A 70294-nucleotide genomic window follows, 5' to 3' on the forward strand; every position below is an offset into this window, starting at 1 on the left:
CACTTGCTAAAAATTTAAAGCCAAGTGGCAAGTGGCATTCTAGCCGAGCGCCAGGCACTTAAGCAAGATAAGTGGCAGCTGGCACTATAAGCCGAACGCCAGACACTTGCTAAAAATTTAAAGCCAAGTGGCAAGTGGCATTCTAGCCGAGCGCCAGGCACTTAAGCAAGATAAGTGGCAACTGGCACTATAAGCCGAACGCCAGACACTTGCTAAAAATTTAAAGCCAAGTGGCAAGTGGCATTCCAGCGGAGCGCCAGGCACTTAAGCAAGATAAGTGGCAGCTGGCACTATAAGCCGAACGCCAGACACTTGCTAAAAATTTAAAGCCAAGTGGCAAGTGGCATTCTAGCCGAGCGCCAGGCACTTGCCGTACAAACACACAGCGAAGCTAATATAAAAAGAAAAAGAGAGAAAAGATATGTATGTACTGAAGATAAGTTGAACAGAGCACAACACATAGAGAAAAAGAGTTCGGCCATTTCATTAATATTGAACATTTAGTTTACAAAAGAGAGATGTCCATCATTACAAGAAGATATGAACTGGAAGAATTCGAAGGAGCCCTAGCTAGACGCCTCAGTACCAACAGCATCCTGGTCTTGCCGACTCGCCTCCTCGGCCCCATCAGCCGCCTCACCTTCATGAGGTGGGGAATCCAGGTGAATAACTGAGTCGTTCGGCTGGGGTTCAGCGTCAGCAGTGGCTACAGAGGGAGCCACGGTTGACGATTGGGGAGCGGTCAGTGGCAGAGCGGTAGGAGGAGCTGTGATGATCCTTGAGGATGCGATGTCCTGGCACTCATCAAATATACGTTCCGCTTCGGTGGGTTCTGGGTCGACATAGACCCCCAGAGGTTCGATCCCCAGATCCTTGTCTACCTCATCCGGAGTGGAGCTGGTCTGTCCCTCATCCGGAACCCGGTCAGCGAAACCTTCCCGGAATCCTTGAGCATACCGAAGAGCACCGACCCTGGAGAACCGAGCGTGAAGGGCCAGCATCCCACCACCCACTCTGCTGATAGCGTCGATCAGAGCGGTACGCTCGTCCAGAGCTCTTTTTTCAAAAGCCATCCGAGCAGACTGTTCATCAGCTAGAAGGCGTTGGAGTTCTGCCTTCTCTTCTCTGAGTGATTCCTGCTCAGTCTGCCAGACGCTCTTCTCAAGCTGGAGGGCGTCCTTCTCATCCTGAAGGGAATCATTCTCCTTTTTCAGGACATCTCTCTCTTGCTCGGCTTTGTCAAGCCGAACCAGCACCTCGGTATTCTTCATGGCAAGGAGGTCGTTTTCTTTATTAGCCACCTCCAGGCTGTCAGAATACTTTCGGGCCCTGGCGTTCCCCATCTCCACCTGCTTCTGCATGGCCATCATCCCGAACAATGTCTGCATAGGTGCACAATAAGAACGGTTAAACCAATAGTCAGAACGGGCGAAGGCAAGACCAAGTAATATAAGAGAATTCATGAGTTAGAAAATAAAAGTCACCTCCATAGCAGATTGGGGAAAGCGACTGAACACGTCCTTCTGGGAAAGGCCCTTTGCCGCCTCAATGTCCTTCGGAGTCCACATGCTCCTGTAGTAGGCCATAGCGGTCTGGCCATCCTTCAGCATGGTCTCGTTCGGTTTCACGAACGTCCCATCCGTTCGGGTGTACCGAGGGGCCCATGGCGGTAAGCTGGGGATAGAAGGGGGGCCTGAAGCAGAAGCAGAGCCACCAGCTGCAGGAGGCCCAGAGGGAGAAGGAGCTCTGATCGCTCGGTGCAAGAGAGTACCCGGCCCAGAGACTCGGGTCCTTCTAATGAGAGGCTCCTCCTCAGGATCGATTTCACTGTCAGGATGAGGCCTTTTGCCTCGCTCTTTGTCCCGACCGCCCCCCGCAGCAGCAGGAGCTATGGTAGCTGGGGAGGGCGCGTTCTGGTTGGCAGCAGGGGCGCTGGCAACAGGGTTAGTAGCCACTGCGCTCGGGACAGTGTCAGATATGGTGGCTGAAGAAGAAGCCGACGCTGGAGAGGAGGTCGCCCCAGCAGCAGGAGTGGCTGGGGGAGTATTTTTCCTCCTGCCAAAAGAGGGAATCTGCAGTCTGCTCATATTGTAGCCGAATGATGAGAGCGCAAAGAGGTTGTCTGAAGTGAGGAGATCTGAGCAGGAAGGAATATCGTTCAGAACGTATCTCTTCAAGTAGTTACTCCTATCCCTGCAAACACTATAGCTCAAGTCATCACAAGGTATTCCCAAGGAGCGGCATAAGTAAGTGCAAAAACGAGGAACGCATGTTTCACAGGGGCAGTCATGTTTATGGGATTTGAATTTTTTATAGGAGGAGACAGAGCAGACACCAAAGGCGCTCGGGATTGGGTAATCCTCTGCAGCCGGCGAAGACCAAGCCCCACTAATGCCCACTATGCTATCCCTCCAACCCTTTTCAGATTTTATTGTGTCAGTGCATATGGACATCTTCTCGAACGGGTAGAGGTGGTAGAAGGGCTCGTTAGTACGGATCTTACTGACCTTATAGCACAGAAGGAGGTCTATGAGGTCAAGGTCCAGATTTCTGTCACGCATCAATAAGAGCATAACAGATATGATCCTAAAGAAGTTGGGGTTGACCTGCAGAGGGGATATCCCCAATCTATTGAAGACATAACTAAAGAAAGGGTGCAGAGGGAACCTAACAACATTCAGTTGAAGGTTCGTGAATAAGACTTCGCCGGGCAGGAGGCCGGCGCCGGTCGTAATATTAACGTCTTGGGGGCAAACCCTAACTTCGATGTTGTCAGGAAGTCTAAGTCTCATACGAAGAACACCCAGATCTACAACCATGGTGGAAGTGCTAGAAGAATCTAAAAGAGGGAAAATGGAAGCCTGCCGAAAGTAAAAAGAACGAAACTAACCTCGGAGGACTGCAAGATCGCTGGGAGAATGACTCTCGAAGGATTTCACCGGAAAAGGCTTAGCACAGTTCTAGAAAGAGGGAGATTTGGCTGATGATGGAGACGGTAAAGGGAAGTGAAGTGGAATTCTAGAGCATTATAAAGGCAAGGGGGCCCGAGGGCCGAAGCGTCGGGAAGGCAAGAAATCCCTCGAGCCCCGGAACATTGATTCTGGATCTGACCGTTCGCTCCCCCACGTGGTTATCTCGAGCCGTCAGCGTCATGATGAGACGCCATCAATAATTACCCCTTATTAAATAAGGGGCAATTATGGGGGCAGTTGAGGAGGCCCCGGATGACATGGGCCAGGTCCGACTCGCAAAACACAACCTTCAGTCCGAACAGCTGGGTCAGCCCATAGAAAGACACTGCCATATGGGCCGAGCGGGAGTAAGCCCATCAAGGGTGACCAGGGCTTACAGAGGAATAGGCCCAGGTCCAGCAATTAGTAAATATCTTGTAAATATCTTGTAAGTATCTATAAATAGGAGTTGGAATGAAGAGGAGAGGGATCTTTTTTGGGTTGAGGTGTAAGAATTCTAGAGAGAGAAAGAATAGAAGGAGTTTCTTGCATCTTCACCTAGAGAGAGAAAGAATAGAAGGAGTTTCTTGCATCTTCACCATGGCAGCAAAAGTATGCCCTGCATTGAAAAAACAGAATCTGAATTCTCATTATGAATAAATTCATTGCATTGTTTTTATCTGGAAATTTGAGCAGTTCCTTCCATCCCCCACAAAGGAAAGGTGAGGTGGGGGTAAAAACCAAATAATTTGGCCCTTGTGAGATCTATCCAAGGATATAGTACACAGACCTGATTCCTTTCACGTGCACGACAAAGTCCTCTTCCCTGTAACAAAATTTGAGCTGAGCTTCTTCTCATTCTGTATGAAGTCTGTAGATGGACAACAATGCTCGCAGCAAAACCCTACGTCATCTCCTGTTATAATCATATTTTGAACGAAACCCAAGAGTGGGTTAAATGTGCATCCACCCTGATTGCTACCTGAGAGGGCAACTCCATCACAGCAGTGAAATATGATACATTTATCCAATTCCGGAAATGTGAAACATTTGAAACTCAGAAAATAAAAAAATAAAAATCCTTGAGAGAAAACAAGGAAACTGTTACTCACTGTCAAGTAAATTACAAAACCAACTTTAATAACAAAAACTTCAATCCAACAAATTGCCCATATTTTTGACAAAAGAAACATATACACTCTTTGACATTCAAAACAGAAAATCTTTATCTCATTCAATTACAATATGGCGCACAAACAATGATGTGGTTACACCTTAATTTTGTCTAGTTCTTGCTAGCTACAGAGCTGTTCTGGAGTATACATGCCTCCACCATCTCTCAATGAATACTTCCACAAACACACGTTTGAAACAGAGAAACGCCACAATCTTACACCAAGTGCACAAAAACCATCGAGTTATCTCTCTTGTTCATGGTAAGCCATTGTGTCTCTCTTCCGCATCAAGTACGAGATTTTCCATAGAGGTGGGCATACACAATCCTAGTCCGATACACAAGAATCATGCTTAAACCAACTGCAACAATGCAGAACCCTGACATTATCATGGACGTCAGAGAGAAGCAGATGACACCCTCACATTTTGGTGGTTCATCCAGATTAAGAAAGCCTTGGAAGATTGATCCCAATTTCAGTTGATGTTGATGATGATGGTGCCGATGAGCTTGCTTCTCTGCTTCACTATCATAAATACTGCTAGCAATGAGACCAGAGAAGACTAGCGAACCTGCAGGGTTTGCCAGAGTGATGAAATTGTATATAGCGCCAAACTTTTTTAACCCAAACAACTCAGAGGCAGCAGCCGGCACAATTGCCCAGTGGGCTCCATATCCAAGCCCGATCAAAAGAGTACCAATGTACATTGCCCCAGGCCATCCCATAGCAAAGAAGATGTGGCCAATTGACATTATGAATTGCGCAACAGCCATGGCCACTGGCCTTGGATAAGCATAGTCCCTATTCAACAATATCACAAAGGCTGGATGAGAAAAATCCAAAACCAAAATAAAGTTCACATCCATGATGAAATGAAAGCAATTTGTACCTGACAATAATCTCAGAAAAGTAACCACCACCAACGCGCCCAAGAAAGTTCCAAATGCTGATCATGGAAACAAATATATGTGCATTATCATACCCTAAAGACTGGCTCATCTGACCCAAGTTATCAATTACTGTCAAACCAGATCCAGAACCTAATAGAAGTGAGAAAAAGATGAGCCAAAAATCTGCTTTGATCAAAGCCTGCATCAAGGTGAAGTCCTCCCCCCTGCGCGGACCTCTCCTCCTCTTGATCCTAACTGCTCCTTCTGCAGCTGCTTGGGCTAATTTTGCTTGCAGCTGGGCAATTCTTTTTTGCCTCTCTGATGCTGGAAGCAAGTCTACTTCCTTAGGCTTCTCATCTTCTACCTCACTAAATATAACCTCATTTACATCATGCCCAGATTTGCTAGGATCTTGTTTATTTGGCTGGGGTAGAAGAGCCTCTTCTGCCGCATCTCTTGGCTCTGATGAAAAACTTAATGAGACCGGAATCACAATGGGTATTATTATGAGAATAAGTAAAATTACTGTGAAAATTGTGACCACAGTGTGGCTCAAATCAACTAAATCTTCGAGAAGCATGACCCCCATCAAATAAGCAGCCAAAAGGAGGCACACACTATATATAAATGTGAAACTTAAGCTGTCAGATTGCCGAACTTGTCTGTGACCTCCAACAGGCTTGACAATGAACATAAGAGCAATTACCACCATTGCCGGACCAACTGCAACCATGAATATGAGTGATGCGTGGTCAGGGGAATGGATCATTGCATATATCTGGGTCAAAATAGCACCACCTAACCCAGCGAATCCCTTCAGTATTCCCACCACAGGACCCCGGCTTTTGGGGAAGTTTTGCACGCATGAGACCAGAGCTACCGTATTAAAGTAGGTCTCACCATTATTTCCCACAAATATAAGAATGCACATCTGCATAATGACATTGGTCATCGAGATGGAATGAAAAATCAAATTCTGCTTCCAATTTAAAAGAAAAAATAAAAAATCAACTTTGAGTGGAAGGACTAAAAGAAGTGTTCCAATATTACAAAATTAAATAATTATCTCAACTAGCACAAATGTTCATCATCCAAGTGAGCTACAAAAGCAATCTGGGATAAATACACATGTTGCTCCGCTGAAAGAAGGTTTGGTAATAAGCTTAAAACATGAATGATACTTATGCTACAGAAGATGAAAAACTCTCTTCGAAAAGCTATGAAGTTAACACAACATTTCATTTTCAAAAAGTATTTTTTTGTGATGACAGGATAAATTTATTACAACTCAACCAACCAATAGGCCCAAAGTTCTGTAAATTGAAATGGTATCATAATCGCACTGAAATCAGGTCAAACTCAAAACATCAATATTCACACATTGTTCCTCACTTCCTCCATAACATATTGGCAAAAACTTGAAAAAGTAATCATCATATATTTATACAAATATTTAAATGATCCCCTTGTCTCTCTCTCCAAAGTTAACGTATCAATAATTGACAAGACAAAGTGAGAGAGGTAAATAAATTAATACTACGTAGATGATTATCAAAAGCAAATTTTTACAACTACTTTTCAGCATAGACAAAAATATCACAATGACCAAATTACCAGCCCTCCCTAGACATTATAAAACTATCGTATCCTTGATTATCAATTCAACATTAAAATTCCTACAACTAACAATTAACATTGAAGAATGTATGACAATCTTTATGCTCTGTTTGGTATAAAAAACCGTAAATCAGGGGTAAAAGGAATGGTAGGAGGTGCTAAAGAAGTATCCTTTGGGAAACGAAGAATGAAGGGTCTTTCACTCATGATTTGACCATTATAACCTTCCATAACTTTTACTCATTTTTTTTTTAATTATCAAAAGGACTTTTTGGAAGGGTAAAGAAAAAGAAAGAAGTGTTTCCCTCTATCTTTCCTCCCACTTTTGATATGTGCCTCTAATAGAAGTATCCATGTTTCATAGCTGCCAGTATAATGTTATTCCCTGGAACAATTAAAGGTAACATAGAGAAGTTAGTTCATAAATCAAAAGAATTAAATTATACCTTAATTACATTTAGGACTATAGTGTAACCAACAATCCTCAATTAGGTTTAATTCCTTTGCATAAATGTAATCAAGCTCTATAAGCTATTAGTGCTTGCCTTGTGTTCAGCCTGGCAATTAACCTTTCAAACTTAAGTTTTTTTCATCAACTTAATTTGTTGGGCTAGTTCATCAACTTAATATGTTGGAGCCCAGCAAGCTGCACAAGGCACGTTGTACCAAACCTGGTGACACCATCATACAGAATACTTTGAAAATGGAAGTATTGAATCAAGAGAGAACAAAAAATCACTTGCTGAGTTCAAGATAAATAGCAAAAAAGATTAAAATCTTCATGTCTATAATCATCAGATGTAACACAAATTCCCTACGCAAATAGATAATAACCAAAATCCATCTGTCTATGTCATTCATCACATATCAAACAATATTATGAACGCCCATTATAATGAAATTCTTTAGCAAAGCATCTTGGTTGTGTAAATTTAATAAGTACATACCAATAATACTACAGCCTGCTGCCACTAAAGAAGGAAAGAAAATATCAAGTTGGAGAAGAAATTGCAATGGGAAAAATAAGTTTCCAATTCCCCAGAAATTCTGAAGTTTTGAGGAATTTAGGTTGCGAATATACATTTGAGAGGTAAAAAGTAATATTCAAATGATCAAACGGAAAATTAAATTTGCTTATTCACAGAATCAACAGAGTCAAAGATCCATTAAAATAGTGATTATTAATAATAATAAAGGCAAAGCAATTCATCATCCGAAGTCCATCCAAATCATCTTAGAACCCTTGATACATATATTCCAAAGAAAAAATCCAAACCTTCTTCACTAAAATTTTAACTAAATTAGAAGCACAAGAATCCAAACCTTCTTCACTAAAATTTTAACTAAATTCGAAGCACAAGTCATCAACAAATCTCTAACAAAATTCATCTATATACACACACACACACACACACCACTTTAATGGTTTTTTGCCAATGAAGAGAAAAAATAAAAGAAAGATCAAAATTAGAATGTGGCACATCAGAATAATTTGAATAAATGAGTCTCTGGCACTTTTCAAATCAGAACCATTTTCTAGAAAGTACAAGGGAATAACAAACAGTGAAGCAATAGATTCTATATTTAACACAAATAGCTTATTACACAGAAATAAAAGACAAAGTACTCTACCAATTGGATTAAGCATGAAATTTTCAACAAAAACCAAATCACAAGTTTACTAACATTATTTCCCAGAAGAAAGAAAAAAAAAACAGAAAAAGGCAAAGTAAGCTAAAGGCCCATGTCAAGAATAGTAATGGATAGAAGAAAGAGACTTGATTGAAAAGTCCTCAAACAAAGCAATTGAACACAAAAAGATGATGAGAGAGAGTATTTTGATTAGTACTCACAGCCCATAACGGCAAAATTGGAGCTCGACCGGTGACAACCAACCAGACCCAACCATACCCAACTAAATTCTGCATAGCACCAACAAAAAGAGCAGCCCATAGAGGCAACACTTCGCACAAACTACCAGCCAAGAACCCAACACTGTCACCAAGGTCCTTAGCCACACCCAACCTCGCAATCTGCCTCTGATTGTAGTTGAGAGAGCTCTTTATCGCCGGCGATATACTCCCGAAGAGATACCCAATCCCCGCACACGATTGTATCCACATTGCGGCCACAAAAACCAGCCATCTGTTGTTAACGAAGGCTTCAATCTTCTCTCGGAGCCGAAACATCGTGAGTCAAACAGAGTCTTTATCTATGTGTTTTTTTTTTTGGTATGCTTGGTTTGTTCAGATGGGTTTTGAAGATCTGAGAACAAAAACGAATACTGGGGTAGTTTGTCTATGATATTGGTTTGGCTTTGCTGTAATGATGTTTCTTGGCTTTTTTAAATTGAAGAACAGAGCATATATGTTAAGTCCATTGTTGATAGATGAGAGTCAGCATCGTTTATGCACAAAAACTATGTACTCGGTACATATAAAATGCCCTGATTATTGAAATAATTATAGAAGTGCCATTTATGCTGAGCGAGCCATATAGTATTTGTTGTCGCACAAGACAAGAAGCGACACGATAGTAGTGACGGCATAGTTTATTTCGGCTATAGGGTATAGAAATGATTGAAGCTTATGCCACGATAATATTTATCTCAATTAACAAATACCAATATTCAAATTTAATATCGGTAATAAATGTTGGTTTTTTTTTTTTTCTAATTAAAAATAATAATTCATTGTCTAGAAACTCAAGCTTTCGGCATAGTTTATTTCGGCTATAGGGTATAGAAATGATTGAAGCTTATGCCACGATAATATTTATCTCAATTAACAAATACCAATATTCAAATTTAATATCGGTAATAAATGTTGGTTTTTTTTTTTTTCTAATTAAAAATAATAATTCATTGTCTAGAAACTCAAGCTTCAATTTGTGTCCATCACTTCTTACTTATTGAAAGAGACATTTATATAATATATTAGTTAATAGGTAAATTATACTAAACTGCCTCTTTTGATACTCAAAATCGTTTTTCGATCCCTCTACCAAACGAGTTTAAGGAAAGTCAATAAATATTAAATAATTTGTCGTATAATTTATCCTTTAATTAATACTATCCCTTGAATTATTGTAGTGTATACATATATGGGTAAAAGGTATCATAATTAATAATATCTTAGATAATTTTTATTTTTATTTTTTTTTAAGATGCAAATTCTAATATGCAAAATTAATGTATACAACAAGAGCTATTAAAGTGGAAGGAAAATATAAATGATGTTTTAGAAGAGGTCACACGTCCTCGTTTGAGAAATTTAGTCTAAACAACTTGGTTGTCACTGGTATAAGTAATTAAGTACGGGACAAAACTGCCATTTGTCCGATTCTACAATAAATAGCTAGCCGACAGATTGAGTAGTGATCAAGTTATTTGTCAATAGATCTGCCCTTATGACCGCCCAAACCATGTCTAATTCCTTTTTCAGAAAAATAAAAAATTAGTGTCCCTGAGTCCCTCCAATAAATATATGGACCACGTTGAGAATCGAAGTGGACTAATTGGATTTATAATCATTGGACGGCTAGAAAGGCCAGTAAATTTTAATTGCAGCAAGATAGGCAATAAACGCTTTAAACTTAAACGGCAATTCCTATGTAAAATAGTTTTCTTCTAAAATATTTTTATGTAAAATATTCTCTTTATTTTTTTTATTTCCTGATGTTTAGTAATGATCCATAAAATATTTTTTAAATCAATTTTTCTGCATAATTAATTCTCTTTATTCAATCTTTCTTATCAACAAAAAATGGTACCCACCATTAACTCTCTCTTTTTTTTCATTGTTCTTCACCAACAAAAAATAAATAAATAGTACTCCCTAAACCATCTCCTCTCATTTTTACTCTCTCCCCAAGCTAAACTATCCCTCCATCTCCAGGGACGGAGCCAATGAAGGCCCAGGGGGACACGTGCCCCCCGAGTTGGTCAGCAACCTATAATATATGTCGTAATTTTTTAAAAAATTTCCATATATATATAAAAAATTATATAGTACCGCCCCTCAAATTTCTAATTCCTAAAATTATATTTTTATTTTTTCTTTATTTTCTCTTTTATTCTTCACATTTCTTAAATTTCTTTAGTATAAAAAGTCAAATTTTTCTTTCTCAATTGAAACTTTTCAGCTATTTCCTTTTAAAGTTATCTCATTTTTCTTTTCTTTTATATTTTAATAATTTTTTTTTTCCTTTGTCTTTTGAATTTTATAGTTGTTATATATATATATATATATACACACTCCGCATTGTTTTTTTTTTTTTTTTGTTAGCGTGCCCCCTTTCACTTGAAATCCTGGCTCCGTCACTGTCCATCTCTACCCTCTCTCTACTAGAACATGAGACCAACTCAAGTTTATGCCCTTTTCTTTCTCCTTTCACTTTATGTATACACATAGAGATGAGATAAAAAATCAAAAAATATTTTACGATGAGTCTAAGTGTAAATCTTTTTCGTTTGATATTGATTTTGAACTAGTTATACCATTTCATTTAGAGCAAAACTTAGATTCTCTGAGGTTCTACACTATCCTCACTAGTGATGTGGGTCAATAATAAATTGATATGCCATCTTTAATTACTAAATTTAATATGGTGGGTAAATATACACTTACTAAATCACAGAGATAATGATTTATTATTGGTGCACATCACGTGTAGATCATCACTAGTTTCATTTATTACTCGGGCAACTTGAAGATATAGAAGTAGGTATTTAGTGAAAATATATATATATATATGGAAATAGGTGATTAATAATCCAAGCCATTGTCAATAAGGTCTTACATTAAAAAGAAGAGTCAAGTGCAAAAAACACCTTAAAGTATGTTTACAGTGCATATCACACTTATTTGGTGCAAAAACTACCACTAAAGTTTCAATTTTTGAGCAAATATGTCTCTCTGACTAATTTAAACCATAAATTGATTAAATTATCCTTACTAGACCATTTTATAAAATATATAAAAAATAATAATTTTGTAAAATGACCGAAAATAACACTATTGAAAAATGCCCCTCTCATGCATAAAAACACCCTAAAGTTTAAATCTGGTACAAATCAGTCCTTCTGACAAATTTAAATCATAAATTGACTGAATAACCCTTATTGAACCATTTTATAAAATATACCGAAAATAATACTATTGGAGGACGGGGCAATGGACAAGTAAAGATAAAAATATAAAATAAAAATATAAAAGAAAAGTAAAGCTAAAGATATAAAATAAAAAATAAAAATAAAGTGCAAATTAAATAAAACAAAATTTTTCCAAACTCCGAAAATCAGTGCAAACTGATATTGGGATTTTTTTATTATTTTAATTTTAATTTTTTGTTTAACCGTGTTGGTGCCAAAAAAATTAAAAAGTAGTAAAAAAGAGTAACTGGAATCTCAAAAAATTTAAATCATTGTTTTTCAAATTCTCAAAGTTTTTTTAAAAAAAATGTTTAGAGATATATATAGAGAAAAAAGTTTCAAAATATATATATATATATATATATAGATAAGTTAATGTGTACATAACACCCCTATACTATGAGATTAATAGCATATATATCCCATTGGACATTTTCGGAATAGTAAAAGAGCAACACAGGTATTACAATATTAATTTATGCCAAATGGGATATTTTTGCACAATATAAAAAGATTAGTGATATTTTTTGCACACTTTTTCAATGGATCCGTTTGGTTAGCGTCAAGTAGCCAGAAAAGAAAAGGAAAATATTTAATTTTTTTTGGAAGTTTGGTTGGAGGGAAAGTGAAAGTTTTGGGGAAAGTAGGATTCCCCTATCTCAAAATTTTCCTCAAAATTTTTCGTGCAAAAAACATAAGGAAATTTACTTTCTTGCAAAAGTTGTGCACTTTGTATATTACTTTCCTATTATACTCATATTAGTTATCTCTTTTCTTCTTTACTTAATTACATAGACTTCTTTGGAGAGTTTATTTCTTCTGTAAATTACTTTTTTATAAAATCATGTATTACTAATTAAATTGTTTGTATTTTTTTTTATATATGCATCAAAAATTAATTAATTTTTTCCTTTTATTACTGAATTATTTTTTTTCATTTTTTTTAAATATCTTAAATAAGTAAAATATTTTTTTCTATAATTGATAATGATTAAGAGTTATTATATATATACATAACTATTTATTGATAACAAGAGTGTTAGGTGAAAACTAGTCTATATTATCTTAACACAATTTGTTTCATACCTAACATCAAACATTATCTTGAAATAAATAATTGATGATTCGTAAATAGTTTACATAATCGATTGATAATGCAAGTTTATACAGGAACAAGTGAATATATATAGATAGAGGAGAATAAAAAAAAAAAATTATATTATGATATCACATACTATTCTATTCCAAATTTCGCTATTTTCTTACTAAATTAAATAATTAAGTATAAATAATATATATCAAACATAAATTTATTTATTTATTTTTACTATTTAAAATTATAAGGGTATTTTGGGTAAGTAGAATCATTTTATTTTTCCTTTTCATGCTATCCAAACCAATAAAATAATATTTTCTTACAACTTTCTTCAAAATATTTCCTGTTAACTAAATGCATGATAGAAACTTGATTTTTCTTTCTTTTACTTCACTTTCTTTCACTTTCACTTTCTATAAAATTTTCTGTCTAACCAAACAGACCCATAAGGAATAAAAATATTACGCAAAGTATACTTTAGGGGTAATTTCTACCTTAGCCTTTTTTAAAAAAAAAAAATCGATCTCAAAAAAGTACACAATTGTCCAATTACAGAACTCAAAGTTTTGAAGTTCCTATAATTCTTTTTTTTTTAATCTTTTTTTTTTTTTTTTTCATAGTATTTCTGGGGAAAATTTACTTAAAATTGGCTTGTGACCCTCATTGTGTCAGGTGGATCCCATACCACGTGTGCTTATCCTGCCCAACCCTCAACTAGCATCTCTCTTTTCTTTTTTCATACTTCCTCTTATTTTCATTTTCATTATATATATATTTTTAATTGATTGGTCATTGATCTATATAATACTATTAAAAGTTCTAAAAGAATTTAACTGATTGGTCATTGATCTATACTATTATAATAATATTAAAAGATCTCAAAAATTTTAATTTCAAACTTTTCTGGTTTGAAATCTCCCCTAAAATATAAGAATACTACTAATTTCTGAATTTGAATTAAGTATTCGTTCCAATTTAATGTAATTCAGACGTTTAACAACCAATAATAATAATAAAAATAATAAGCAGCGACTCACAACTACAAATTAACATATGATCACTCATTTAGTTAGATGTAGATGTATATTTAATCAGATTGTCTACATGTTTAAATTTGAATTATTTTTTAGTTAGATAAACGAGAGGACTAGAAAAAGAGCACATCAAACGGTGACATAAATATTTAATATTCATAGTATATATATATATATATATATATATATATATATATATATTGTGTGAACATGTGTGGGGTGTTTGTTTGTGTCCAGACCAGATTCCTCTTCCTACCCACGATAACTGTACTGATCTTGACGATAATCATATATGTCCTACAATTTCACTCTTAAATGCCCCCATAATGCCTTTTTAATAGTTAGCATAATTTTGGCTTAGAATCAGATTTTGTCTTCAAAAAGCCTATTTATCCTTGCAAATCCGATTAAAATTGTGGAAATATTAATTGGAAGATATTTAAAAGTGGAGTAACAGCAATCAATTATCTTTTTGATAGGATAAATGTGGTAATTCAGAAGGGTTGATTAATAATATTCTCTTTTTGCAATTCAAAAAAAAGTTTCAAATTATGAATAAGAAATCATTACTTAGTGTAGTGGGGAATATAGAGGCATATTCTAAATCTCGAGTGTCGCAAACTTTCCATTGATATATTGCTAATTTTTCTAATAATATACACCTATTATTTATATGGATGAACTCTGGTCGCATACATGCCAGAGCGGTGGTAGTTGGTGTACAGAAGAGAGCTTGTTTGGAGAATATGAGGCTAATAAAGTAATCTTAACTCTTCCATTAAGCCATCCCTAATCAACTCTGATGAGAAATCAAGTGCAATTGAGTTAATTAAGTACCTCTCCTAATTACAAATAAGTAAAATTGATCAATAGTATAAAAAAGAGAGGAATCCAGCACACAAGTGGGGATAAGATGTTTGGCTTTCACCAGCATATATATTTCTGAAGACAACCTACGGTGCACGTTCTATGATTATGTTCAAAGGGTTTCCCATATTAATCTGACATGACTATAAAATTATATTTGGTCTTCTATTATTGGCTTAACATGTTTAAGAATATGATAATCAGCGATTATCACTATTTGGATTTGGATCTGGATCTGGATCTGGATCACCAAATGTGGACGGTGGGCCAACCAATAGGGTGTGACCAATATATATGAGTTAAATAAGGGCTATAAAATTTATAAAAATAAATAAAAATTATGATTTTGACCTCTAACTTGTTGGATAGCAGCATACTCAAAAGTGTCCCTACCATGCTCCTACTTTATTCAGCTTTTGGATCACAGAGCATAACACTAAAAACACATGCCCAATGAATTCAAAGAAAAAATCAAATATAATAATATTATGCAGGTGGAACCGTAGGACGTCTAATCAGAATTTCATACACACTGATCAGATTTATTTGACTCCCTTTTATTCATGAAATCGGATAGGTGCAAGTTTTAAAATGTGATTAGTTTTTCTCTCTCTCAAGATTCTTGTTTGCTTACCTTTCAAAAAAAAAAAAAATAATAATAATAATAAATTATTATTTGCTATTTATCATAAACTTTGTCATTGAAGATTGACTAAGGAGTCTATTTTAAAATGTGATAGTTTCTCTCATTCTCAGGATCCTTGTTTGCTTAATGTGGAGGGAAAAATTCTCCTCAAATAAGAATCGTCCGCGTCATTTAAAAGAAAAGACACAATCTTATAACCCATTCGAGCCCAGTTATGACCTAGTCCAAATAAGATCACAATCGGCCCAAGATGGATGATACCAATCTCTTATTCCGGGTGGAGATCATCCAACCCACCTTCATCTTAATCCAAATCCAGTCCAAGTTAATCAAAATCCTTTTATTTAATGATTCTTCATAAAGTTCTGCGCAAGGAAAAGCCTTACATGGAAGGAATTACAGAAGGAAAGTCCTTGTTAGTAAAGAATTGTATATGGAATAAATTGTAGGATAAGCAAAGCAAGTCGTACTATAATTCGACCATCTTTTTGTATATAAATAGAGGCTTAGACCTCTAATAGAGGGATCAAGCATTACAAGCTTTTATCTAAATTATTCTTGTTAATTGTTCAGTTATTTTGAGTGAGTTGTATTAAATTCTATTCGCTTTTTGGTTAAGCGGATTTTTGCGCCTGCACTTTTGCGCCATCTGTGGGAAACGTATAGAAATATACCCCCACGAGTGGTTTGAAACCTTTTATGCTACTACGATCCGAAATGTCAATCGGAGGAGTTGCAACCGCAACCGATCAACAGATGGAGCTTGTGCAAAAGATGCGAGAAGAGTTCTTACAGCAGTTCGAGGCCATTCGTTAAGCAAACGAGGCCAGCACGGCTCAGATTACGTTGCTTCAACAGAGTAACGATGCTCTTTAAGTAGCTATGACACAGATAGCACCGCAGCCACCACCTGGTGATGCAGCGGGACCTCATCCCAACCACAAAATTCCTCCTGTTAATGAACCTCAAGCCAATGAGGTTTGGCTTAATGAAGTTCGGCCCCACGAGGTTCTACAAGAGTAGAGGACAAGAGCCGAGGTGGTCGCTTCGGGCAATTATCCTCATCACGCGCAAGACGAACAGGCCGAATCTAGTCGTAAGCTCACAGTGTGGACTAATGACGTTCTGGATGGCATTGGTGTCCAGGAGGCCTTTAATGAGAAGAGGCTCATGAGGATTCAGATGCCCGCTGAGATGGCCAAAGAGCATAAGGCCTCTCTGGTAAAGACTCCATTCACTGATCATATATACAATGTTGACAGACCAAAGAAATTCACCATGCCTTCTTTTACTCAGTTTGATGGCATATGAGATCTTTCTCGTCACCTCGATCACTATTCGCAGAAGATGGCTCTAAACAATCACAACGATGCATTCGTGTGTAAAGTCTTCCCAATTAGTCTAATGGGTGTTGCATTGGAATGGTTCAAGAACAGGCCACACAAGTCTATTCCGAACTACAAAACTTTGTATACCATGTTCCTAGCACAATACTGTAGAAACAAGAAATAGAAGAAAACTATCGTTAGTCTCTTCACAATTAGACAGAAGAGAGGTGAAACGTTACAAGATTTCCTTTCCAGATTCAACATGGAAGCCTCAGAGATAGCAGATTGTCATCCTGAGATTGCTATAGAAACATTCAAGATCTATATGATCCAAGGGACTAAGTTCCATACCTCATTAGTCAAATATTCCCCTCCGGACATGCAAACTCTCAATGCCAGGGCACAGATTTACATTCGACTTGAGGAGAATGTAGCCCAACGAGCTTAACATGCCACCCTCGTCACAGTGGAAAATAAACCTCGGGAAAAAGCTCCAAGTGCAAAGAGTCAGAGAAGCTAGTATGCCTCAGCCCCAATCGCCCAAGTACCTGAGAAAAGACAGAAAACAGAAGAGAAGTTAACACCCCTTCATACCACATTGGCTCGATTATTTCAGGAGAACAAGGTGAGATTCACCGCTACTCAACCAATGCGACAACCCTTAAAACAGAGGGACAAAAGCAAGCAATGCACTTATCACAGGGATTATGGGTATACAACCAATGATTGCAAATCCCTTAGGCGACAGGTGGAAAACATGATCGTCAAAGGAGACTTAGTAGATTATCTCGTATTGAACGAGTATGAAAGGCCGAGGGAAGTAATTCTTCAAAAAGTAGAAGGAAATCAAGTAAAGGTTATTCATGCAATACATGAAAAGTTAGAGGAAGATCAGGAGTCAGAAGAGGTTTACCGCTCTAGATTGAGGGTTGTCCACAAGCTAAGAAAACTATCCTCAGTGAACACCATCACGTCAGGCAGCATCAGCATCGGATTTGGGGATGCAGATTTATCCAGAGTTCAGCTTCCCCATGAAGATCCACTTGTCATCAGTCTTCTGGTAGCAAATTGCATGATCAAAAGAGTCTTGGTAGACCTGGTAACAACGCCAATTTTATAACAAAGGCAGTTTTTGAGCAGTTGGAGATCCCATCATCATCAATTTGGCCCACCTCTAGTTCTTTGATAGGGTTCGATGGGACAGAGGTGGACCCCATTGGGGTAATCAATTTATCAGTCACTGCAGCGAAAAGGACATTGAAAGAAAACTTTGTTCTGACAAAAATCCATCCTTCCTACAACCTCATTATGGGAAGAGGTGGGATCCACCGAATGAATGGAGTCCCGTTTATCCTCCATCAGGTGATGCGATGCTTGTCTCTAGATGGAAAAGAAGTCATTAATCTTTGGGGAGATCAAGTTGCTGCAAAAGAATGTTACATGCTGATATTGAATGAAGCAAAGAAGGGGATTAAGCTGTCCAAACCAGATGTGGTCCTCGAAGATACTTCTAAATAGCAATTATAAAATCCTTTGCACAAGTATTTGGAAGCAGAGGAGGAAACTGAAGCTACAAAACCCACCGAGGAATCTCTCGAAGCTGTCGAAGTTTTCCTCGTTAATCCCCAAAAAATCACTTATATAGGCTCTTCCCCCACAGCCGAAGAGAATGAAGTATTAATTGATGTCATCCGAAGGAATACAGATGTGTTTGCCTGGGATCATTCGGACATGCTGGAAACATCCCTTCGATCTCATGCCATAACTTGAAAGTGGATCTTTCATTCAAGCCGATTAAGCAAAGACACAGAAGATTCGCTCCTGAGCATAATCGAATCATTGTTGAAGAAGTAGGCAAGTTGCTTCAAGCAGGTTTTATCCGAGAAGTGCATTATCCACAATGGCTCTCGAACGTAGTGGTGGTTCAAAAGAAGAATGAAAAATTGAGGGTTTGTATAGATTTTACCAATCTCAACAAATCTTGCCCCAAGGATAGTTTTCCATTACCCAAGATAGATCAGATGGTTGATGCTACCACTGGTTATGAGAGACTCACATTCCTTGATGCGTAATCTGGATATAACCAAATCCCTATGAATCCAGAAGATAAAGAAAAAACATCCTTTATTATAGAGAAGGAAACTTACTGTTATAAAGTCATGCCCTTCGAACTTAGGAACACTGGGGCGACTTACCGACGCCTCTTCAACAAGATCTTCAGCGAGATGTTGGGCATAACTGTAACACCCCCACATTTTCCACGCATAAGTTGATCAGGCTTATACACGAAAAACGAGGGATATCAAAAACAATTGGCAATATACAAGCATGGAATACAAAATGATGATAATAAAAGAATTTAGACAGGAAAGAAACATTAAATAATACAACATCCATCCATCCTTTATTTAATGTAGTACTTCATTACAACTTGGAAATCCTACGTCAGGGATCCCTAAATATAACCCTGATAGTTCAACGTCAAAAGTAAATAAAAACTGAAACTGAAGTATTACATAAAACTTCTACCCTGCACTGGATCGTAAGAGTAGATGAGTTCGGATGATGGTCCCACACTGCTAACCTCAGCCTTGAAACGGATACTGACCGTATCCTGAAATAACAACAATGGTGGGTCAACCCCACGAGCAAGTCCTCTCTACTATGACCCAAATCAGAGAATCAAATAAATTAATCATTATGAATCGGATGAGTACTATATCTGTATACATCCTACGGGAACTATCCGATGTATAACATGACCTCAACCAGAATAGACGGTGATCACTTAGACTCACACTAGGTGGTCAAGTGTCGCCTTTCCCTACCCGGGAAATCAGCTATTATACATGGTGTACGGTACTGACAACACAGACTATAACGAACTACACAGTGATAACACCTCGCAAAGTACTGATGAATATACTGAGCATATAAATTAGGCAACACATGCCAACAATATTAATAAATGTACCGAGAATGTCAATTTAGGCAACACATGCCAATAATATTAATAAATATACCGAGTATGTCAATTAGGCAACACATGCCAATAATATTAAACCACATACCCCGACAGCCACACATCTGTCTATCGCAACGAATGCATAAGGTATAAATGAGTCTAAACTTATTAGTCAGCTCACATGGTTCTATATGGCAACACATCCATATAATATAAATGCGACATAATAAACAGTCCATTTATTCCCTGAAATGCACACAGCATAATAATCATGGTTTATATACGATTAACAGTATAAATATTCCATAATATATAATGGGTTATTTATATGAAGAAAACCAAGCACTAATTAATTTAACATTAATGGTTATTACAGTTTAATAAAATAATACCATTAATAGTCGTTAAATCAATTACATATGTTTACTAGCGATTCGCACTTTAACTGGTACAATTAATATTTAGAAATATTAATCGGACAATTATAATAATTAACGAGAAATAAAATAATAATATAATGTCCCGTTAATTCCAAAAATGCCCACCCGAGGCCCCAAAATGTATAGTGAAGGTCCTGGTAATGACAAAACAGTCCCTAGGGGTATTCTGGACTTTTCCAGCAGCCGCAGAGGCCCTTCACGCGCCCCCACGCGCCTCCCAGAGCTCCCCACACGCGCCGCCAAGCTTTCCCACTCTCCCACGCGCGTCTGGCGTCAGCCACGCGCGCACACGCGCTCCCACGCGCGTTTGGAGAGTCCCACGCGCGCGCACGCGCTGCCACGCGCGCGTTGATGGCTTCCTGCTGACGTGGCGTTCTCCGGTTGGTTGGCTGCATCATCCTTCCTACATGCGCGCCACACCGGATCATCTCACCCTATCTTCCCTCCATCCAACGCCCACAGATCCGGGTGTACCGCGGTATCATGGACCGCGATGCACCGGATCAATCAGACTCCACTAATGGCCAGGATGCGCGCGTACACCCTCCTATGGTGCGCCGCGTCGCACCGGATCACTCCGGTCGTCTCCCCCACTGCCGGCGACCGGAAAACTCGCCGGAAGGTCGCCGGAAATTGCAGAAAATGCCCGGAAAAATCTAGAAAATTCTAGAAAAATCCCTAAAGTCTTATTTAATTATTTTTAGCCATTATTAAATTCATAGGACATTAAATAAATATATACCATCCTATATAATTAAAATTCCATTAATTTAATAAAATAAAATTAATAATTTATCAACCTCCTAACCTTGGCTCTATGCATAAAACTAAACTAAACAATTAATTTATTAATTCAAAGGGGAAAAGTAGATAATAACTTGCCTTTTTGGATTTAAAATAAATCCGCCGGTCTGCGCGTAGTCGGGTAAAATTGCCTACACCGGTCCAAGCTTCTTTCTCTTTCTCTTTTCCTTTCACTCTTATAAAATAGCTCTCTAGAATTTATACTTTGCTTCTAACTCCCTTTATTTTTTTTTCTAAGGCAAGCTAGTTAATTTATATACAAAATATATAATATAAATATTACAAATATCTTATTTTTTTCATCAACTAACCATCCTCCCAACCATATGGCTTCAATTCCAACCATAACCATTGATGCAATCCTATCCTAATCTCTAATTTCATCATGACAATGGTTTAATACTATTATTATTATTTATAACTATTATTATTATTTATTACTAATATTATTATTAATAAACTTTTATAATTATTATTATTATATTATTATTATTATTATTATTATTAAACTAATATAATTGTTATTATTGTTTTTACAAAATAATATATTATATTATCATAATACTTTATAACACAAATATAATATTCTAATTAACTAATATTGCTTCATTAAACATAATTAACAAATAAACAATTAAATGAATAAATTTACTATTTCAACATACACATTTAATTTACATGCACCATTAAATGAACTTAATATAACAATGAAGCATGCACAATAATAGGTACAGGAATCCACACATAATTGAATTTAAATACACTGAACTATTTAATTAATTACGGGGTATTACATTCTCCCCCCCTAATAAAGGAATTTCGTCCCCGAAATTCACTACATACCTGTCTTAAAAAAGTTCTGGATACTTGGCACGGATAATATCTTCCCGTTCCCAAGTAGACTCTGTAGCACTATGATGACTCCACTGTACACGTACTAATGGAATAGTCTTCGTGCGCAGTATCTGATTCCTACGATCGAGAATACAGTAAGGTTGTTCCAAATAGGTTGCATCGGGTTGCAACTCAATCTCACCCACATCAATGTGTTGGTATCGATCTTCATCCCGTAGAAATTTTCGCAGCATAGATACATGAAAAACATTATGTACCCTATGAAGATTATCGGGTAGAGCCAGACGATAAGCTACTGCCCCAATCCGATCTGTAATCATAAAAGGACCCACAAAACGAGGCGATAACTTACCCTTTGACCCAAACCGCATTACTCCCTTCATAGGAGAAACCTTAAGCAAAACCTGATCACCAACCTTAAACTCCAAAACACGAGTTCGACGGTCAGCATAACTTTTTTGTCTGCTTTGAGCTGTACGCATCCGATCCCTAATGATAGCGATCTTTTCTGACGTGTCCTTAATAAATTCAGGACCCAAAAAGCTGTTCTCACCAACTCCAAGCCAACAGACAGGAGACCTACACGGTCTACCGTACAAAGCCTCAAATGGTGCCATACCAATAGTTTTCTGATAACTATTGTTATAAGCAAACTCTGAAAGCGGCAAATATTCCTCCCAATTGCCCTTAAAATCAAGAACACATGCCCGCAACATGTCTTCTAAAATCTGATTAACTCGCTCAGTCTGTCCATCTGTTTGAGGATGATAAGCAGTGCTAAGATATAGTTCTGTACCCAAAGCCTGCTGAAAGCTCCTCCAAAATCCTGATACAAACTTCGGATCTCTATCTGATACGATGGACAATGGTACACCATGAAGTTTCACCATTTCTGCAATATACAGCTTAGCATACTGTTCTGACGTAAAGTTTGACCGAACAGGCAGAAAGTGAGCGGACTTGGTCAATCTATCAACAATGACCCAAATAGAGTTGTGATTATGCTGTGAAGTAGGTAATCCCTCTATAAAGTCCATGGAAATACTTTCCCATTTCCACTCTGGTATGGGAAGTGGCTGTAACGATCCTGGCGGTCTCTGATGATCAATCTTAATCATCTGACAGGTGCTACATTTAGAGACAAAGATAGCTATATCTCTTTTCATGCCGGCCCACCAAAACTGGCGTTTCATGTCCTGATACATCTTGTCTCCCCCTGGATGTACAGAGAACTGAGAAGTGTGTGTCTCTCTCATCACAACATTTCTCAAATTATCAGCTGAAGGCACAATTAAACGTCCCTTGTACCTCAATCCTCCATCAGTCCCTATAGAATAAAAAGGAACATCTCCGGAGGCTAACTCCGAAACCCGATCAATACACTGTTGATCTAAGAGTTGCGCTTGAATGACCTGATGAATGATAGAAGGAGTTACTACCACACATGCCATAAAAGCGTCTGCTAACTCATCAACAGTCTTCAAAGTATCCCACTCTGTTGTAAACAAAGCTGAAAGGCTGACATAGGGTCGGCGGCTGAGTGCGTCTGCTACAACATTCGCTTTCCCTGGATGATACTGAATAGAGAAGTGATAGTCTTTCACGAATTCCAACCATCTGCGCTGTCTCATATTCAGTTCCCTCTGTGTGAACAAATACTGTAGACTCTTATGATCGCTAAACAATCGAAAAGTCTCCCCCAAAAGATAATGTCTCCAAATACGCAAGGCAAAAACCACTGCGGCGAGCTCTAGGTCGTGAGTCGGGTAATTAAGCTCATGAGGCTTAAGCTTCCTAGACCCATAAGAAACTGGTCGCTCTTCTTGCATCAACACACAACCCAAACCCTTCAGAGAAGCGTCGGTAAATACTAAATACTCGATTCCACTCTGAGGTGTGGCTAAGACAGGTGCAGAAGTTAACTTACTCTTCAATTCAGCAAAAGCAGTCTGACAAGAATCATCCCATACAAATGGTACATTCTTCTTAGTCAGATGCGTAAGTGGACCCGCAATTTTGGAAAATCCTTGGATGAACCTGCGATAATACCCCGCCAATCCCAGAAAACTGCGAATCTCTGTCGGTGAGGTAGGCTGTCCCCACTCCATAACGGCCGCAACCTTGGCTGGATCTACTGCTAATCCTTCTTCTGACACTACATGTCCCAGAAATTTGACCTCTTTCTGCCAAAATTCACACTTCTCAAACTTCGCAAACAACTGATGTTCTCGAAGTGTCTGCAATACTGTGCGTAAATGTCTGGCATGGTCCTTCTCCGACTTAGAGTAAACCAGAATATCATCAATGAAAACAATGACAAACTGATCTAAGTATTCTCTGAATACTCTATTCATCAAGTCCATAAAGACAGCTGGAGCGTTCGTCAAACCGAAAGGCATAACACGAAACTCATAAGATCCGTACCTCGTGAGAAATGCTGTCTTTGGAACATCTTGTTCTCTGACTCGTAGCTGATGATAACCAGACCTCAAATCGATCTTTGAAAAGTAAGTAGCTCCCTTCAACTGATCAAACAGGTCATCAATTCTGGGCAACGGGTACTTGTTGCGAATAGTGACCTTGTTCAGTTCTCTGTAATCAATACAAAGACGAAGAGATCCATCCTTCTTCTTTACAAACAGTACTGGTGCTCCCCATGGTGAAGTACTCCTGCGAATAAATCCCTGGCTGAGCAACTGTTGAATTTGATCTTTCAACTCTCGCATCTCCACTGGTGCCATTCGGTACGGCGCCTTAGCAATAGGCGTAGTGCCTGGAGCTAAATCAATAACGAAATCTATCTCTCGACTCGGTGGCAAGCCTGGAATTTCCTGGAATACATCCTGGAATTCCTGTACTACCGGGATGCTGTCAAGAGATACCGCAGTCGCTTCCTGTGAGTCCTCCTCAAGAACGAATAAATAAGTGCTAGGCCCTCTATCAGGTTGTGGTACAACAAGAAGATACATCTCCTGTCCTGGTATAGAAAATACAATAGACTTTTCGTAACAGTTAACCTGAGCATGGTACTGAGATAACCAGTCCATCCCAAGTATAACATCATACGAATGCATATCTAACACTAACAAATTTGCAAGAAATCGAAGTCGGCCCATATCTATAAGGATATCACCGCTATACTCTCGTAAAATTGCGCCAACTCCCAATGGTGTATAAATATTAAGAGGTTGGTCACATAATTGAGTCGTCATACCAGATAAGATAACAAAAGATCTAGACACAAAAGAATGTGATGCACCAGTGTCAAACAGTATATGAGCAGTTCGACCATGTATAGAAAACATACCCTCAATAGCCTGAGGAGCCTGCGCATTATGTGGCATGAAGTTATAAACTCTGCCATTATGCAACTGCTGTGGAGGTTGTCCCGGAGGAAATGGTGGTGCTGGAAGTGCCGGAAAATTCTGAACTTGCCCACGTGGCATCGGTGGGGCCGGTAGAGGTAACGGCTGATTAGGTCTCGGCTGCCCATACTGTCCCTGTTTAGCTTTGGGACACATCTTGGCCGGATGCCCAATCTCTCTACAGTGATAACAACGTCCCGTAAAAGGACCTGCCGGCCTCCTCTGTTGACTTCCCGACCACTGTTCCTGTCCGGTCTGAGGTATCCCACCTTGTCTACCCTGATTAGGGACTCCATCCCTCTGCACATCTAGGTTTCCTTTGTTTTTCTTCCAAGGTTGATATCCTTGAAATCTGCCCCTATCATTGGACTTGGCACCACTGTTGCTTCCTTTCTCCACTGTCTGGTAGTCTCGGTTAGTCCGCTTATCTCCCTTGGACTTCCGGTAATCACTCCTCATCTGGCAGTGTTGTAAGGCGGCATTAACCACCTGGATATAAGTAGTATATGCCGGACTACCTAAGATCACCACTTTAATCGGCCATATTAACCCCTTCACAAAGCGGTCTCTCTTCTTTTCTTCCGTATTGACCTCCTCTGGTGCAAATAATGACAAATTTATGAACTTCTGTTCATACTCAGCCACAGTCATATCTTCCTGTTGCAGATCCAGAAATTCGGTCTTCATCGCTGATCTTACTGACATAGGAAAATACTTGCCGTCAAAGCGAGTCTGAAATTCAGCATACGTCAATCTGGTCCTCTCATCGACAGTAGTAATAGACTCCCACCACTGCAATGCATTGCCTATCAGCATAAACGTAGCCAGCATCTGTTTCTGCACTTCGGTACAGATTACCATCCGAAGATGACGCTCGCTCTCCTGTTTCCACTGATATGCTAACAAGACATCTGTGGACCCCGCAAATGTCGGTGGATTTCCCCGAATGAACGAGTGACGAACTTTGTCCCATGACATTGGCTGTGCCACTGGTTCAGGAACAGGTACTATCGGAGGAGGTTGCTGGTTTCGTAGAGCAGATGCTACTCCTGCTGCCACAGCTCGTGCAATGATGTCAGCAACTTGAGGAGAAAATTCCTGATTCTCATTTTGAGTTGGGGAAATACTGCGATGACGGTTCGCATTCCTTGTCCCACGCCGAGACATCTTCTTTTAAATTCAGAAAAATCTAACGTCAGTACATTATCATGGACCGACTAAAAGAATACAAAGAACCCTAATACTTAGGCTCTAATTATCAGAATACACAACGCGGAAGTATAGTAATCACAGATCCCTAAGACACTCGAACCTGGAATGCTCTGATACCAACTGTAACACCCCCACATTTTCCACGCATAAGTTGATCAGGCTTATACACGAAAAACGAGGGATATCAAAAACAATTGGCAATATACAAGCATGGAATACAAAATGATGATAATAAAAGAATTTAGACAGGAAAGAAACATTAAATAATACAACATCCATCCATCCTTTATTTAATGTAGTACTTCATTACAACTTGGAAATCCTACGTCAGGGATCCCTAAATATAACCCTGATAGTTCAACGTCAAAAGTAAATAAAAACTGAAACTGAAGTATTACATAAAACTTCTACCCTGCACTGGATCGTAAGAGTAGATGAGTTCGGATGATGGTCCCACACTGCTAACCTCAGCCTTGAAACGGATACTGACCGTATCCTGAAATAACAACAATGGTGGGTCAACCCCACGAGCAAGTCCTCTCTACTATGACCCAAATCAGAGAATCAAATAAATTAATCATTATGAATCGGATGAGTACTATATCTGTATACATCCTACGGGAACTATCCGATGTATAACATGACCTCAACCAGAATAGACGGTGATCACTTAGACTCACACTAGGTGGTCAAGTGTCGCCTTTCCCTACCCGGGAAATCAGCTATTATACATGGTGTACGGTACTGACAACACAGACTATAACGAACTACACAGTGATAACACCTCGCAAAGTACTGATGAATATACTGAGCATATAAATTAGGCAACACATGCCAACAATATTAATAAATGTACCGAGAATGTCAATTTAGGCAACACATGCCAATAATATTAATAAATATACCGAGTATGTCAATTAGGCAACACATGCCAATAATATTAAACCACATACCCCGACAGCCACACATCTGTCTATCGCAACGAATGCATAAGGTATAAATGAGTCTAAACTTATTAGTCAGCTCACATGGTTCTATATGGCAACACATCCATATAATATAAATGCGACATAATAAACAGTCCATTTATTCCCTGAAATGCACACAGCATAATAATCATGGTTTATATACGATTAACAGTATAAATATTCCATAATATATAATGGGTTATTTATATGAAGAAAACCAAGCACTAATTAATTTAACATTAATGGTTATTACAGTTTAATAAAATAATACCATTAATAGTCGTTAAATCAATTACATATGTTTACTAGCGATTCGCACTTTAACTGGTACAATTAATATTTAGAAATATTAATCGGACAATTATAATAATTAACGAGAAATAAAATAATAATATAATGTCCCGTTAATTCCAAAAATGCCCACCCGAGGCCCCAAAATGTATAGTGAAGGTCCTGGTAATGACAAAACAGTCCCTAGGGGTATTCTGGACTTTTCCAGCAGCCGCAGAGGCCCTTCACGCGCCCCCACGCGCCTCCCAGAGCTCCCCACACGCGCCGCCAAGCTTTCCCACTCTCCCACGCGCGTCTGGCGTCAGCCACGCGCGCACACGCGCTCCCACGCGCGTTTGGAGAGTCCCACGCGCGCGCACGCGCTGCCACGCGCGCGTTGATGGCTTCCTGCTGACGTGGCGTTCTCCGGTTGGTTGGCTGCATCATCCTTCCTACATGCGCGCCACACCGGATCATCTCACCCTATCTTCCCTCCATCCAACGCCCACAGATCCGGGTGTACCGCGGTATCATGGACCGCGATGCACCGGATCAATCAGACTCCACTAATGGCCAGGATGCGCGCGTACACCCTCCTATGGTGCGCCGCGTCGCACCGGATCACTCCGGTCGTCTCCCCCACTGCCGGCGACCGGAAAACTCGCCGGAAGGTCGCCGGAAATTGCAGAAAATGCCCGGAAAAATCTAGAAAATTCTAGAAAAATCCCTAAAGTCTTATTTAATTATTTTTAGCCATTATTAAATTCATAGGACATTAAATAAATATATACCATCCTATATAATTAAAATTCCATTAATTTAATAAAATAAAATTAATAATTTATCAACCTCCTAACCTTGGCTCTATGCATAAAACTAAACTAAACAATTAATTTATTAATTCAAAGGGGAAAAGTAGATAATAACTTGCCTTTTTGGATTTAAAATAAATCCGCCGGTCTGCGCGTAGTCGGGTAAAATTGCCTACACCGGTCCAAGCTTCTTTCTCTTTCTCTTTTCCTTTCACTCTTATAAAATAGCTCTCTAGAATTTATACTTTGCTTCTAACTCCCTTTATTTTTTTTTCTAAGGCAAGCTAGTTAATTTATATACAAAATATATAATATAAATATTACAAATATCTTATTTTTTTCATCAACTAACCATCCTCCCAACCATATGGCTTCAATTCCAACCATAACCATTGATGCAATCCTATCCTAATCTCTAATTTCATCATGACAATGGTTTAATACTATTATTATTATTTATAACTATTATTATTATTTATTACTAATATTATTATTAATAAACTTTTATAATTATTATTATTATATTATTATTATTATTATTATTATTAAACTAATATAATTGTTATTATTGTTTTTACAAAATAATATATTATATTATCATAATACTTTATAACACAAATATAATATTCTAATTAACTAATATTGCTTCATTAAACATAATTAACAAATAAACAATTAAATGAATAAATTTACTATTTCAACATACACATTTAATTTACATGCACCATTAAATGAACTTAATATAACAATGAAGCATGCACAATAATAGGTACAGGAATCCACACATAATTGAATTTAAATACACTGAACTATTTAATTAATTACGGGGTATTACAATAACGGTCGAAGCTTACATCGACGACATGGTAGTTAAAAGTGTGAAAAAGGAAGATCATCCTAGATACCTCCAAGAAGTCTTTGACACTATGAGAAAGTATAATATGAGGTTAAACCCTTCCAAGTGTTCCTTTGCAGTATCTTCAGGACAGTTCCTCGGCTATATTGTCAATAAAAGGTAAATAGAAGTAAGCCCAGCTCAGGCTCAGGCCCTCATTCAGAACCAGGAGCCAAAAACTCGAAGGGAAGTACAAGTTCTAACCAGTCAAATCGCAGCTCTCAGCCGCTTGATATCTCGATTATCCGATAAGTGTAAGCCATTCTTTGATGCTATAAGGTCAAAGAATAAAGATATATAGGGATCACGGCAACAAGTAGCTTTTATTTAAGTAAAGTACTACACGAAAAAAACCCTAATTTTGTCTACTCCGAAGTCTGGTGAAACCCTCATCATGTATTTAGCAATCTCCAGTATAACCACAAGTGTCGTATTGATCCAAGAGGAAGGAAAGAATCAACACCCAGTCTTTTACACAAGTAAGACTATGACAGATGCTGAAACAAGGTATAGTAAAGCAGAGAAGATCATATTAGCTTTAGTGTACGCAAAACGAAAGCTCCGCACTACTTCGAGTCTCATCACATAGTGGTTCTCACAAATTACCCTATGCGAGCCATCCTTTCCAAGCCAGATTTGTCCGTGAGAATCACTAAGTGGGCAATCAAACTTAGTTATTTCAATATAGCTTATGAACCAAAGGTGTCGCATAAGGGTCAGGCCATGACTGACTTCCTCCTGGAATATGAAGATAAAACCTAAAGAGCCAGAGCATCCTGAACCGTACTGGGAGCTTCGGGTAGATGCTTCCTCAAACCTAACCAATGCGGGGGCTGAAATCATCATTACAACCCCAGAAGGAACCATGCTGCAGCAATCAATTCGCTTGAATTTTCCTGCCACCAACAATGAAGCCGAATATGATGCCTTGCTAGCTGGACTTCGTTGGCAAGTCAGCTTCAGGTAAAATTTCTAGAAGTTTTTAGCGACTCACAACTCATTGTGAATTAGGTAACAGGAAAGCATCAACCCAAAGAAGAAAGAATGAAAGCGTACAAGGAGGCTGTAGAAAGTGCTACACGTGGGTTCGATCAAATCGAATTCCACCAAATACCAAGGGAAGAGAATTATGAAGCGAATAAATTAGCTACAACCACATCCTTATAGGATGAAGACTTAATTTGAATAGTGCTTATCGACACTTTGGACAAACCAAGTATGACTCATCAGCTGTAAATAATGGTAGTTCGAGATATCCCGCGTGAGTCGTGTTGGATGGATCCTTTAGAAAGTTATCTCAAACACGGAATCCTTCCAGACAGGAAAGATGAGGCCAGAAAAATAAGATTCGCAGCAGCTAAGTATTCCATTATTAATAACCATTTGTACAGAAAGTCATTCTCAGGTCCTTACTTGAAGTGCTTAAACCCTGCTGAAATCCTCGAGGTATTGAAACAAGTACATGATGGAGATTATGGCAATCATTCCGGAAGAAGGTCCTTTACACATAAGGTCTTAACTCAAGGCTACTTCTAGTTATACTTGGCTAGAAATGCCAAAAAGTATGCAAGAAGATGCGACAAATGCCAACGGTACGGCCTAATGAAACATCAACCAGCTGAAGATCTACATGCGATGGCAAACCCATGGCCATTCGCACAATGGGGGATTGATATGGTTGGTCCTTTGCCTAAAGTTGTGGAACAAAAGAAGTACGTATTACTGGCCATGGCTTACTTCACAAAATGGGTAGAAGCAGAGGCTTACTCGAGCGTGACTCACGAACAAGTGAAAAACTTTCTATGAAACAATATAATTTGTCGATTCGGGGTGCTGAGGGTCATCGTGATGGACAACGACAAAAATTTAGATAACAGAAGCACGAGGAAGTTTTTTGCCGAACACGGAATTAAGCAGAAGTTGGCTGCGGTTAGTCATCCACAAGGGAATGGACAGGCTGAGATAACCAATCGTACCATCTTCAACTGTCTGAAAAAAAAAAAATTGGAGCAGCTCAAATCCAAGTGGTACGAGAATCTGCCCAAGGTATTATGGGCATATCGAACCACCCCACGAAGGCCAACAGGTGAGAGTCCTTTTGCCATGGCTTATGGGTCCGAAGCGTTCATCCCCACAGAATCAGCAGTCCTAACTCTTCGAACACATTTGTTACTCGAGGGAAGAGCATAGCCTTGACCTCTTGGAAGAAAAGAGGGATGCTGTGGCGATTAGGCTTGCTTCCTATCAATAACAGTTGCGAAACAGTTACAATAAGAGAGTCAAGTTCAGGAGTTTTGCAGTAGGAGATTGGGTGCTGAAGAAGGAAACGGCACATGTAAAGAAATTGTAATCCAACTGGACCGAACCTTACAGAGTTACAGAAGTAGTAGGGAAAGGCGCTTATCGACTTGCTGAAGCTGATGGGCGAGTGATTGCACGTCCATGGAATGCCATACACCTTAAAAGGTACTATCATTAGGAAAATTCCTCAATAAATTTATGATTTCTTTATACAAATAAAGCTGCCTATGGCGCATCTAATAAAATCCCTTATTAGTTACATCTTTTTACATATTCTTTTGTAAATATGTGATGTAATGATGGAGACCGTTGGAAAAATAAAAGACCAATGGTCTCGCGAATCCGATAGTTTTCATCATGTTAAAACGATAAATCAACCATTACACGTATTTTGATGTTAATTTTTATTTGATGTGGATACTATTTCATCATTTTTTTCTCTCTTATAATAACGGGCAAACCTAGTATCCTACTGTGGTTATTACGAGCAAGAAAGAAAATATCTTCTTGTTAACAATTTTTTGTCCCACATCTGTAAACAGTAACTTAAGTTTTCCTTTTAAGTAAGAAAGCATTGAAGTCTATAAGTGCATTACAAAGAAGGCCCGTTGGAAATTGGGGTGGCCTACAAGCCATTCTCAGGCCCCATGTCTAACGGGAATTCTTTGTAATAATTCACCCCATTTTTTAATAACAAGCCCAATATGTTTGGCCCAAAATTTATCTCTACTTATCTCCTACATCGAAAAAAAATAGGTAAAAAGGGTGGTAAATATAACCAAATCTTAATATAGGTAAATGCCAAGGAAAGAGTGACCGTGGAATGACGACCCCCCAACCAAACGTTTGGGAATCTAACTAGGTCACTGTTACTCTTTTCTTTGGCCTGCTCTCATTTGTAACTCTTTGGACCGCAAGTGTTTAAAGGTATCAGCAAATTCCTCTATGGCATATAAAATAGCCGAGGAAGTACACGCTTCGGACCTCAAGTGTCCGAAGTTATCAATAAATTCCTCTCTGGCATATACAATAGCCAAGGAAGTACACGTTTCAGATCTCAAGTATCCGAAGTTATCAATAAATTTTTATCCGGTATATATAATAGCCGAGGAAGTACACGTTTCAGACCTCAAGTGTCCAAAGTTAACAATAAATTCCTCTCTGGCATAGACAATAGCCGAGGAAGTACACGCTTCAGACCTCAAGTGTCCAAAGTTATCAATAAATTCCTATATAGTATATACAATAGCCGAAGAAGTATAGGCTTTGGACCACAAGTGTCCGAAGTTATCAATAAATTCCTCTCTGGTATATACAATAGCCGAGGAACTACACACTTCGGACCTTAAGTGTCCGAAGTTATCAATAAATTCCTCTTTGGCATGTACACTAGCCGAGGAAGTACACATCTCGGAGCCACGGGTCCGAAGAGATTAACAAAGTTCCTCTAAGGCATGAAGCCGAGGATATTACATACTTCGGACCTCAAGAGTCCAAAAGTACTACTAAATCCCTTTAAGGCACAAAGCCAAAGAAACATAAGCCCCGGACCTTAAGGGTCCGAGGATATTAATAAAATTCCTCTAAGACAAGGAACCTCAAGCTTTGGACACTAAAAGTCTAAATATACATAAACAGGTCAAAACTTAGACAAACCAAAACCGAAGCGAAGGTTGATTTTCTTCTCTTGGAATTCTATTTTCAAACTCAATATATTTTGATTAAGGCAGTTACTAAGTCAATTAAGTAATCTGTCCCACATCGAATTAATACAAGGAAAAACGAGTATTGATATACCCATTCCACATAATTCAATAGCAAGAAGGGTTCCCTTGATGGTTAGATCACCGAGTGGTAGAGCAATCTTCGGTTAGTGACCAAACTGTCATATGAGCTCCCTTCTTACTATCCTCCCTATTTTTGCTTCTGACCAAGAAGAGTCCGAAGTCCCCATAGAAAACAAATTTTTCTCAAAGGCATGAAAAATTGATCAAGAAAACTATATAACTCTGAAATGTTCCAATGTATGAAAATTCTCTAGCATGAATATGAAAATTATAGCAACCATTGTTCACGAACCAAAAGACACAACCATTGTTCACGAACCAAAATACACATGGTCAAGATAAATATTACACAAATTTATTTCCTTTTGGATCAAAATGAGTAGAATCAAAAGCATCAACCACATTTGGGCTTGAAGATGGAGGAGTCAAGGAACTTGAAGCTGGAGGATCTAAGGAACTTGAAGCTGGAGGATCCTCTTGGTGAGACTTCACCATCTTATTGAATAACACCTTAGCTTCTTGGGCTTTCGGACCCTCAGCATAAGGGAAGGACACATTCATGTCTGTATCAAAAGCGTCCGGATCCTTCAGTTTATTGCTTGAGCCTTGAGCGAAGTCGTACTGTAATGCTTTGGCACTTAAACAAGCGCACCAAGGAGGAGTAACGCTCCTGCATTTGCTTTCCAGGAGTTGTGCAAATGTTGACTGCATCCTTCCAGCGCAGGTTCTCAGTCTCCAGCTCCTTCATCCTATCCTCAGCAGCTGCAAGAAGATTTTTGTAGACATCTCTCGCATCAGAGATCATCTTCACATCCGCAACTTTGTTAGCTAGTTTCTTCTCAGCAGAAGTAGATCCCACTCCATTTTTCGGATAGCTATAGATTGTGCCTTAACAGTTGCATATAGAGCCATGGTGTGATACAGACTTTATAATTTAATCAGGATATAAGCAAAAACATAGCTATAAAACACAAGGAAGAATAAGCCAAAGTAGGTAAGCCGAACCTCTACAGCGCGAACAGGGGCAGAAGGAAGAAGCTGATCCAACCCCATATTTCCTATTATTTCTTTATCCTTGGGCAACCATGTGATACCCCCGAGTTTCCGGAATGCGGGTTGGCCAGACCCACGCCCGAATACCCGAGAATATCAAAACAAATTGATAATAAACGAACACAGAGTACAAAAGAATAAAGAAGAATAAATAAAATGCTGACAAGAAACTAAAATGATAATCTAATAATAAACCTCATAATATATTTCCATTAATTAATAAACTCTTCTGATACAACTGATCCTCCAAAATACAACTCGGGAATCCATACTGTATGGACCCCTAGAAAATCCAAACTAAACAAATGACAGTAATCTAAAACAGGAAACTGAATCATAAAGGAACTCATATGTAGCATCGGAAGAATGAAGTAGACTGATCCCCGCTCAGCACGAACAACCTCTACTCGTGACGAACACTTGAAAAATAATGGTGGGTCAGGCCTACAAACAAGTTCTACTCTACTACAGTCCAAGCAGAGATCCGATTCACGTATTCATCCTAGTCAATCCAACAGTAACTAGTAGTCTGTATATATATATATACACACTAAAGGAACATCACTAGACTATAGGATTGTCTCAACCTGAATAGTAGGCAACACGCAAAACGCACATATAGTGGGCATGAGTACCTAGACCTACCAGGGTACACAACTACACTATATCTAGCTACACATCCCTGGCGATATACGCGCCCTAACCATTGATCCTGAAACTCAAACTCATATCATGGCACCATACTTATATATATAAAATCTAGTAACCATCCTATCCAGTATAAATTAATTCTCCATAAGTCATTCAACTTGTTCAGCTGACCTGACTTGAATATAAGTAGGACTTAACATTTTAGTTAATCCATTCCCTTATATAATAAATTAATCATCCATAAGTCATTCAACTTGTTCAGCTGACCTGACTTAAATATAAGTAGGACTTAACATTTTAGTTAATCCATTCCCTTATATAAAATAGGTAGGACTTAACTAATAAATTAATCCATCCCTAGAATGCCACCGTCCCATACCGGTGCATTAAACCACACAATCCAACAATTGATGTAACAATTAAGGAAATACATCAAACATTCCATAAATAACTATGATAAATATAATATCAAGTTATCACATAATAGGAATGACTTATTATTTCTTTAAACTTCCTATATCATATGTCCTACACAAACTGAATCTTATACATGATGATATTTTATTATACCGTTAAATAAGGATTCTCCATATCCAATTCATCTTACACATTTAATCTCAATTGCTAAAATATTTTAAAAGATTAAATCCATTCGTTTGTTTAAAATATTTAAATATCAAGCATCATTATGATTGAGTCTATTTAAATTTATTAAAACCCAAACCTAATCCCTATTTAATGTTCAGGAATCTTAGGCATGTTTCTACGTTCCATCATTCCACAGATATGAAAAATACATAATTTAAACATGTAAAAATTCACATAAGAAATCAAATCAAAATCATGCATTTTATCAATTCATAACACAAGAACAGATATGAACTAATTTCATAAAACCTATGTTCTAACCCAATTAAACATGCATAATTATTTAATTTTATGTGTTTAATAAATTTTGGAATTTCCTAGGCATGTACAGAAACATGAATCAAAGGGAAAGAGATAGAAGAAGAACTTGCCTTAAACTTTCGGATCGAAAGTTAAACTTCTTCTTCCTTGATCTTCTCTCAATAGGGTTTTTTTCCTCCTTCCCTCTCTAACTCTCTCTCTAGAATACACCACGTGAATATTTCTAACCCCCTTTTACAACCTATAGCTATATATTTATAGGCTAAATAAAATAACCCTAACTCTTTTCCCAATCCAAGTCAACTTAAAAAAAAAAAATATTAAAATATTAAAAAGGTAAGTAAAATATGTTACGTATATAATTTATGTATATCTTTATTAAATAAATAAATTATAAAATTAAATAAGTAAAAATACAGTCAAAACAAGTAAATAAATACCGAGACTATCCTTTTAAAATTAGGGGTATTACAAACCATACCCTTCGAGCGACGGCCAATGCTGCGGAAGGGTAGGTAATAATGGAATCTCCAGAATGGAGAACTGACTTGTTGGCCCTAGAAAAGGTAGGTTTCCAGGGTTCTCCGGATTCTGCTAGGATGAAGTCTCTAGCCTCTTTCTTAGGGTCAGCTTCATTTGTCTTTTTTTCCTTTATCTTTCGCAAGGTTAACACCGTTTCTCTTACTGGTTGAGGAAGAAGTTGTTTTAGGTTTTTTCTTCAAAGGAGGCTTTGCAACCTGCTTCTCTTGCTTATTAGATCGAATAACCATAAGTGGTGGATCCTCTGTTGCCTTTCTTTTAAGAACTTCAGCCCTTTTCTTTTCTTCATCGGTAAGAGGGGGAAACAATTGAATGAGGGAAGTGATAAGTCCATAAGATCAGCGGCTGAGGCACTGGAAGTAAGTTCTTTGAGGTTGACAGAAGAAAGAAGGTCTTCTACAGAAAGGGGGTCGTTCCAAACTTGTTCCTCGAGGAAAGCAAGCTTGTCCCTAGCTACCGAAGAGGGAAATGTTACTGAAAAAACACCAAAAAATTCATAAGTATGGCGAAAAAGTAAAACTATAAATGGAAAGTAACTGGAACATTTCTCATGAAGAGAGGGTAAATATTCTATACCTAACGTCCCAAATTTGCAAGGAATGGGGAGTTTGTTTGGTTGGGACACAGATCAGTTCCCCTTAATAATAATCATCCTCTCCTTTCATCTCTTCTCGGAAGGAAGAAGGTCTATGCATATCCTTTGATGAAGAGAGGAAGTAAAATAGTAATGGCCAAGCTCGGTCCCATGTTTGGAAATAGAATAAGTAACTATCAGGTCAGCAAGAGTCAAGTCAAGGCTCTCCAGCCTTCGGCGAACAAGAAGGGCCGATATTACTCGAAAAAAGTTAGGGTTTACTTGAAAGGGTGCAAGTCTTCTATCTGGTGCAGGGTTTCGGTTGCTGCAAATAGGAGTGACCGCTGCTTCTTCTCCGGTTAACCAGGTGGCCGGAGTGCAACATGGTGTGCCTCTTGGATGGCGAAACACACACACACACACACATATATGTATATCACAGATTTGGAAGGTGAAAAAAAAAAAATGAAAGGGCTTGTTTGGTTTGTAATTATTGAAACAGTCTTCTATTCTCGGAACTTTGAAAACTGAAAATTCTGTTTGATTAAGTTTTCAGAAAACTGTTTCGTAAAAATTCAATTATAAAAATGCATGTTTTTAGAGAATAGTCTTTTATAATTATCTGAAAACTGCTCTCTATTTTTTAAGTTTTTGAGAACTGTTTTCAGAGTTATAAACCAAGCATGCTTGAATTTTTTTTAAAATTTGAATTTTGGGTTGGGTTTGAGTTGAGCTTGAGCCCAACCCGGGCACGTTTGAGCTTTGAAAACTCCCAACTCGATGTGTGAATCTAAAAGCCCAAGTCTCAAAAATTTCGAACTGTTGACCCGCCCAAGTTGCACCCTTACTTTTGATATATCAGTATCAGACTATCATGTATATTATTTAGTAGAAATCTACGAAGCATGGACATGGATACATGATACGGGTACTATACGAGACGGATACGGCAAATTTAAAAAAAATAAGATACAGACACCACAATGATACGATAATAAAATAATAATATACATTATAATATATATATATATATATATATATATATATATATATTATTTTTACTTAATTTTTAATTTACATTTAATAAACATCACTTCCATTATTCTCTTGAAAATATAGGCCTAAATACCTTCTATATTTTTATATTTTTGCTTAGATTAGTAAAAACTTGACTATCTAAATTACACCGATTCAGTTAATTCACTGAATTATCAAAAAATTTACAAATACTTTTTAAATGTAAAAAAAAAATAAATATATATATTTATATCTAAAAGTTCAAAAGGATAAGATTGCAATCTTATCAGTTCTCTGTTCCCTAGGTTTGTTATTATCTTTTTTTTGCAATTATCTCTGCGGAACGAGACAAGAGAGGAAGCATATGCTTCCAACAGGAATTGATGATAGCAAACAGCCAGCTTCCATCGGTCGGTCGAAAGGGGCCAAAAGTCAAAATGGAAGTTCTCTCTCCTCCTGGAACAGACCCTCTCATGTCTTCAATCTGTTAACATCTTTATCTCCCTCAATCTTTCTTTCTATTAATACACCAATCACACACATATATATCTCTTTATCCTCTTATTTTAAAAAAAATAAAAAAATCTGAACCCCATGGCCTATGCGTGTCGGTACTTCATTGGTGGAAATGATGAATTTCTCTATCTAACTAATAAATTCAGCGTTTGAGTTGACATAAAGTCTTTAAACATAACTTTTATACTCGATTTTTGGTGGCCTTAATTCTCCGAGCACTTTTTTTTTTTTTTTTTCTCCCACAGATTTGAAAACTAAAATAAAGTTTAAAAATTTATTTGGTCGACTGTTTAGTGTTTCCTATATTTAAAAAATTCAATTTCGGAGAACACTAATAAATTTTTTTTTATTAATTTCTTAAAATTAAATCAAAGAGAATTTGTATATAATCCAATATATGACTTTGGATTGGGTTGAATTGGTCAGTACTCCGTAGTCGCTTGCTAGGCATATACGAGCATTCAACTGGTTTAAGTGGGTAGTTTCGGCCCAAATTACTCGGGCCTTGTGGGGGGGGGGGGGACTGGAAAGGTCAATTATGTAATTGGAAAGTTAAGCAGATTATATAATGGGCCCACCAAACATTTGCTCCCTAATGGCGTAGTATTCCAGGGAAGAAAGCGAGAAGATAGAGAAAGAGGGATGAATTGGAATTGATGTAGATTTGAGAGAGAGAGAGAGAGAGAGAGATAGAGAGAGAAGAGAAAATGGATCCGGACGCAGTAGCAAAAGCGTTTGTGGAGCACTACTACTCGACGTTCGATGCGAATCGTGCGGGCCTGGCTAACTTGTACCAAGATGGGTCCATGTTGACTTTCGAGGGTCAGAAGATCCAGGGCTCTCAGAACATCGTTTCCAAGCTCAACAGTCTTCCCTTCCAGCAGTGCCAGCACAGCATTACCACCGTCGATTGCCAGCCTTCCGGTCCGGCCGGAGGTATGCTTGTCTTCGTCAGCGGCAATCTGCAGCTCGCCGGCGAACAACATGCCCTCAAATTTAGTCAGGTCCAACTTCAAACACCTCACCTTCTCTTTATTGCGATTGGTGTGCTTAATATTTGAGCTTTAAAGCATGTTATGATTTACGTTTCATTGTTCTGTCGCTGACTCTTGATTAAGGATAATTCCATAAAAATAGAGTTTTGGGAAGTCAAAAGATAAAAGAATGAAGTCAAAATTCAATTTTCTAAATTAACGAAGTTTTATGAAAGTTTAACTTGGACATGAAAAATTACTATACATCATCTTTTTTATTCCTAAAATACTCTTCTATTATTGTTATAAAATTATGCTATTACTTCTCTCATGTTTAGACAGGGAAGAGAAACACATTTATGCTAATTTTCTCAAACTCTCCTTATCTGACAGATCCTCTTCTCAAATTCCCGAAACACATTGTCAAAATCACTGGAAGAAGAATGAAGTCAAATTCACTTTTCTGTTCATTTTTTTTTTATAAATCATTAGTTTTTAATGTAATTTCCTTTCTAACTTTGATTTCCCCCCTATTTTACTTATTTATTTTTATATATTTATGTACTGTGAAAATCTTAAATTTGGCAGTGGTAATGAGACTGTAATATTTATTAATGTCGGCTTAAATGGCATTTTTATTTGTTTAGTAAATTTATTTTAATAATTGTGAAACTTCATTATTTTAATAAAAAAAATTACATTAAAATAAATAAGTAAAATAGAAATAAATAGACGGGGAAATCAAAGTTAGAAGGGAAATTAAATTGATAAGTAAAATAGAGGAAGAAATCAAAGTTAGAAAGCAAATTACATTTGAACATAAAAGTGAATTTTGACTTCATTCTTTTTCCAATGATTTTGACAGTGTGATTAGGGAGTTTGAGAAAAGAGGAGCTGCTGGAGAAGGAAAGTTTGAGAGGATTGGCAAAGATGTGTTTCTCTTCTCTCTCTAGATTTGAGAGGGTTAGTAGCATAATTTCATAACAATAATAGAATGTTATTTTGGGAATAAAAAGAAAATATATAGTAATTTTTCATATCCACTTCAGACTTACATAAAATTCCATTAATTTGGAAAACTTGATTTTGACTCCATTTTTTTGTCTTTGACTCGCAAAACCCCATTTTTGTGGAATTTTCCCCTTGATTAATTTGATTTTGGTTCTTTTTGTTGATAATTGATGGTGGTAGTTTTCACTTGTTATGTGTGTGCAAAACAGTGTATCGTTCATGAATTAGGATATCTTTATTTGTTAACTTGGGTCTTTCCTTTCCTATCATGTCACTTAGGATTGGGAAGAAAGATATGAATCCCCGTAAGATGAATGTAAGGAGTCAGAATTGACAAACATAAAACATTTTCATTATTCTAACATTTTCAAATCATGCATAGGCAAGTGTACAGAGTGTTTTCTCTCGAACTAACATAATCAGGCTTAATTCCACCTGCATAATAAACATCTATAAATGCTCACATGTCTGCTGGATTATCAATCAAAACTATAGATGCTCCAACTTCATTGTTACATATGCAAGACATACCATGAACATGATTGACGTTCTATGTGAAGCATCTTGATCAAATGATTGGTTGCGCAGCCAGGTCTTTCACCAATTGTTGGTTTTTTCAAAACTATAATAGCATCCAGTACCTTTAGATTAGTCCTAAAGGCATTGCATGTCTTGTATGGCATAGGATTTGAGCATTTCAAGCAGTATCTCATTACAACATCACCTGTTGCTAACTGTAGAAACCCGAGTGACTGGGCATATTACTTAGATTTCCAGCATATTGATATCAAGAATGCTCAAGCTCGGACGTACATGATATTCCACAGAACTTGTAGGGTTACCATGCAAATTGCTGGTAGTAGGACATTGCTAGCTGAAAGCTGTAACTGAATGGATTTGTGGACTTTGATTCATGGTTTTGGCTCCCACTCAGTTTTGAGGTGGGATATAAATGAACATCTTCCATTTACCTTGTACGCAACCATCCATGTATGATAGGTCTATCATGTTTTAAGTAGGTTGCACTTATTTAGGAATTAGGACCCATATGGATGGTGCCCTCAAGAATGGGCAATTGCGATTGCTTTAAGGGGTGAATTGACATATTTTTAATTACTCTCTAGTCCATTACAACCATCCATGTATAGTTGGTGCCATGCGCTTGCATCTTCCAATGCTCGCATGCTAAATTGCATCAATGAAGTGTGATTGCATAAAGTTCTTTAATTATTTTCTTTTGTTCGGTCATAAATATGACCATTAGCTTCCACCTCCTCCCTAATTTATGATCGATTGACACCTATCTGCAATAGTTTTTAAATACCTGTTGCTGATGGGATACCTAAATTGTGTAAGAATGAATCCAAGTTATATCAACTTTACAATTATGTGATCAGCTACTGTGTATCCTTGTTCATGAGATGACATCATTAAGAGGCTTGGACTTGTTTTTCTGCTATACATCTCTCCATTACATCTCTCATTTGTATTTTGTATGAATAAGGAGTGTAGCAAGTCTAAGGCTCTGCTTGAATCTTGGGAAGAATGAAGGAGATGAAGTAAAAAAAATTTGTAGGACTTCCTCAAGGAGTTTTAGCATTTTCTTTTCTTCATATCTTTTTGAGAACCAAATGGAAGATAAAAGTTTGTTTGGCTGGTGGGAAACTATTCCGAATGAGTAGATTTTCTCTACGCTGGAAGATGAAATCATGATTTAGACTAGGAAAGAATGAATAACTACATATTTGGTGGTAGTGTCTCAGTGCCATCTTAGTTATTATACTACATAACTTCTATGGTCTAGGATGTATAGAGGGGAGATGACTCTTTCCATCTTTGTTATTTTACTAACACTCATTATTGTAGATGAATATGTCCATCGTCGTAGATGGCGCATTGCTACATTTGTTCTGACTGTATTCTAATATAATCCCTTTGTTTCTTTCAACCTGCTCTTTTTGGCTTACAGATGTTTCATTTGATGCCAATGCCACAAGGAAGTTTCTATGTGCTGAATGATATCTTCCGTTTGAATTATGCTTGAAGTCAAATGGGATGTTAGACAAAGTTTGCTAAAATATAGCTTTTAGGAGTTGAAAGATATTATTTGAATTTCTCCTGATTGGTTGTTTGCTTGTATCATTTTCCCTATCATGTCCCGAATCTGGGACTGGGACTGGGACTGGGACTGGGACTGGGACTGGGACTGTTGTTGTTGTGATTGGATGAATTGATCAATAGGATTCAATGCCTATTCTGGATTGTTGGGTTGTACCTTAGCATGTTGAAAAATGTATGTAAGATTTATATGTAAAAAAATTCAGTTATAGAGAGCTATTTTAGTTAAACTAAATGATCATGTAAGAACAACTTTTTCTTTGTTAAAAACCATCTTTACCGTACTTGGATTTTATTTTGATTTTTCTTACCATTGAGCTGGAGCCTACATTCTTCATTTCAAGTGGACATGGCTAGAGCTTATCCAGCGTCTAGTTTGTTTTAAAATGGTGAATAGGTAGTTTCAGAAACTAAAATCGTGTATTCCTCGAACCATCCAAACGCATCCTGAACTGAGGGCTTTATACCGGCAGAGATGCAACCGCGCGAGTCTTTAGTTGCTAAATTTGAAAACCAAACTCTCTCTCTCTTTCACGCACACGGATCATTGACACCATTTTTGGTATTGTGGTAACGTGATGATGAAGGATATGCATACAAAAGGCAGCACTAGAACATTGTCTTGAAGCAACAACGAAGTGCTTTTAATCTTTAAGCACCGCCCTTTGAATTACTTAACCCTTCAAGTCTCTTTGTATATCAGCATTTAAAGGACAAGTTTTTTTTTATTAGTACATTTGGGGTAGAATTTTTAATTTTTAATTTTGTAATTAGTGAAGTACATGCCAAGGTAGTGGGAATCCAAATTGCTTGATGCGCTAAACATCACTTTTCCTAGTCGTCCCTCGTGTCTCTTCCTTGCAAAATCTTACCTTTATAAATAGCATACCTTTCATTCGCAATGTCACCAATTGTGCAATACTGGTAGAATCACAAGAAGAGGGGAGATTACACACACATATAGAGAGAGTGCGTGTAAAGATGTCAGATTGGGGACCTGTGTTTGTAGCAGTGGTGCTGTTCATATTATTGACGCCGGGTCTGCTGTTTCAGATGCCAGGCCGCAACCGTTTCATTGAGTTTGGCAACTTTCACACCAGTGGGCTATCCATACTGGTTCATTCACTCCTCTACTTTGCTCTCATCTGCATCTTCTTGTTAGCTGTTGGGGTCCACATGTACATCGGTTGATAATTGGTGACTCACACCAATTCAATCTCACTTCTCAAATTCTGGTGCTTCTCAATTTAATTTGTTATCGACTTTGATTGGATTTGATTTTTCCTTGTTTTACATTCTAATTTGAGGAAAGTAAAATGACATAAGGTCGATTCATTTTTTTATGGATTCATTTCTTATTTAATTTGATTTTTTTTTTTTTGGGTAAACTAATTATTTAATTTGATTAATTAGCAGAGTTATAATCCTATATAATTACCAATAAAATAAAATAAATTACAATCATACATGCTAAAATAAGTGAATTAATTTGTTTCAAGATGCTGTTTAGTTTCTTTTCGACTTAATTTTTAAAATGAAACTGGCAAAGATGGTGTGTGTGTGTGTGTATATATATATATATATATATATATATTCCTGTAAGTTAGTTATATATATTTTGGACTGTGTAAGTATGAAATTGTGAAGCTCAGCAACTTAGCGAAAAAGAAAAAAAAAAATTTGTGAAGCTCAGTTTATAAAAATATATGAATAATATACGTGCTTTAATTTACCGGAAAAAAAAAAAAAAAAAAACCAAAAAAATATATGGATTTGATAGCAATAATGAAATTAAAGGGACTAAAGTTGTGTTGAAACTCATGAGCACCGTCAAAAAACAACTTTGAAATTGATCCGTCTAAGATCTGTCATGGCCTTTTTCATTATATGTAAACCATGTGTGTCTGCGAGGTTTCTTAAATCATTGAGCTAGAAATTCCCAATTGACACAATTCATGAAAACCATCATCGAATTAAAAAAGACAAAACAATCGAAGCAAACATGATATACGAAGCAAAATCAATAATAATACAAGGGTAATAAAACCTTAATATTTCATCCAACAGATACATAGCCTCTTAATTTTGTAGGGAAGATTGAGCATCAATATCTGTAATTAATAAAAGGGTAGAAACTTATATTTCAGTGATTTGTTGATACAAAACCTCCTCCTTCATGCCACTAAAGATGTTGACTAATTTGACATCCTAGACATAAAGGTGAACATTAAGAACTACAAGAAACAAAATAAGAAACAAACCAAATAGAACTGTGTGCAATAGTATGGAGGCTACAGTCGTCTTCATGTTCATGAACTCAACTGGTCGATGCTTTCCCGGAAGTTGAATGATGAGTCCTGGTGACAGAAATGCAAACAAGGCGGCGCCAATGATCGGAGCAGCCCAATCGTTCATTCTTAATTAATCGATCTCACCAACTGTTGCAACAACTTCTAAAACTTGACCCTCCAACAACAACAAGAAGAAGAGTAGGAGGATTATTAAGAGAAAAGCATATGAAAAAGGGCTTTGGATGCCATATAATTGTCTGCAACTACTTCAAAGAGGGAATAAATAAAGCTAGAATATGAAACCAGTACTAATCATCTACTTTTGCTTTTATTCTAGCTCTATTATTTCTTATAGCTTAGCTTTGTTGGATAATGCAAAATATTAAAAATATTTTGTATAGTGGTCAAGTCCAAGCTGATAGGTTGAGGTAGTTACATCATATCCCAATTGCTGCAACGTAGTGACAGCTCACTAACGTTGGGAGGTAAAGTCCATAATGTTTTGATTATCTATTTTTATCTTTTGAAAATAAGTAAAGTTGTATGCTTGTTTACGTGTTTAAACTGGGTGAGTCTAATGTAAATCAATCACTTGCACCATAATAAAAAATTATTAGTTGTCAATCTCAAACGGTTGGAATAAGGTCCACTTATTAATAGGGTCTACTCTGATAATAACTTTCAATAATTCCATCCATTTATTTAAGAAAAAGGAATTCGGTGGCGAACGACACTGAAATTAGGGGCAAAAATATATATTTTTTCTAGAATTAGTTTTTTTTATTTATTTTTAAATGAGTTTATTGACGAGGGTCTTCCGAATTTTACGCTATAATACGTAATGACACGATGTGGCACCAACTTGGACGGACAGGCAGCTAATTGTAATAAATTCATGTGGACCGATTGCAGAAGAACAACATTCCCTTTGAGTGCTGAAATATATATCTATACATTTGAAGGCCCACTGTTGTCCTTGTGCTTACAAATTGTTCCCGTCCCATATCCCAAGTGTCCCCATCTTGATTAGCGGACGTTTTATACTCCCTCTTTCCAATTCACATGACCTACCTTTTTCACTGCTCGTTGTAGCGTTGTCCCAAAGCTTACTTTTTTTGCTGTTATTTCTCTCTCTCTCTCTCTCTCTAAATCCAAATCTAATCAATCCGGTGGAGTGCGAGGTGCGTTGGAAGGGATTGTAATGGCGGATTGGGGACCTATATTGATCGGCGTGGTGCTGTTCGTGCTGCTGTCGCCGGGGCTACTGTTTCAGTTGCCAGGAAACAGCAAACAGCTGGAGTTTGGGAGCATGAAGACCAACGGTAAGTCTATCGCCGTCCACACTATGATCTTCTTCGCCATCTACGCTATTCTCATCCTGGCCGTCCACGTCCACATCTATACTGGCTGAAGTACACTACTTCCATTTTACCCCTTTTTAATAATCTCTCTGTCCTAGTCGTTAATTTTAGTTGCTCTCCTTTTAATCGGATATATATGTATGGTATATATATCAAAGATCTACATTTTTATTTATGACTACTTCTTGTTTAGCCTGCTAATTTTGTGCTAACAATTAGTCCAAAATTAAACTTCAATCATTACTGACCAAAGGAAATGATTTATGAACATGTATGTCTCCTTCACTACTGCACCAATATTATTTCAGATCTATGCCACCCATATTCCTTTATCACTAATCATACAACCTTTACCAATATCATTAATAATATCATTAATGGTTCTTGCTATATAATTGAGGAAAAGTCGATAATTGATGAGTGATGACGCCACCCACTAAGAGGGGATAGTGAAGTAGTGGTGGACTCCACACATAACACAAATCAACTGCACGTAAGGGACCATGGGAAGATCATACTGTCCCAGCATACTGCTAATTTTTTTCAACTTATTTTACCATTGTCATTTATTTTTTATTTTTTTAATTGGTACTCATACACCACTTCGGATACTTAAACCCCTAAACTCTCTTTGGGATATTAAAGGCCGATACCGCTAGATCATTAACCCGTTGGTCATTTTTCATACATAATTTTATCAAATCCTCGTGTTAAATATCATCTTGGTTCTTTTATTGTTCTTATATTGCATAATACTTATTATTATTATTATTATTTTTTATATATTATTTATGTTGATTGGGGTAATCCTAAAATGTTGAATTATAAAATTATTGTCTTGTATACATCTTTTACTCAATAAAATAAGTGTGAAGTATAAGAATTAAACCACTCTACATTTACTTTTCGGATGCAAAGAATCATTTGAAATGTTTTGTTGTCACTAGCTTCCGTCATTACACCAAACTGATGCATACAGATAAATGAGAGAGATTGTGCCAAGCTAAATGTTAGAGCATCTCAATGCTGTTTTATTCTGGGCTCTCAAACTTATAATTTGAGAGATGAGTAAAAAACAGGTTCTCCAATGGCCTTTCATTTGGCCTCTCAAAATTTGAAAATCTCATTTTTTTCTCTCAAATGTAAGAGCTGCCAATTTTTTTTTGACAAGTCTGTTTAATGGCCTACGACACCGTTTCTTCCTCTCATCTGCAACAACCCTTTTCCTCTCATATGCAACGTCTTCCTATCTCCCTCAATTCTCTGTCCCTCGATATCGCTATCTCTGTCGTCTCTCTCTCCCTCTCATCTGCAACGACCGGTTGTGGCTTCTGCCGTTGCTGGATTCTGAACTTCGGCGGCGGATTCAACGATCTGGGCCCACTGGAGGACTCCAAGATGCTGCTCAGCCGTGGTTCTGGATGGTCCAATCGTGGCTCCCTTTGCCGTCGCCGTGGTTTTGGGTTGTGGCATGAGCTCCGATGAAAAGGGTGGCAGCGACCGGAGATCGGATGAATATGATGAAATAGTAATGCCGATATAGGTTTTGATATAGGTAATAGGTTTTGAACTTTGGATTCTTGCAGACGGATAGATTCCATTGGCTCAGCAGCTCCAATTGTCAGCCTTGAAAGAGGAAATGAAAATAATCAAAATACCGGCACTGAGGGTTCAGATCCCATGAAGACACATGCAGTAGTAGATTCCTCAGGTCTTCTTAGCCTATTGGTGGGATGGGGTGGTAAGATGAACTGAAATATATGGGTTTTGAACTTCTGATTCTTGTAGATTTTGTAGTTTACAGTTGGAGAGAGAGAGAGGGCAAGTTCTTAGAGTTGAGAATGAGATAGAGGCGATTGGGGAGGCTGATATGATTTATCCTAAAAATATATATATTTTTAATAATTATATAATCAAATATATATAATATATACACACACACACACACACACACACATATATATATATATATATATATATATATATATATATAAAGAAAAAAAATTAATTCACAAATAGTGGAAAAAAAATTATAAAAAATTTGTTTTTTTTTTTTTTTTTGACCCGATGTTTTAGATTTTTGCTCATTTTTAATTAGATTTATTTTAGTTTTCTTTTAATATCTGCAACTTGACTTGGAATGTGCCTAATATTAATATTATTGATGCAAATATGAATGGTGGGAATGGTAGTTGAAAAAGAATGGTGGTAGTGTCATAAAATAGCATTTTGCACTATTAGAGCATAATTGCTAAATTGTAGCATTTTGACACTGTAGCACTTGTCAAAATATAGATTTGACATCCAAATTTAGCTTTTAGCATTGGAGATGCTCTTACTGAAATCATCAGATTAATACTTATGTATGGACTGAACTACCCTTGGCCTTGTGTGAAAACACAACCGTAGCCTTTTTTTTCATATTTGGACAACAATAGCCTTATAAATACCATTAAATTACAAACGTACCACGCCACAAAATTACAACTTTAGCACCTTCTTCCCTTCACATCTTGCTGAAAGTAGTCATCTTCAGCCTTCTAAAAATATACATCAAAGGCTGTAACCTAGAGTTGAGTTCGAGTTCTCAATAAAATAAATGGGTGCGTGAATTGTTTGATAATGAAAAAAAGAATAAAAGGACCTACTAAAAAATACTATTCACTTAAAAGAAACAGTGTTCTTGCAACTTTCTCTCATGCGTTTTCAAAATTTTCAACTACAATTTCTTTATACGTTGGGAAAAAATTGTACTCAGATTCAACCATAATTTTTCTTTAAATATTTATTACAAAAATTTAAGATACTTTTTTACATTTGCAAGAAACTCATGCACCTATTTGTTCTTACAAGAGTTCCAAGACTCGAGCTCTCACTTATCAATTTGAAAGGCAGAAGAAATACTACTAAACTAACATATTAATTTTTAGGCAAAAATCATCCATGAGATCAAAAATTTAGTGAAGATTCAAAATGGATAGTGTTGGCCTTTGTAATCTTACATATTTAAAAAAAAAAAAAAATATTATGTTATGTTTGAGAACCTGAATCTTCATTTTGAATTTAAAATTGGAAAAGATTCAGTTCAAATTTTTAACTAAAATTCCTCTCCAACTAGTAAACCTTCCTGTCCCATAACCACATGCGGGGAGATTTGATGAAGTTTTAGAACATCATCTCCTTCCGTTCTGCTTGTCGGAAATTGACCGGATTCACCCGGTTTCAATGCGCGTGCGCGCGCGCACACACATATATATACATACATATATACATACTAAGGTTGATGTCGATCTTTTGAGACTCTAAAACTTGAACCACACCAATTCAATCAGTTTTACTATTTTTGGAACCGAAGCCGATAATTGTAAGGAAATAAACTACACAAAAACAAAGTTGATTTGTGTTGGTTTATAAAATATTAGGAACAATCTTTATGGAGTTCATTTAGTAAAATAAATCAAGTTTGATTTGATTTGTTTGACTGAGAATGAATGACTAATAGATAGATTATTATTTATTTTTTCTTTCTTGCTTGGTAATTTTGAAATGTTTCATCTCCATTTAATAATAAAGAATAAAGTGTACCAGCTTATTGGCCGGGCCAAGTCAGATCCTGAATGCATGTGCGAGTTCGAATCCCTTTGAAAATTATTATTGCAACAGATCTAAACAGATGCATTCACTGCATGCCACACCGGGAAAGCAATTCTGCCATGCCGCTGAAAATACTAATAAAGTCTTAGCACCGACTGAATTACTTTTGAAAGACGCACAATACAGGTCTGTCTCGGAAAGTTTGACTAGGGAGACTTTTGTCATTTCAGTTTAATGGAAGAATGAGAGGAGCGCCTGAGTATTTTTTTTTTTTTGAGAGCGAATGACAACGCCACCATTTAATCAAACATATTTTACATAAAACTACTTAATTTATAGAGTTCAAAAACATGTTTCCTTCCATATAAACCAAATCATGAAACGAGTCATACAATATTCTAATAAAACACAGCAAAGGAAAGTAACAGAGGATGGAAAAAGAAAATCTATTAAGAGGAAAAGCAGAGAACAGGAATTATTGGAGGAAGCTTTTGGATCAATCTGCACGTATGTGAACACCAATGGCAATGATCAAAATGGTGTATATACAAATATATAGAATTGCATGAACCAAGATTGCAATCCCACTGGTGCACATGTTGCCAAACTCTATCACCCTCGTCCTCGCTGGTAGCTGGAACAGTAGCCCTGGTGACAATAGAATGAACATAACCACGGCCACAACAGCTGGTCCCCAATCAGCACCCATCTGTCTTTGAAAGCAAAGATGAATATCTGATATTGCGCTATAGATGAGAACAAGGACTCAAGTGTACGTTCTCTGCGAATATGTAGAGGGATGGATGTACGAGACCAATTTTTCTTAACGAAGAAGGAGATGGTGATGCTAAACTTGGAGGCAAGGAAGAGAGTGGGTTTAAAAGAGAGGAAAGGTATGTCATGGTAGTGGGTTTTGCTTTATGAAGATCGAAACAAACTACTTTTCCTTCATAAGCTACTAATAATTGAATCACTTGAGGGGTTTTCCCTTGCTTTACAAAACTTAATCATGAAGGTGGAACTCTAAAAGAAAGACCACAAAATAGATTTGAAGATGGGCGTGTCGTGTTTTAATTGGAGGAGCTAAAGATAGGTGGGTCGGAATGCTTCCTACTATTAGTATATTTCACATCTTTAAGGGAAATTAGATTAAATATTGATCAACGTAAAAGCATCATGACACTTTGATGTAATAGAAAGTAAAAGCATCACACTTGCCAGTTGCCCCTAAGGTGGTGTTCTATTTCTAATAGGCTGTCCTATGCTGCTAATATGCTATCATATAGGGTTCAGCACTTTTGGGCTTCAAGAACTTTAACTAATGCAGTATTCAAGATCCCAACTCGAAAGTACTCCAAATCAGCCCAAAATTGAACCCCAATTCAATTTGGGTTCTAATTAATAAGATCAAAAATCTGAATCACGCCAACATGAATTTTGTCAGTCTTGACCTGTTGGTACCTTACACAGCCGTCCAAAGGACTAAAAGCTACTACCACGCTTGCCGTCCACGATGGGTTAATAATCTTGAGAAAGAGACGAGCAATCCAATGCCTCCCTCCCAATTTCGGACCTTTCTTTGTCCTTGAGTTTCTCTCCATTTTGGTGTTCGGCTAAAAAAAACAAATCTCTCTCTCTTTTCAAATTGGTTCCCTTTGTTTCTATCTACTATAAATCTTCTACTCCTAATGTCATCTTTCTTTTGCAGTCTCTTTAAGAACCTTTTTTTTTTTTTTTTTGATAAGTAGTCTCATTAAGAACTTAGGGTACCACCCTTGAGAAAGAGAGAGTAATGGCAGATTGGGGGCCAGTGGTGATAGCAGTAGTGCTATTCGTGCTATTGACGCCGGGGCTGCTGTTCCAGCTTCCAGGGAACAAACGGGCGGTGGAGTTTGCCAACATGCAGACAAGCGGTGTATCCATCTTAGTCCATACCATCATCTTTTTCGGCCTCATCACCATCTTTCTCATTGCCATCGGAGTCCACATCACCACAGGATAATTTACATTCAACACCACCATCCACCTCCTAACCCTGTGCTGGTTATATTTCACTGCATTGGTTTTGTTGGGGAGGGTGGGGGTTAGCTATTAAATTTTTTTTGGGTGTTTGTGATGGTTGTAGTTAATGACAAACCGCCTTTGTGATTTTGTATGTCAATGTGGATTTGAAATGTTGGTAATTGGTAAAAGTTGTAGCTGACAGCATATTGTGTAGAAGTGTATTTCTAAGGAACTGAAACACACCTGAATTTTTCATCTGCCACTCGTCACTGTACATCCTTCAGTTTCTTTGAGGCCACCTTTTTAGATAGCTCCGTTTGAGAAATGGTAGCCTTTTATCCTTATACACCTGTCCAAGCCCCAAAAAACAAAGAAGGTTATGATAAGTTGTTCATACAATTGTAAAACCTTTATCAGACTTTGTGAAGATGAAATCCAACCCCAGGATATTCTAGTACATAATTGTTGGATAGTGTCGAATAGTTTTTGATGTTTCAATTCAGGATTATTAAGGTTTGCCAATCGCAGGTTTCTTGCAAGGGTGAAGGGTGCCTCAAACTAGGATCTTTTCCGATTCAAGCAAGGCTGAATCAATTACTCCATACAAACCGTAAATAACAGTCTTAAATTCTTAATGGTTTTATGAGTGATGCTTGACTAATTCAATTTTCATGATAGTAGCACTAATTGTTGCCTCCAGCAGTTTCCAGGGCTAAGAGTGGGAAAGGAATTTTTCATGGAATCGGCAGTTGAGATAATTGAGGATATGGAAAAATCAGGGAAATGCAGAAAGAAGAAAATTTTCACAAAGTCAAAAAAAATTAACCACATAAGATAAAGCTAATCCACAGTGATTGTAGAATGCAATCCTCAATGATTGTTCAGCTGTCTATCATATTCTAACTAATCTTAAATCATTCTGAACTTGTAGATTTCTTCAGTGCATGTCTCAGCATTTCCGTGCTGCTGCCTTCTTCGAATAATTAAAAAACCATGCCATACATTCAGTCAATAAAAACAAGGTTGACAAGCTAGTATATGAAGGCTGTATTCTTAAATATAGAATTAAGCAATTGTTTAGAAATGAGCTTATGGTATATTTGGGTAAATGAATGAATTGAAATGAAGGAATTTGAATTTAAATTGTAGATTGGCTATTGAAACTGGATTTGAAAGCACAAAGACAAGTTAGATTATAGCATGGGAGGCATTTTTTTATTACAAACCTTGTGTAACTAGATCCATTTACATTGGCTATTGAAATTCCTTACACCTTGTCATTTGAGATCCACAGACAAAAAGATTTCAAATTGATTTACGCATATTGTTAATACTAGATTTAAGCTATACTCTTTATATAACTGAACCTAGATCAATTCGTTTTAAATCTTTCAATCCGAATGGACTCTTAAGGAACACAGTTAATGCAAATCAATGAAATGATTAACTGAACAAACCTCCAACAAACCTTTCCAGTAGTTTTCAATTAGAGAATGAATTTTACAGTAGGAAAGTTAGTCTAGAGGAGTATAAAGAAATGAAATCTATTTTCCCCCTAGAAAGGCAATACACCAATACAAACAGATGAACTTACAATATAGGTGCACCAAGTCCAGTTTGACATGTCCTCTTTTGGCTGGAGTTTTCTTCCTAAAGAGTCTATGAAATGTAATTTTTTGTTTTTAATCCATAAGGGAATGAGGGTTTGGGGTGGGAGGCAGAGATTCTGAATGTTTTTCTGTTATATAGACAAAACGTTCAGAACAGCCAAGTGCACTATAGTCTTGGAAAAAAAAATCATCAGCAATTCAACAAGCCCCATCAGAATCATAATGCAAGAGGCAAGAGTAGTCAAGAGGAGAATTAGAACTGTAACTTCTAAGTGAAGACCTGGGTTGATTGGATAAATAACTACAACTATGGAATAAATAGTCACATAAAAACACATTTCGCAGATGAACTGCTGCTGATCCAGGGAATTCACCAAGGTGGTAGTTTGTTTTCATCTCCTATCAGAATCACAATTTCTTTCTCCTCCATAGGGTGGTAAAATTTATTTTTTTGTTCTTTTAATCATATAAGGGATTGCATATTTGAATGTCCTCTTTGTTCAGACTCCAATTATTTTGCAATAAAATAGCAGAAATACTTCTACAAAGAAGCTGTATTAGAGGATACCCAAGACAGACTAGAAATGCCAAGACAGGTTTCTGACATGCCCTGGCATATCTTTTTTACTTTATATATTTCATATATCTGTTAAAAGTATTATTACGGCTGGATTTTCATGAAAGAATAATTCAGTTTTTTGGGGTATTAAGATGCAAGAATAGTTTCATGTAAAGGTGCATTTTAGGTGAAATTTGCATTTCTCCCAGCAAGAAACAACGATAACAAGTATAGCAACCCTAAGATGCAAACTAATTCATGCGTCTGTTCCTTTGCATATGATACACATTAAACCACATTCCAATGATCTGGGTAACATTGAGTGTCCTTTCATGTATGCATAAAAGTCCATTCCAGTGAACTGGGTAATTTTGAACTCAAAAATATTACAGATATATTTGGTAGTGTCAAAAATGGACAAAAACCTTCGCCAACAGAAGAATGTCATTTATCTCAGGGAATAAGAGAAAGTAACAATTAAAGTGCTAAGAGAAACAAAACAATTTCTTGGTGAAAAAAATACCTAGTGTCTACTGTCTATCCTGCTTAGGAATATCTTTTTGCCAGAGATCCTTGGGTTTTGCTTTCTTCATTTCCCTAGAAGATCCACCTTAAGTTATATTCATGCTAGTAAAAGATACATTCATGCTAGCAAAATAAATAAATAGATAAATAAAAGAAAATAAAAACCAAAAGCATGAATTAAAACAGTGGTGAAAGATGCAAGTAATTTGACATAATAATCAAAGAATTGCTGAATAAAGATTCTTGCAACATAATGAAAACAAAGGAGTCTCGTTTATTCAGATTCCATATGAAAATGCATCCATTGAAGCCACCTTCTAGACCAGATTATTATTCTCTTCTTTTTCGCAAGTAATTTTCTCATTAAATTATACTTCCTGAATAAATGTATTTCTAAACACACAATAAAATTAGGATTAATTACAATGACACCCTCTAAAGTTTACTATAATAATATGTATATACAAATTGAGCTGTTTTTAAATAACAACACCCCTCAAAATTTGATAAAGGTAACAAAGACACCCCAATGATGGCCTGCCACATCTGAATTGACAAATTTATCCTTTGACTTATAAATTGACCAAATTGAGTAATGAAATTACCTTTCTAACACTACAAGAAATTAGGCTATTAGGGATAGTCTTTTAGTGGCGCACTAAAACCTGTCCCTAAAGTTCTTATTATTAGGGACGGACAAATTTTACCGTCCCTATTAACAGCCTTTAGGGACGATCAATCTGATATGCCACCAAACCTCTAAAACCCATCCCTAAAGATCTTATTATTAGGGACGGGCAAATTTTACCGTCCCTAATAACAGCCTTTAGGGACGGTCAATTTGATGCGTCACCAAACCTCAAAAACCCGTCCCTAAAAACGTTTCTTTTTGGCACAGTCTATCTAAGACCGTCCCTAATTCCACCAAAAAACAAAAAAAAATAACACCAAACTTAGCGCTTCAATTTTCTTTTGTTTGGCGCTATTGTACGCGGGCAAAAATGAAACATATAAAATTATTTTATTTTACAAAATAGGGAAGCCCATCAAACTACGTCGTTTTAATCTAAAAAAATTCAATCATTTGCAAACTTACACCGTCACAAACCTCTTCAATTCTTCGATCTCAAAAGTTGCAGACGTCTTCCACCGGCACGAAATCTGAAGACCATACCTCTTAATCAAACATTCTTTGGGCTTGATTTTCACCGAATTCAATAGCACCTGTTCAAAGCGTCTTCAATCTTCAGCGAATCACAAGATCATGATCCTGAGGTACAACGTTTTTATTTTTAAAAATTTTTAGGGATTATTCAAATTTGAGCCTCTTTCTTCGATTTTCAGAGAACCTCCATGTTCGATTTGACATTCATATAACCCACTTGGGTTTCATGATCCTCACCCTAGTTTTTTCTAGGGTTTCGAAATTGCAAAAGGCCTAACAATTGAAGGGGTAAATTACAAATCTAGAAAAGGCTTGTCGTATGAGTCTGAATCGCTGTGGAAAATCGTACAGGTTTTTTGAACTTTCTATCTTTATTAATTTATCCCTTATATATATGTATATATATCCTTTATATACATATACACTACAAGAAAATTAATATTTTACAACCTTTAATTGACGACATGCATAAAAAAACAAGTCGTCTATGTGCTAATTCACAAGTTATTTTTCAAGCAAATCATTAAAAGCTAAAAATTGTTGTTATATTGACGGCTTAGACTTAATTTTCCTTTCAAGTTCCTTTCAAGTTTCTTTTTAAGGTCTAGATCTAGGGAAAGCTTGAACTCAATTCCAATCTTTGATTGTTGCTTAGGAGCTACTCCTACTTAAGAAGATGAGAAGAAAATTGCCCCTTTTTGACTTTCCCTTTTCTTCAAGAATCTTGTACTTTGCTTTCTTTTGTTATAGCTTGTGGAGAGTGCATTAATATGAAAGTGGACAGAGGATCAGCGTCATCGCCTATTTCTCGGCTTCCACTAGGTAAATATATATATTCTGTAAATTTTAATTTCTTGCTTACATTTCTTTAATTATATCTACCTCTTGGTTTAGTTTTTCTATTAGTCTTTGATTTTAATTTCTATCTCCTTAGGCTTGCTGTTATCCATCGCAGCTATTAAATTTTAATTTCTTGCTTATTTGGAAACTTAACTAGATTCTGATTGTGATTTTCTATTTGGTCTTTAATGTAGTCTAAAATATCACCTATTTTTCTGATGGAATTTCTTTGCTAACAGAGTAACAAAAAACAATAGTTTGAAAGGAAGGTATCTATAGAAGTAGACTGAAAAGAATGATAATGACAGATAAGTCACATAATTCTAATGCCTCTTTGTTCTTGCGTAGAAGTCTTTATATTGACTTAATGGCATTCAACTTTAGAGGTATTTCTTTCTCCTTTGTCTTTAATATCTTCGATCTTTAAGCATATCTTCTTTAAGTGTTGTGTGATGTCTTGAAACTTTATTAATGTTATTTGATTTGTGTTATATATTGAGTTATACCAAAACTGAAATTTATTTTATTTTATTACTATTCTTTGATTGATATAGAAATGTAGAAATTTTTTTTTTTTTAAAAAAAAAAAAAAATTGTAGAAAAGAACAAAATTTGATTTCTGGCCGTGGAAAATAAAAATTTAGAATTAAAAGAATTAGAAATGAAAGAAAGATTCATGGGTTGTGGAAGAAAATGTAAATATGAGAAGTAGATGGGTTAAATTTAGTTATATTTTGTTATAGCTTGTACTTTGCTTTCTTTTGTTATAGCTCTTTTATGCTTATTTCTACGAATTATTTAAAAACATTAATTGGAAGGATGTAAACATACTAGGGTTTATTTATTTTTGTTGATTTAGGTCAATCAGATGTGTTTGATAATGGGTCATCCGGAGATAATTATGAGGATTCAATGTTTGATATTGAGAACCCTAAAAGGTCCGAGCTATCAATTCAGCATCCAAGATCAAATGTGCATCAAGACAATGACTCTCATGGGCTTTTGATCGAGCAACCCTTCAAGGTGAATCTAGCTAGCTGTCCTAATTAGTTTTCAAATTATTGTGTTCTCATCCTTATTAACAAGTAAATGAAATTTTCAAGCTCATTAATTCAACATTAATTTGTTTCCATTTGATTTAATTTGTTGCTATGGGAAAAATAGGGAAAATAATTTTTTTTTTTTTTTTTTTTTTTTTTGGGAATGACAATAAAATTCTAAGCCCATAAGTGGTCTGATAACATGTTTGATTTATTTTCATTCTTCTTGTGATTGTATGTATATCATACTAGTTATATAGAAATCTATTAGTAGTGAAATAGCTTTTCTTGGACGATTACTGGTGTTAATTTCCAATTACTAAGAAGAATAGGAAAGAATGTTCCTAGTTGTGAGTTGGTTTTTGAGAACACAACAGAAAATAGATTATGGGATACATATCTTTTATCATAAATTCTAGCTTTTGTGCTATTTATTGTGAATATTTTTCTCCTTGAGCTCTTTTTTATTTGTTTAATTGTTTTAATTTCCCAAAACATATGTGTCGTAACATTTTTTCTTCTTATTTTAGCATTAGTTATGGCTTCAAAATCTTGTTAGCAAGTATATATGCATCTATTAAAGAGAGATAAAAATGTCATAAGTGAACTTGATTGTCTTAGACTCTTTAAGGAAAAAAAAAACTTGATTATGTCTTATTTGTGTGAACTGTGAATCATGTCTCCATTAATATATATATATATACACACACACACATATTAGAGTAGTTGATCTATCTGTTCATGACATTTTAGCACTGAAACTCCATGATCAAGTAATAGTATCTATTCAGTGTGGTTGAAAAGGAAACATAATATTAACACAGAAATTAATCACACTCTAGTCCTGCCATTCCATGACACATTGAAGAATCCCACTTGAGAAATGCAACATCTAAAAATGGAGATCTCTTTTTCCTTGGATTTTGTGGGCTTAGATAAGGCTATTAAAAAGGGCCCACAAATAGGAAACTTAGTGTCAAAGCTAAACCCTGTGATGAACCCTTTTGTGGAAACCTTGGTACTAAAGTTGTGTGTCCTATGAAATTTCCGTGGTATCGTGTTTTATGTAATGGGGTAATGGGCTATCACATTGGTAGAGTAGTAACTTCAACTTTATTTCAATCAGCACTAAATGTAAAGGGAGAGAATTATTTATATGAACAAAGAAGAGAGTAAAAATATAGCTTTCTTTCTCAATTTTCTTTTTTCTTATTCTGCCTAGCCTTCCATTGATAGCAAATATTATCTCAATGCACTGGTTGGTAGTAGGGAGGCTTGGTTCCATGGCCATGCCAATAAACTAAGGGATTTTCAAAAGAGAACTTTAAAAGAACTATGGTTTACAATGTTTTTTTTTTTTTTTTTATTGAAATTCAAATATTCAGACATGGTCCCAAACATTCATTGGTTTGTTTCTTTTCTTTTTGTTTTTACTTTGTTAGCCTATTCTTTATTTAGAAAAAGATGTGCCAAACCTTGACCACGAAGAATATCCATTTCCAGCAAAGGGCTTGAGCATGACTTAGGACAGGTTATACACCTAATTTATTTATTTTGTTTATATTCATGTTAAATACTTGTAATTTTTTTTTTAATACAGAAAATTAAAAAATTACCAGGTTAAGAGATCAGGTTTTTTGTTTTAGGGTTGGAAACTTCCTGATATGATGTTCGCTACAAGGCGCTGCATATCTGATGCATGCACTTTTATAGCTAAACAGCTTGAGAATGTTTACTCATCGGTTTCGGTAAGTTTATTTCCTCACAACTAGTCCGTCCTTAATTATCATGTTAAGGCTAATACTTAATAAAGCAGTTCTAGTAAATGATGAAATTATTTATACAACAACATCCCCTCAATATTCACATGTCATAAGGAAAATGATGTTTGTTGATAGTTAGTGTTTTATGTTATGTGTTGCTCTGATGTACTAGAGACAAGTAGCTCAGCTCAGTTTATCCTTTGTGATATGATTCCGGTCCAGAATATAGTAGGTCCTCCGCTAAGCGTGGGAAGCACCTTTGGTTTGGAAGAGAAGTTGGATACAATTCAGAAGCTACTTGAGCAGCAACAGCAGCTGCAGCAACAACATTTTCATGACTGCATTCAGTTTAAAATGATGTTTTAATTTTTGAGGATATTTGAAACCATTTGATGTTAAAATAGCTAGTAGATACTTTTTAGTTCTTGTTTACAAAACTGGAGAATTTGTAACTTCTTCGTGAGATTAAGAGCTCGTTTGTTGGCACTGTATTGTGGTGATAATATATATTTTTCTTTCTAGAATGATATTGTGGATGTGTGTACTTTTTAGTTCCAATGTTTTGATACATAAGGTGGATGTCATTTAGTAGTTTTTCTAGAACACAAATCCAACAGAGGAAAAATAATAATAATAATAATAATAATAATCAAGTATCATGGACAGTATAAACGATCACAAATTTAATAATAATAATAATAATAATAATAATAATAAATCTTATTAGGTACAGTACAAATTGTGCCTAATAAGTATTGTATTAGGGACGGACAATAAACTGTCTCTAATATATTAATTATTAGGGACAGTAAATACCGTTCCTAATAAATCAAAAGGGGACGGTCTTATTTCGGACAGTAAGTCCGTCCCTAATAAGTCAAAGGGGGATGGTCCTATTTGGGACAGTAAGTCCGTCCCTAAAGGTAGATTTTTTTAGGGACGGACAATTTTTAAGTCCTTAAAAAGCTTTTGTGACGCAACTATTAGGGACGGTCAAATTTGATCATTAGGGACGGTATTAGGGCTTTTAGGGACATAATTGACTGTCCCTAAAAACCAAATTTCTTGTAGTGTAACCTTTATCAATAAAATTAATAATAATAATAACAAAAAACAAACTATTTTCTTTCCTTCTCTCCAAGACCGTTCGTTTATATATACTTTAATCACTCATTGATGTTGCCGCCCCCACCACCAAAACCTATATACTTCTTTGTGGTGATGGTGGCAATGGTGGTGGTAAGCGATTTAGGGACGAAGAGGGCTAGGATTTAGTGGTGGGTTTGAGGGAGAAGCCGTGAGTTTGGTGGTGGGTTTTTAGGGTTAGGGTTTGGCCGTCGTGGTTCTTGTTTCACCATGAAGTTTGTCGTACCTGAAACTCACCGGAACTTCACTGGTTTGGACGGTGATGATTAGAAGTTCACTGTAGCTCTTCACTGGATTAACGCACGCCGGATATTTATGGTATCGATTTAGTCCGTTGAAGCTTTTAGGCAATTAGGCCAAGATGACGAGTCTCAGTTAGAAGATGGATGATGTTGTGTACTGATGTTCTGAAGTTCGCCAGGAATGTTATTGATTGAGATTTCGATTAAAAATATGTTAGGCCGGTTCCTCATGTGCCTAAGAAGTAATCCAGTGAACCACCACCCACCTTCGTCACCATCCACAGCTGATGGAGCCACCGTCGGCGGTGGCGAAGGGGGACACCACCCCGAGACAGACAAGCTGAATCGTTTTTCCCGCCGATCTCTGAGATCCGCAATGTGGAACCAGCACCATGAAGCAGATTGAGGACAAAAGTGAGGAACTCCGACAACTCGTCAGCAATCGGTACGGACAAAGGTGTCCATATCCGCCATCCTCCACTCGCTCTTCGTTGAACCCCCCAAATTCACCATCTCTCCACTCCCTTGTGTGAATGCCTTTTTATTTTATTTTTGTAGTATTATTATTATTTTTCCTATTTTTGTATTATAAAAATACCTTTTGGTGTTGGTGGAGGACGGTGGGGATGGAAGTGAAGTTGGGGTTGGTGGTCGGTGGTGGTGTGTTGTCTGGGTTCAAGGTATATATATATATATATATATATATATATATATATATATATATATATATAGAGAGAGAGAGAGAGAGAGAGAGAGAGAGAGAGAGAGAAGGGCTTCTAATGAAAGAAGGTGAGAGATAGAGGAAAGAGATTGGTGAGGTTTACTGATGGGTAGAAGTGTCATTTAAAAATTTTAATATTTTATAATAAAATATTTAAGGGTAATATTGACATTTCACATCTTTTAAGGGATTGCTTGAATTCATTTTTGAAAGGGGTGTCATTGTTAAAAAAAAAAATGCTCAACTTGTATATGATTGTCATTGTGACAAATTTTAGAAAATGTTATTATAATTAACCCATAAAAAAGTTAGCCAGTGGCGAACCTGACGAACGTTTCTCCTGAATATGGTAGACGTCAATGCTCATAAGAAGAATGGCAAATCCATTTATACTAATTTGCTCTCCAAATCCAAATTGATCTAACAAGGAATTACTATATATAGGACCTTATTTTGTATTGTAGGTACTCTACCAAATCCTAATTCAAGGGTTTTATTAGGGTTCCTTCTGGGATTGGATTGGAGTGGCATTTTCGTCTTTATGTAAATCCATCACTTCAATTTCTGGAGACAATGAGACATTCACTGTGGAATATCGGGCTGTAGAACAGAGTGGGTTGGACCAGACCCAAAGATTTCAGACTGGGTCGGGATTGGCCAAACAGCCCAATGTGCAGCCTGGCGCTTTCCTCGGGTTAAGTTGTTGAGGTCCAAAATATTGTGCCGGTCCACACAAAAATAAATAAACTCCAAGGTCTGTATTTCACTGCTTCAACAAAAAAAAAAAAAAATGTGAGAATATTTCTCATTTTAACACTTCCGTGTAATTGTTAAAATTATAATGATGTATAACCACACTAATTTTTTTAATTTAATTGGAAAATTATTAAATAGTATGCATTTATTGATATTTGGTGGACTAATTAAATTCGATTAGTTTAATAATTTATGGCTATTAGTATATCTATCAAATCTAATATAACATATTATTTCGTTATTAGCAATTTTATAAGTAGATCAATCAAAAATTTTTTCGAAATGATGCATTATTTTTGGGTGAATGAATAATACGCGTACCCAATATATACTTCATGTCAAATATTGACTGTGAAAAATATGGTGCCGTAACAAAAGGTTGTACCATAGAGTCTTGAACCTCAGAATTCCATTACACACCCCTCACTCTATCATGTTTGGATGAAGGGAATTAAGTAGGGAAATGCTAGAATTTTTTAAAAACACAAGCTCCTGTCCCTCTATGCTTCTTATTGATGGAGAAAATTAGTTGTTCAATTAAGTGGCTTTAATTAAATGCCCTCTAGCCATGGAAATTGCCAGCATTTGCCGGCCAATTAGTTCGTTTTATGATCGTTTTTGTAGTATTACTTGGTTTGATTTCTTTGTGTACGTTTTCCTTTTTCCTGGTTTCTGGTGGTTAGTGAGCGAGGTTTTTGCTCTTTAATTTCCATGTATTGCCCTGTATATACATATGTGCCAACACCCACTGTTTGGTGTCTCAGATTCTCTCTGACCCTTTTTTTACCGTGATTGATGATGTAGATTTGTTGTGGCTTGAAATTTTTAATTGAGGTTTGATTAGGATGGTTAAAGAACCAGGGAAAAAGGAAAAAAAAAAAAGCGAAAAACAAAGGAAAAGCAAAAGAGAGAGTGACAGAGTAGCTAGAAAAAGGGCAAAGTGGAATGGATATGCATGTAGCTGCGCAGAGATGGGTCTTTGTTCATAGGTTCGTGAAGCTCACTGTTATTAATAGCATCATAGGGGTGTTTTTTATACACTTTTTAAAAAAAGAAGTATTTTTTGCATTTGTCCCATACATACGTATAAATATATATATATAAATGATTCGAAATTGGAAGACTGATCCATCAAAAGTGGACACTACAACCACAACTACATGGCAGCCCAATTCCCAATCACTACTTTTTGGTTAGTGAGGAGAACTTTAGAGAAGGTGATCGGATCCTGTTAAGAGTCTTAATTGGAGCCAACAAGGTTGATGCTGATAAGATTCTTCTCCATTGATAAAGACTCGAAATACCCTGCCACTATACCCAACTATAATTATATATATAACCGTAAACGTACATACATACATATATATATATATATGGATACATTCAGTGAGATCTAAATAATTTGATCTAAATAATTTTTGTCAAGAACAAGCTAGTAACCAAAAGAAATACATACTCCGTATTTACTTGGTAAAGCCAATAATTTTTGTTCCTTTCACATTTTTACTATGGAGCAATCCTTGACCTTACTTGTGCCCCTAATAATAAAAAGTTAAAAGAAGCAAATCGAATGCACTTTTGGCCCCCCCAAAATTAAGATTCTTACTTTACTTTCTTTAAAAGTAAAATCAAACACTAGGAGGAAGGACTCACGACCATGTCGGTCAATTTATACATATATATATATATATATATATATGATCAAAATGCATCATTTGAAAACCTAAAAAGAGTAAGAATCCCAAACAAGCGCCCACTTGTTATGGTGCGATGTGCTATGACTTACCAATCAGGTAAGAATATCTTATCCATTGGAAACTTTAGTCAATGTCTAGGAAGTGTCTGAGTAAAGCAAACCAACCCCACTAGCATATACATATGACTACTGTTGTATCCTTGACCGTAGCTTGTTCAATCGTTAAAAAAAAAGTTTATCCATATTAATTATATATACGTATACGTACTACACACACAGATATTTAAGTAGGTATATTATGGAGGGGCAGGTTGAACAAAGGCATTAGATACCTTGAAGAGAATAAAATATTGTGTCCAAATCATGAAGGGAGAAAACAAAATATTGTGCCCAAATCTTGAAGGACAAAAGAAAATATTGGTGAATTGCGAAAAATAAAATAAAATAAACTTTCAAGTTTCAACCCATTTATTATTATATAATATTGTATTGGTACAGTTTATAAATGCGAGATGCATACACAATCATGAGGTACGGAATGAGGATTTTAATTCAGGAAGGACACAGTGTAAAAAAATTAAAAATAAAAATCACCTATCATGTATATTATCAATTTTTCAAATCAAGGGGCAAAGAACAAAGAAATCAATGCAAAACAATATGCTAAATGAACAAGTAATAAAAGAAATATAAAAACTAAAATATTATTTACATTGAAAAATGACATATTACATATATTATAGTAAGTGCAAAAAGAAAATTAAAAATTTTAGACATTAAAAATTTTAGGGGACATTATAAAAAAAATTATATATATATATATATATATATATATATATATATATATATATAAATAAAAAATGTCACAATATATGATACTGAGTGGGTACATGCAGGGCCCCTGGCAGACACTGGCTCAGCCCGTACACAAGTGATGTATAGGCATACATCTACAGCATATACGTGTGATATATATCGGCTCATTGTGCCTATCTTTACTTTGTAGTTGCATTAACCTGGAAATGAAAATGCTATCATGAGAGACTATAAGGTACTGAATAGGACAGCATTCTTATCCAGTATCCACCCAATATACCCCACCCAGTTACGATTTTTCATATCAAGTAACATGCACAGATATTCCCACATCCATCATTATATTATTAAAAGCAGCATTATTGCTTATTTCAAATTTCAAATTATCGGTGCAAAATCCAATCACCTCAATTTTAAATGGGAAGCATTTCTCGTATAACAAACGGTTAATCTTATTTAAAATTTAAAAAACAGAAAAATCCAAAACGGACTATAAGGTCAGCTACCTAGCTTTCATGTGAAGTGGTGGGTTAGGAAGAATTTTGGTTACGATAATTGACTGAATGCATACTTCAGAAGATTTTTCCAATTTGGTTATTGTTATGAACCATATCACACATAAAGATGGTAATGGCCAAGTTTGGGGCAGGCGACCAAATCCCATCCCCACCCTGTTTAGCATTTGTTCAAAATTGTTTATTAAACATCACATCAAAGTGAAGTATAGTACTTAGTTCTTTTTTCTTTCATTTAATGCCTATTGGTGTTCCAAAAGTACCTTTTCGAAGGCCTGGAGAGGAAGACGCATCTTGGGTTGACGTATAACGCGACTTGTCAGATATATTGGGTTATAGCGCGACTTGTCAGATACATTGGGCCATATGGAATTTCCCTGTTCTCTCCCCCGATCGAGATATCCTCCGTTTCGCCCAAGAAAGATTAATTGAATCATCAAAAAGTTGTAGCGTGAAGTGTATTTTTGAGGGATTCAGATTACCATTATCAATTAGAATAATTTATGGTTGTATTGGTTGGACCAATAAAATGAAATAACCAGGCTCCGTTTAGACCATTGGGCAAGATAGGGCGGGAACAGGTTGTACTTTAGTTTTTAATTGTATGACGTATTTATGAAGGTAAATAATAATGAAATAATTTTTCAACTATGGTATTAATTACTTTTATCTTATATGGATAAAAATAAGATTCAAATTTTCAATTGAAATTAAGAAGCTGATATTAGCGTTACACAATATTTGATTCTTATCCTTTTTAATACCATAATTGTCCTTATTTATTAGGTTAGGATGCTGGTTGCCAAATTCTCTTCCCAAAAGTGGAAGCCATTCAACAAAAATGAAGGCATTCAACAACATATGCAAAACCAAGACAATAAACCCCAACAGTAAAAAAATAAAATAAAATAAAAAAATATTGAAGATAACGTCCAATTAGAGAGAGCATACAACACAAACACACCTCCCCCAAGTCTAAAATAAACAAACTACAACAAAAAAAAAAAAATTGAAACACCAGCTATACTTCTACTCAACAACACAGGAAAGACGATAGCACCAACTGTTGGGAAACGTGCAAGTTTTTAAAACTTTTTGAGGGATTTGCAATCACGGATCTTGATTCATCACACAGAGACAAGTTTTATGCAAAGATAAATAAAAGATGATGCATAATTCAATAAACAGATTGAATACTTACATCAAAGGTCTGAGTAAACCTTTTGAACTTTCCTCTAAAGTGAATGTTCTCACTTATTGTAGATCCCTTTAGCAAGATCCTTTCTCCTTCCGTTCGATTATTATCTTCCCTTTAGGAATCACCAATATGCTTTGATGAATGACCTTGGAATCTAGGCTGGTGGTAGCCTCCTTTAGAAGAGAAAACAAAACCCTAAAATCTAGAGAGAGAAAGTGTATTCCTTTTTCTTGTTCTCCAAGTCACCCCTAAAATATACATGAACTCGTGTATATATAGGCAAAATAAAAATAAGAATAAGGAAACAATAAATCATTCTCCATCTCTAATTCAACTTTCTCAATCCTAACATGACTCCAATATCAACTTGGGCTATTGGTGAGAATCCTTTTAGGCTTACTATTTTCTTGGCTCCTATAAATTAATAATTGGTCCGGTCCATTAAACCATGGACCCAATTCAATTAATTCATAAATTAATTTCTACTCCACTAAAAGAAATTAATTGCACTCCAATTAAATAGTAAATAACCTCTAAGTCAATGTTGTATTTTGACCCCTCTATGCTTAATTATTTATCGGATAATTAAAGCCATCAATCCGACAACATAATTAATATAACTATTTTGTTACCTTTGATTATTTCTGGCTCGATCACAATAAAATATTTATTTGACAAAAAATAATAATAATTTATTAAATAAATATATATAGAAAACATTTGTCTAAAACATACGAAGGCCTTCGAATTTAATTTGTGATCAACTATAATCAAAACAAAATAAATACAAATAGCACTGATGCAAATATTGAGAATATAGACCTCTAATTATTAATTACATAACTACCCAAAGTGTCGATCTAAGGATCCCGAGGTATCCGCCGAACAAATCAAAGTAATTATTAATTAATAAAAGAGTCTATACTTCTCTCATGCTTGAGAGTCAAAAGCCATGACTGTGATAGAGAGCAATTGCATACGACAGCTCTCGTAATATATCTCAATCTATCGTGGACTCGGTTTAAGTCTTAACTAATTAAATGTCCATCCATAATTACCGACTTTAAACCATTTATGATTACTAATTTATATCATAGTATTAATTGTCATTACATACATATATAAATATATTTTGTAATCAAGCAGACACCATCAATTCCATAAAGAATCGAAAAATAATACATTCCATTCACCAATTGTATAATGCTTTAATAATAATATCCAAATAAGAAACCATGACTTTTACAATCCAAAATTAGAATTTGCTATGCTAGGGCACACATATCCTAATAGCTCCCACTTGCACTTATAGCCAATTCAAATCACATCTAACTCCCATGTTCTCCATATGACGATCAAACATCTTGATCGGTAAAGCCTTTGTGAATGGATCAGCAAGGTTATGTTCCGATGCAATCTTAGCCACAAGTATATCTCCTCACTTTACTATATCACGAACCACATGTTGTTTCCTCTGAATGTGTCTTGTTCCTTTATGAAATTTTGGGTCCTTGGTTTGGGCTATAGCTGCACTATTGTCGCAATGAAACGTTATAGGCCGATCTATGTGCTCCACAACCTCCAGTTCAATTAGAAAGTTTCTCAACCAAACAGATTCTTTTGCTGCCTCAGAGGCTGCAATGTATTCTGCTTCCATAGTTGAGTCAGCAATACAACCCTGCTTGACACTCTTCCAACTAACTGCCCCTCCATTGAACTTAAACACATATCCAGATGTAGATCTCCTAGCATCAGGATCTGATTGAAAATCAGAATCCGTATATCCGACTGGAACCAGATCATCACCTCCATAAATGAGCATTAGATTCTTAGTTCTTCTAAGGTATTTTAAGATATTCTTCACAGCTGACCAATGATCAAGTCCAGGATTGGACTGATATCTACTGACAATCCCTACAGAGTAGCAGATGTCCGGTCTGGTACAGACCATGGCATACATGAGACTACCAACTGCCGAAGCGTATGGTACCCGCCTCATTTGCTCAATTTCCTTATCAGTCTTGGGAGACTGGTCATTAGAAAGAGCCAACCCATGTCTAAATGGCAAAAACCCTTTCTTAGAGTTTTCCATTCCAAACCTGATCAGAACTTTGTCAATGTAAGACTCTTGAGATAAGCCTATTTTCTTTTTAACCCGATCTCGCATAAGCTTGATCCCAAGAATATAGCTTGCTTCTCCAAGATCTTTCATCTCAAATTTATTGAACAACCACCTTTTAACTGATGACAATGCTTCTACATCATTACCAATGAGCAAGATGTCATCAACATATAAAACGAGAATCATGATGACATTACCCTGTTTTTTCTTGTAAACGCAAGGTTCAAACACGTTTTGTTCAAAGCCAAATAATTTGACTGCCTGGTCAAAACAAATGTTCCATGTGCGTGAAGCTTGCTTAAGTCCATAAATAGACCTATTCAACTTACATACACAGTCCTCACGACCTTTAACTACGAAACCGTCTAGTTGCCTCATGTAGATGTCTTGTTCAAGATGGCCATTTAAAAATGCCGTCTTAACATCCATCTGCCATATCTCATAGTCATAATAAGCACTAATGGCCAAAAGAATGCGAATAGATTTAAGCATTGCAACTGGTGAGAATGTATCCTCATAATCAATACCTTCACGTTGAGTGAAGCCTTTGGCAACCAGTCTAGCTTTGAATGTCTCAACATTCCCATCCATTCCTCTCTTTCGTTTGTAGATCCACTTACAACCAATGGGCTGAACCCCACTAGGAAGTTCTACAACATCCCAGACTTTGTTAGAATACATCGATTCCAACTCTGATTTCATGGCATCTTTCCAACGATTCGCATCTATATCGGTCAACGCTTCCGTATAGCTTACTGGGTCCGACTGATGCTTATCGGGGACGGCCTCATAGACCTCACCCAAAAGTGTGAGTTTTTTTTGGGTTGGATGATAGTCCTCCCACTACGCCGAAGGACCGGTGCAGGAATCGATGTACTAGATGATGGTAATTCAACAGGGACTTCTTGTGTCTCATCATTCTTAGTATTTATATTAGGTGTGTCCACTGGAGGTATATCTGACGTGCCAACCATCTCCTCTAACACTATCTGGCTACTAAGTTTGTAGTTCATAATATAATCCTCCTCCAGGTAAACAGCATGAGTGCTGACAATAACTTTATTGTCCCTGGGATCATAAAATAATCCACCTCTAGTGCCCTTAGGATAGCCAACAAATAAGCATGCATCTGATTTTGCTTCCAACTTGTCTGCCTGTTTCTTTCGCACGTGTGCTGGACACCCCCATATATGCATGTGATTTAAACTAGGTTTACGTCCAAACCACAACTCATATGGCGTTCCTGAAACAGACTTGGATGGAACACAGTTCAAAATATACATCGCTGATTCTAAGGCTAATCCCCAAAATGGTAGAGGTAATGTAGCAAAACTCATCATAGATCTAACCATGTTAAGTAAAGTTCTGTTTCTCCTTTCTGCCACTCCATTCTGTTGAGGGAAGTCAGGTGCGGATAACTGGCGCACAATACCCTCATTGACCATATGATCCTTGAACTCCCCCAAGAGGTATTCACCTCCTCGATCAGATCGAAGTGTTTTGATAAGTTTACCTAATTTACGCTCCACTTCCGCCT

General features: G+C 36.5%; 8 protein-coding genes across 25 annotated transcripts; 5 read left to right on the top strand and 3 right to left on the bottom strand.

The window, feature by feature from the left end:
- Positions 1-4055: 4055 nt before the first annotated feature.
- LOC132284634 (protein NUCLEAR FUSION DEFECTIVE 4) lies at positions 4056-9028 on the bottom strand. Of its 3 annotated transcripts, none has more exons than XM_059786754.1 (3): positions 8487-9028; positions 5016-5947; positions 4056-4927 (listed from the first exon to the last, which is right to left on the bottom strand). In XM_059786754.1, the coding sequence occupies exons 1-3, from the start codon at positions 8820-8822 to the stop codon at positions 4414-4416; spliced, it is 1782 nt and encodes a 593-aa protein (XP_059642737.1). In that variant the 5' UTR covers positions 8823-9028; the 3' UTR covers positions 4056-4413. The 3 variants fall into 3 exon arrangements, with proteins under 3 accessions (XP_059642737.1, XP_059642739.1, XP_059642738.1); XM_059786756.1 differs by having other exon boundaries at positions 5016-7018; positions 8487-8535; XM_059786755.1 differs by having other exon boundaries at positions 5016-7304; positions 8487-8532.
- A 7282-nt stretch (positions 9029-16310) lies between these two features.
- LOC132282269 (uncharacterized) lies at positions 16311-18274 on the top strand. Its single transcript, XM_059783876.1, has 4 exons — positions 16311-16406; positions 16575-16649; positions 17373-17816; positions 17882-18274. Exons 1-4 carry the CDS (start codon positions 16311-16313, stop codon positions 18272-18274), a joined length of 1008 nt encoding a protein of 335 aa, XP_059639859.1.
- A 20936-nt stretch (positions 18275-39210) lies between these two features.
- Positions 39211-43063, top strand: LOC132285198 (nuclear transport factor 2A-like). Of its 2 annotated transcripts, none has more exons than XM_059787367.1 (2): positions 39211-39694; positions 42645-43063. In XM_059787367.1, exons 1-2 carry the CDS (start codon positions 39398-39400, stop codon positions 42717-42719), a joined length of 372 nt encoding a protein of 123 aa, XP_059643350.1. In that variant the 5' UTR covers positions 39211-39397; the 3' UTR covers positions 42720-43063. The 2 variants fall into 2 exon arrangements, with proteins under 2 accessions (XP_059643350.1, XP_059643352.1); XM_059787369.1 differs by lacking the exon at positions 42645-43063 and adding an exon at positions 40530-40705.
- Positions 43064-43698: 635 nt separating this feature from the next.
- Positions 43699-46620, top strand: LOC132284325 (uncharacterized). The gene is made up of 3 exons (XM_059786419.1): positions 43699-43971; positions 44600-44601; positions 46266-46620. Exons 1-3 carry the CDS (start codon positions 43775-43777, stop codon positions 46493-46495), a joined length of 429 nt encoding a protein of 142 aa, XP_059642402.1. The 5' UTR covers positions 43699-43774; the 3' UTR covers positions 46496-46620.
- LOC132284324 (uncharacterized) lies at positions 44767-45467 on the bottom strand. The gene has a single exon (XM_059786418.1). The coding sequence runs from the start codon at positions 45206-45208 to the stop codon at positions 45002-45004; it is 207 nt and encodes a 68-aa protein (XP_059642401.1). The 5' UTR covers positions 45209-45467; the 3' UTR covers positions 44767-45001.
- Positions 46621-50375: 3755 nt separating the features above from the next.
- On the bottom strand, positions 50376-50992 carry LOC132283590 (uncharacterized). The gene has a single exon (XM_059785569.1). It carries the CDS (start codon positions 50746-50748, stop codon positions 50536-50538), a length of 213 nt encoding a protein of 70 aa, XP_059641552.1. The 5' UTR covers positions 50749-50992; the 3' UTR covers positions 50376-50535.
- A 395-nt stretch (positions 50993-51387) lies between these two features.
- Positions 51388-52396, top strand: LOC132285565 (uncharacterized). The gene has a single exon (XM_059787758.1). The coding sequence runs from the start codon at positions 51832-51834 to the stop codon at positions 52039-52041; it is 210 nt and encodes a 69-aa protein (XP_059643741.1). The 5' UTR covers positions 51388-51831; the 3' UTR covers positions 52042-52396.
- Positions 52397-55777: 3381 nt separating this feature from the next.
- Positions 55778-60072, top strand: LOC132283000 (uncharacterized). 15 transcript variants are annotated; one of them, XM_059784862.1, is made up of 7 exons: positions 55796-56012; positions 56082-56253; positions 56653-56724; positions 56982-57128; positions 57602-57765; positions 59429-59530; positions 59768-60072. In XM_059784862.1, exons 4-7 carry the CDS (start codon positions 57038-57040, stop codon positions 59909-59911), a joined length of 501 nt encoding a protein of 166 aa, XP_059640845.1. In that variant the 5' UTR covers positions 55796-56012; positions 56082-56253; positions 56653-56724; positions 56982-57037; the 3' UTR covers positions 59912-60072. The 15 variants fall into 15 exon arrangements, 10 of the variants coding, with proteins under 10 accessions (XP_059640853.1, XP_059640845.1, XP_059640847.1 ...); XM_059784864.1 differs by having other exon boundaries at positions 56155-56253; XM_059784870.1 differs by lacking the exon at positions 56082-56253 and having other exon boundaries at positions 55778-56012; positions 59718-60072.
- Positions 60073-70294: the final 10222 nt, after the last annotated feature.

The sequence above is a fragment of the Cornus florida genome, unplaced genomic scaffold (genome assembly GCF_030987335.1).
Source record: "Cornus florida cultivar Cherokee Brave unplaced genomic scaffold, ASM3098733v1 CherokeeBrave_3.0.0_Hap2_Chr11, whole genome shotgun sequence".
Lineage (NCBI taxonomy): Eukaryota > Viridiplantae > Streptophyta > Magnoliopsida > Cornales > Cornaceae > Cornus > Cornus florida.

Excerpts from the sequence above, each read along its gene's own strand:
- LOC132283590 (XM_059785569.1), bottom strand. The coding sequence starts at position 50,748 with ATGGGTGCTGATTGGGGACCAGCTGTTGTGGCCGTGGTTATGTTCATT.
- LOC132285198 (XM_059787367.1), top strand. The coding sequence starts at position 39,398 with ATGGATCCGGACGCAGTAGCAAAAGCGTTTGTGGAGCACTACTACTCG. Across the intron at positions 39,695-42,644 it reads ATGCCCTCAAATTTAGTCAG|ATGTTTCATTTGATGCCAAT; the intron begins GTCCAACTTCAA and ends TTTGGCTTACAG.
- LOC132283000 (XM_059784862.1), top strand. The coding sequence starts at position 57,038 with ATGATAATGACAGATAAGTCACATAATTCTAATGCCTCTTTGTTCTTG. Across the intron at positions 57,129-57,601 it reads AATGGCATTCAACTTTAGAG|GTCAATCAGATGTGTTTGAT; the intron begins GTATTTCTTTCT and ends TTGTTGATTTAG. Across the intron at positions 59,531-59,767 it reads ATGTTTACTCATCGGTTTCG|AATATAGTAGGTCCTCCGCT; the intron begins GTAAGTTTATTT and ends ATTCCGGTCCAG.
- LOC132284324 (XM_059786418.1), bottom strand. The coding sequence starts at position 45,208 with ATGAACGATTGGGCTGCTCCGATCATTGGCGCCGCCTTGTTTGCATTT.
- LOC132282269 (XM_059783876.1), top strand. The coding sequence starts at position 16,311 with ATGACACAGATAGCACCGCAGCCACCACCTGGTGATGCAGCGGGACCT. Across the intron at positions 16,650-17,372 it reads AAGAGCATAAGGCCTCTCTG|GAGAACAAGGTGAGATTCAC; the intron begins GTAAAGACTCCA and ends CGATTATTTCAG. Across the intron at positions 17,817-17,881 it reads CACTTGTCATCAGTCTTCTG|GCAGTTTTTGAGCAGTTGGA; the intron begins GTAGCAAATTGC and ends TTTATAACAAAG.
- LOC132284634 (XM_059786754.1), bottom strand. The coding sequence starts at position 8,822 with ATGTTTCGGCTCCGAGAGAAGATTGAAGCCTTCGTTAACAACAGATGG. Across the intron at positions 5,948-8,486 it reads CAATTTTGCCGTTATGGGCT|ATGTGCATTCTTATATTTGT; the intron begins GTGAGTACTAAT and ends GTCATTATGCAG. Across the intron at positions 4,928-5,015 it reads TTTTCTGAGATTATTGTCAG|GGACTATGCTTATCCAAGGC; the intron begins GTACAAATTGCT and ends ATTGTTGAATAG.
- LOC132284325 (XM_059786419.1), top strand. The coding sequence starts at position 43,775 with ATGTCAGATTGGGGACCTGTGTTTGTAGCAGTGGTGCTGTTCATATTA.
- LOC132285565 (XM_059787758.1), top strand. The coding sequence starts at position 51,832 with ATGGCAGATTGGGGGCCAGTGGTGATAGCAGTAGTGCTATTCGTGCTA.